The sequence below is a fragment of the Pelmatolapia mariae genome, linkage group LG15, assembly GCF_036321145.2.
Source record: "Pelmatolapia mariae isolate MD_Pm_ZW linkage group LG15, Pm_UMD_F_2, whole genome shotgun sequence".
Taxonomy (NCBI): domain Eukaryota; kingdom Metazoa; phylum Chordata; class Actinopteri; order Cichliformes; family Cichlidae; genus Pelmatolapia; species Pelmatolapia mariae.
The window spans coordinates 28,876,541-28,948,629 of NC_086240.1; the positions used below are offsets into that span (position 1 = coordinate 28,876,541).

A 72,089-nucleotide genomic window follows, 5' to 3' on the forward strand; every position below is an offset into this window, starting at 1 on the left:
CTCCTAAACACAAACTTAACAATGTAGTGTATGCTGTACAGTGTAGCGAGGAAATAGCCACTTCATAAACGCATTGCATAACATAGAAGAGCCACCTCCACAGAACAAGACTGCTGTCTATCTGCATCTAAAGGACAAAGGTCACTCTTTCAAGGATGCCAATGTTCACATTTTGGACAGAGAAGACAGATGGTTTGAAAGAGGAGTGAAAGAAGCCATCTATGTCCACTGTGAATGGCTATCTTTGAACAGAGGCGGTGGTTTACGACATCAACTGTCAACTGTCACAATGAGCTCACCCGAAACCCTGGCTGATTGTGACCCACACCCGTTTTCACACCTTGGCTTGTGTGATTAGGTAGAGGATCATCAGGGGGTCCCTTGTCCTTCTTGGGGGGATACTCCCACAGGGCTTAAATCTGGGACTCTCCACCCTTGACCCTAGAACTTTAGAAGCTTCTCGGATGAGAGGTGAATCGTCTTCAAGGAACTTAAAGAAGTCCAAATGCTTTTCTTTCCAAGCTCCTTAGACTACGATGACCTGGATGACTTAGAACCAGAGACAATAAAACTTGAACTATGCACAATTTAAATAAATTTATGTTTTTTACAGTTAACCTTAATTGTACACAGATTTTCCAGGATACTAATGGACAACAAAGGCCCCAGCCGTTCCAATCCAGGAACCTTCTTGCTGCGAGGAAACAGTGCTGTTGCACCACAGTGCCATAAATTTAGTTTTAAGAATATATTGTATTTTAAACTTTGCCAGTTCGAATTTACCATAAATATGTTGCTCAAGTCTGCATATTTTGTAATATCTGAGCATATTGCACTGTGTTATCAGACACACAGTAGCTTAAAGAATAGGTATAAACAAATGGTTCAATTATACAAGCAAGCATTAACAATGTTATTTTTATAAATAATATGAATAGTGATCATATTAATTGTGTCACACACAACAGACACAACAATAACTCCTCTAACATAGATTCATGTTATTCTTTGCAGTCATGGGGTGGTGCTGCAGGCTTCTAAGTAAACTGACAGATTAATATGACAGATTATGATTACTGAAAAATTTAATTACCAGTTTAAGACATAGCATATGATTCTATTTCAGTAATTTAGGATACATCTATCTTCTTGCCTGAAGTCTGAATATTTGATTCAAAACATATATATTTTGCTGTCCCACTGTTTAGAATTGATGGTATACTTTGCTTTCAGCACTACTGTAGTCCTTTAAAACTGTTTATGTGTCATATTTAGGTGATTGAATAACTTAACTTTAGCGCTACACACTGACCATAGACCTAAGCCTATATTTTGGAAATGAAAAAACAGGAAAACATTATTTATTAGAAAAATAAAATACAAATATTTTGTTGAACGTGAGAATGATTACTTTCATCGATGAATGATTGCCAGGACTTGTAGGAATATTTTCTAACAATAATAAAAGTTGGGTTGTGGTCAATGATAACTTACACCTTAAAGGGCCAAAGTAAATAATCCAAATTGTTACAGAATTTCAGTTAATACTTCAACAGCAATGACTGTATCTTGAAATTTTTCATATCAGATTTCAGGAAGGACATTTTGGTGATGTTAAAGTTGTTCCAGGGAAAGAGACTGAGTCTCTCTTATGTCAGAAATTCAGACAAAGACACTATGTTGTGCAATACATACTAAGTGCATTAAAGTATATGTACAGCAGTCGCAAAGAATTTAAACACTCACTTTTGACTCTAGCGGCACAGTGTAAATGTAATTTCTTTATGTTAGAGAAACAACACAGACATATGAACGTAACAATGAGATTAGTCTAATCTTAGGTGAAGATGGTGTTTGGTTTGCTGAAATGTGCCCATGTTTGTAAGCTGTTCTGGATCATGAACCCAATAAATGTTTCACAGTTCTTAGCTACATTATACTCCAAGAGTTCAACTTACTTATAAGATTTTTTGTCTCATAATTTATTTTAAAAGCAAACTACATTTTAACCCCTGAGACTGTGTCAGGTCTGTTACTGATGCTTCTTCCTGAATTGAAAAGTGAATTATCTCTGATCCATCCATCCATCCATCCATCTTCCTCCACATACCCTATTCAGGATAGCAGGAGTTGTGAGCCTGTCTCAGCTGTCATACTGCAACAGATGGCATACACTCTCAACATGTTGCCATTATGACACAGGGCTAACACACACAGTCAATAATAATCAGTGACAGCGCTATCTGCGGAACCACTACACCACCCAGGAATTTAAAATGTTTTATTTATTGCTATTTGGTTGCAACGTTGCTTATGTGTTTGTTTTGCGAACAGCAGTAAATGCAAAATAGCTAGATATTAGATATGTCAGTAAACATTCTAGGATACTTCTCTAAAGTTGGTCTGAAGATATGAGAAATAATAATAAGATATAAAAGACTAAGCGTAATTGAAATTCTAAGCTGATTACCTTATTCCGCTGTTGGCGTCTGTAAAAGCCTCTTGTCAGGAGAGCACAATCATTTTGCAGCACATCTTCACATACAGACTACAGCACATCATGAGAAAAGAAACTTCCTTGAATGCTTTCTGTGAGTCACAAACCTGTCTGTCTGGTTTTGTTGAGAGAAATGTAGATTTATACACTTGATAAACTTGGTGAATGTGCAAAAAAACTATGGTGATTGTCCTTGTCGAGGCAGACAGTGCCTCATGGTCTTTGTTCAGTATCTCAAATTGATGTCTAAGTTTGATTAAGCTTTAAGTGTATTTCATATCAAACTCCATCTTTAGTACAGAATATCAAAATAAATTAAAAAAAAAAAACACCTGCAGTGTTATAATATGAATGGTTGGTGTCAGTAAGATTTATTTAGAAACTCATTTAGAAAGACCTTCAAGGCTAACCTTACAGTACTTTTATCTGAATCTCAACTCAATCTGTGCTCTCATCTTAGCTAATGCTGTAACATGATCTAATCTGTTATTTACAAATTGGCTGATAACATACGTTTAGAAAGTACCCCATTCTTTTAGACAGCCTATGAAATGAGGCATCCAAAAACAAACTGAAAAAAGAACAGGGCTGCCAAGACTGAAAATTTCTTTCATAATACACAAATGAATTTAGTTCCTGGATTCAGAAACATATCTGTTTTATTTTCTTAGTTTGTGAAATTTTCTTCAGATGTCACGCATCCATCCATCCATCCATCCATCCATTTTCTTCCGCTTATCCGGGGCCGGGTCGCAGGGGCAGCAGCCCAAGCAGAGAAGCCCAGACCACCTCCTCCAGCTTATCCGGGGGAACACCAAGGTGTTCCCAGGCCAGCCGATAGATATAATCTTTCCAGCATGTCCTGGGTCTGCCCCGGGGCCTCCTCCCGGTGGGAGATGCCCGGAAAACCTCGCCCAGGAGGTGCCCAGGGGGCATCCTTGTCAGATGCCCGAACCACCTCAACTGGCTCCTTTTGATGTGGAGGAGCAGCGGCTCTACTCTGAGCCCCTCCCGGGTGGCTGAACTTCTCACCCTATCCTATCTCTAAGGGAGAGGCCAGCCACCCTTCGGAGGAAACCCATTTCCACCGCTTGTATTCGCGATCTCGTTCTTTCGGTCACTACCAACAGCTCGTGATCATAGGTGAGGGTAGGGGCGTAGAGCGACTGGTAAATTGAGAGCTTCACTTTTACACTCAGCTCTCTCTTCACCACAACAGACCGGTACAGCGTCCGCATCACTGCAGCCGCTGCACCAATCCGTCTGTCGATCTCCCGCTCCCTTCTCCCATCACTCGTGAACAAGACCCCGAGATACTTGAAATCCTCTGCTTGGGGCAGGGTCTCGTCCCTGACCTGGAGCGGGCAATCCACCCTTTTCCGGCTGAGGACCATGGCCTCAGATTTGGAGGTGCTGATTCTCATTCCCACCGCTTCACACTCGGCTGCGAACCATCCAAGGCGAGCTGGAGGCCATCACCTGATGAAGCCAACAGGACCACATCATCTGCGAAAAGCAGAGATGAGATCCTGAGACCACCAAAGTGAAAGCCTTCCGCCACTTGGCTATGCCTAGAAATTCTGTCCATAAAAATTATGAACAGAATCGGTGACAAAGGGCAGCCCTGGCGGAGCCCATCACCTACCAGGAATGAGTCCGACTTGTTGCCGGCTATGCGGACCAAGCTCTTGCCATGGTCGTATAAGGACTGAATGGCCTATAGCAATGGGCCAGACACCCCGTACTCCCGGAGCACCCCCCACAGGACCCCCCGAGGGACACGGTCGAATGCCTTCTCCAACTCCACAAAACACATGTAGACTGGTTGGGCAAACTCCCATGCGCCCTCGAGTATCCTCGAGAGGATGAAGAGCTGGTCCAGTGCTCCATGACCAGGACGAAAACCGCATTGTTCCTCCTGCATCCGAGGTTCGACTAGCGGACGAACTCTCCTCTCCATCACCCTGGCATAGACTTTCCCAGGTAGGCTGAGGACTGTGATTCCCCTGTAGTTGGAACACACCCTCCGGTCCCCTTTCTTAAAGATGGGGGGCTCTTCAACTGGTGGGGGAGGCTGTTACATCTTGCAGGAGGTCTCCTCTCTCCAGGAACTCACTCTGCAGGTGGGGGAGATATAGGAGAGGTGGAGGAAGAACTCAGCCTGGGTGTCTATTGTCTTGTGTAGTCTGGAGGATGAGTGGATGACGGGGTGGGTGCAGTTTTCTCTGTGGTGGGGTCGGGTGGGCTGTCCCAGGCTCTGTGGGGCCAGGCGGTGCTGCTGAACTGGGCCCCGGTCCGGATGGGCCTGGGCCCCCTTGCCCTGGTAGGTTGCAGAGTATGGGGTGCCTACTGGGGTCAGCGGGGGAGCTGGCCCCAGGGAGGGGCCACTTGCCCCTCCCTTCCTTCCCTCCCCATCTCCAGCTGCCTCCCTCTTCCCGCTCTACCCCAAGGCCCTGCATGTGTGGGTGATTGTGGTGAAGGTGTGTCACCAGGGTGCAGGGGAGGCATCCCCCCCTCTGTCCCCTTCTGGCTGCCTGTGCCTCAATTTTATCCCACAACTTAGACATTCACATTACTCACACTCTCATAACACATACATATAGGACCTTGGGGGTGGGCACGCTACACGGCATCCAGAAGACCATCAGGGTGTATAACCTCACCCCTGGCGCCGTTGCCCACCTCTCAATTTTAAATACACGTATACATTGAGGGCTATCAGGAGGGGCTATGCGCTTGCCTGCTGCTCTCTGGCAGGTAGCTCCATGCCCTCCTGGGTTTTAAATGCACCTTAGAACACACATGCATCAACACTACATATGAGCGGGCGGAGGGAGGTTTGGAGTCTTCACACACCCCCGTTCTCTGTTGCCTGTTGGGGCGGGGTGGCTGGGAGGAGGAGTTGGCCGTCCAATTGGGGTCTGGAATGTGGGGCCTCCCTGCTGCTGCGGAGTCGGGGCGGTCTGCTTCTCTCCACCCCAGGGAAGAGGGTAACACTACCTGGGTCTGGGTGCAGTTTCCCCCTCCAGGGGCAAGGGTACCTAGACCTGGGGTATAGAGTACGCTTGGGGAGTGTGATTGTGTGTACAGTGTCTATTTATGCCTGTCTCCACATTGGGTGAGTGCTGAGTAATTGCATATGAGAGCATGAGGGTGGGAATGGATGTTTGTATCTGTGTGTGCCTGTTTGTCTGTGTCTATATGTCAGGTCGGGTATCAGACGCCACCTCTCTGGGGACATCTCAGGCCCTGCAAGGTATGGAGGCCTATCTCCCCCCACCACTCCCCCTGCCAGTGACAGACGCCCTCAGACATCAGTGCATTGGTGGTCCTTTGTGTCCGGGGATGGGCGTCCAGGTACGCACCGGCTCCACTCCGGGTGGCTACATTTTACGGGGCCTGGAGCCTGGGGCTTGCTCGGGCCCCTTCGGGGGTGGGGTGCACTCGGCCTCTCGGCCTGGGGCCCAGTCACTCTGGCACAGCTGGCTGCCGGCGGAGCTAACGGGCACGTCACTGCAACCTGCCCTGGCTTCTGCTCCGCGGCTGCTGAGTGACCCCTCATCTGGGGCTCTCCTCAGCTCTTTCTGGGAGAGTGGCACGGTTGCCCCTCCATTGGTCTTCCTTGGTCTCTTGTGCTCTGAGGGCCTCTGGATGTCTGGAGCCTGGAGCTCCTCCATACCTGCTTCATGCCCTGGAGGACGGGGCTATGGCTCCCCACACCCTCTAGCAGATCATTACATGAAGGAACCTTTTAAATACAAGCGCGTTCATGCTCACAGGTGTACACACGGGTGCTCACACACACAAACTACACCCTTTTTGGCTCCTACCTCAAAGCACACTGTGTGCTGTCGATACTATGTGCTGCACAATAATATTCAATAAGTTCAAAAGAACCAAACGAGACAGGCGGAAAAAAAAAAGAAAAAAAGATGGGGACCACCACCCCGGTCTGCCAGTCCAGGGGTACTGCCACTGATCTCCACGCAACATTGCAGAGATGTGTCAACCAAGACAGCCCTACAACATCCAGAGCCTTCAGGAACTTGGGTCGGACCTCGTCCACCCCAGGGGCTCTGCCACCAAGGAGTTGTTTAACTGCCTCAGTGACATGGTCCATTCGGACTCAATGTCCCCAGTCTCCCTCGGAGTGCTGTTGAAGCTCTGCCGGAGATGTGCGTTGAAGATCTCGCGGACCAGGGCCTCTGCTAGATGTTCCCAGCACACCCTCACTGTGCGTTTGGGTGCGCCAGGTCTGTCCAGCGTCCTCCCTCGCCACCTGATTCAACTCACCACCAGGTGGTGATCAGTTGACAGGCCTCAGGTCTGGTAATATGATTACAAAATCGATCATCACCTGTGGCCTGGAGTGTCTTCGTGCCACGTGTACTTATGGACAATCTTATGTTAGAACATGGTGTTCGTTATGGCCAAACTGTGGTTTGCACAGAAGTCCAATAACAAAACACCGCCCAGATTCAGATCCGGGAGGCCGTTCCTCCCAATCATGCCCTTCCAGGTCTCACTGTCATTGCCCACGTGAGCATTGAAGTCTCCCAGTAGGACAACAGAGTCCCCAGGAGGGGCACCCTCTAGTGCCCCACTCAGGGACTCCAAGAAGGCTGGGCACTCTGAACTGCAGCTCGGCGCATAAGCACAGACGACAGTCAGGACCTGTTCCCTGACCCGAAGGCGAAGGGAACAAACCCTCTCGTCCACTGGGAGAAACCCCAACATACCAGCAGGATACCAAGATACCCACCCCAGCCTGACGCCTCTCACCAGGGACAACTCCAGACTGAGACAGAGTCCAGCCCCTCTCCAGGAGACTGGTTCCAGAGCCCAGGCCATGCGTTGAGGTGAGCCTGACTATATCTAGCCGGTACCTCTCAACCTCAAGCACTAGCTCAGGCTCCTTCCCCACCAGAGAGGTGACATTCCATGTCCCAATTGCCAGTCTTGGTAGCTGGGGATCGGTCCGCCAGGGCCTCCGCTCCTGGCCGCCCCTATGGCGCCTCCTGTGGCTGGTGGGCCTGCAGGAAGATGGGCCCATGTCCCTTTTTCGGGCTGTGCCTGGCCGGGCCCCATGAACTAAGGCCTGGTCACCAGACGCTCGCCCTCGGGCACCCTCCCCGGGCCTGGCTCCAGGGCGGGGCCCCGGTAACCCTATCCCGGGCAGGGTGAACTGTTCCCTCGATGGTCTTTTCATAGGGGTCTTCTGCAGATGTCATGCAGTTTTTTTTTAAATCATTACTTGTCATTCTATTTGTTTGATGAAAAATTTCATATTTTATTGTTCATTGGTAAAAAAAAAAAAGCCTTTCTAAAGAAATTTCTCAAGCCATAACTACAGCAGACAAAGATCCTTAGTGGAGACAACACATGTTACATTAAATATTTCTAGAATCTTGTTGGCAGAGGTATGTAATTTTTATTTTTATATTTTACCCAAAATCTACCAGTTCATTAAAGTATATCAAGAACTGCAGTGTGCAAGTGAGAATATCTTTACTATTGGTGTTAATTTAGCTTTTTTAAAATTCCAAATTAGTGTACTGGCCTTGGTGTAAGGGCTCAGGTCAAGTGCTTCCTATATATTGTGCCTTCTTCTTCTCCATTTTTTCTCATTTACTCTATCTATTTAAAGTTACATTTTAAAAAAGTCTTATACATCTACAAATACATGTCCAGAATTCAGCAGACAGATTAAACACACCTGTTTTGCTTTTGGTTAATTAGGAACTAGATATGAAACAAACAATGAAATTACAGTAGCCACAAAAAGATTCCTGCATTCAGCAGCTTTAAACACAGTCAGTACACAACTGTCATGCATTTTGGGTCCTTCCTTCCTGCCTGCCTGCACACAGCCATGACAGAACGACGCGACCAGAACCTGGACCCAGCGGGCTCGTCCCGAGAGAGCAATCTTGCCCGCATCATGAGCCTTGTGAAGCGGATTTCCCACACGGAGAATATTAAGGCGATGGCGGTGGGAATGAACGCTATCGAGGCGATTCTCGAAAGGAATCATCATTTTCGCCAGCTCTCGGGATTAATGGACTTTATTAATGAGCTGCATCGAGCCCGGGAGGCAATTCAAGCTCGGGACCGAGCCGGCTTCCCGGTTTCCACGCCAAAGCAGCAGCAGCAGCGGCGAAAGGAGAAGCTCCCTGCAGCGCTGCCGCGGACGCTACGGCAGGAGGATGACCCTACGCCGTCTCCGCGGATTAACCCACTCTCCACGCCTGGCTCCGACCATTGTTCGGCAGCTTTTTTCCTTGCGGCAATGTGGTCGGACGATGAGAAGTCGGCATCAACCTCTCCGTCATTACCGGCTTCCTCTGAAATTTCCGCTCCCACTCCCAGGAGGAAGCGGCACCGGCGCCATCGTCGTACCTTGCCACAGCTGCACTCCAGTTTCTCACCACAACATTTGACAATCGTGAGTAACCTCGACTGTTTTCCTCGCTCTCCTTTGGGGAATGAAAATGAAAAGAGCTGTGTGTGTCCTGCTCCATCCGAGCTTGGGTTTACCTCCTCTGAGTCTGCTAAAGTTATTGCTGTCACCCCAGAGACAATTAACCTTAGCCCAAAGGATAAAAAGACTGTGTTGTTGTCTGAGCTGCCACCCCAAGAGACTGTTCAGTATGCGTCTGAGTGTTTCGTTTTTCGGACTATTGACACTCACTTAAAGACATGTTGTGGTAATGTTAGTGACACAAGGAATTCCGTGTTTCCACCTCAGTTAGCTGCGCAGCAGCCACCACCTCAGTTAGCTGCCCAGCAGCCACCGCCTCAGTCTTCAACTCCACCACCTGCCTTACAGCCATCTTTACTGCTTCCAGTGTCCCCGCTACCTGCAGCTCAGTCTCCAGTGTCCCCGCTACCTGTCGCTCAATCAGCTGATCCACCTCCAGTTTCATTCTCACTTCAACTGTTACTTCAGCCTTTAGCAGCCCAGTTCCCTGCTGAGCCGCCCTCTTCATTCACTCATGCCACACAAAAAGACACACTCACTAAGACTGTTTTGTTCCCTCAAAAGCTGGCCATCCTAAAGACTGTAACTCCCTCCAGGGCCTCCCCAGAGTCTGAGTCTCAACCCGCAGTCGACTCTGGACCCCTGGAGGCTAAGAAGTCAGCCGAGGACCGCACCCTACTGTTGCTACCTGAGCCAAACCTATGTGTTGCTCAGCTCCAGTCAGCATCAACCCTGCCAGAGGCCCGCGCACCTGCTGGTTCTGTTTTTTCCCTGCCAGAGGCCCGCGCACCTGCTGGTTCTGTTTTGTGCCTGCCAGAGGTCTGCGCACCTGCTGGTTCTGTTTTGTCCCTGCCAGAGGCTCCCGCACCTGCTGGTTCTGTTTTGTCCATGCCAGAGGCCCGCGTGCCTGCTGGTTCCGTTCTGTGTCTGCCAGAGGCCACCGTGCCTGCTGGTCCTGTGTGTGTCTCCGCTGGAGGGTCCGAGGGGCCCGTTCAGCAGCCTGTCTCCGCTGGAGGGTCCGAGGCGCCCGTTCGGCAGTCTGCCTCCGCTGGGGGGTCCGAGGAGCCCGTCCAGCCATCACCCTCGCCTGCAGCGCCACCACCTGTGCCACCATCTGTGGCTCCCCTGTCGTTGCCTGCAGCGCCACCATCTGCGGCTCCCACGTCGTCGCCTGCAGCGCCACCATCTGCGGCTCCCAAGCCGTCGCCTGCAGCGCCGTCGCCTGCAGCGCCGTCGCCTGCAGCGCCGTCGCCTGCGGCTCCCACACCATTGCCTACTGTTTCTACTTCCTCGTCTGGTCCAGCCTCCGTGTCGTCATCCTCGTCTGGTCCAGCCTCCGTGTCATCCTCGCCTGCAGCAGCCTCGTCATCATCCTCGCCTGCAGCAGCCACGTCATCATCCTCGCCTGCAGCAGCCTCATCAGCTTCAGTGTCGCCTGCAGCGGCCTCATCAGCGTCGCCTGCAGCGGCCTCATCAGCGTCGCCTGCAGCGGCCTCATCAGCGTCGCCTGCAGCGGCCTCATCAGCGTCGCCTGCAGCGGCTTCAGCTTCTGCTTCTGCCTCGTCTGGTCCAGCCTCTGCTTCTGCCTCGTCTGGTCCAGCTTCTGCTTCAGCCTCATCTGGTCCAGCCTCTGCCTCTGCTTCAGCTTCGCCTGGTCCAGCCTCTGCCTCTGCTTCAGCTTCGCCTGGTCCAGCCTCTGCCGCCTTTACACAACTATCCAAACCAGTTCAGCCTGAACCTCCTCGCCTTTGCCGGCCACTTTCCAGGCCTTTAGCTGGCCGTCATCGCCGTCGAGGACGGCCCCCTGAACGAGGCCGCCTTCGGCGCGGCCGGCCTCCGGATCTGCTCTGTTGCCGCCGCTGCCTTCGGCGCGGCCGGCCTCCGGATCTGCTCTGTCGCCGCCACTGCTTTCCCCGGATCTGTTCCACCGGTGCCGCTACCGCTGCTTTTGATCTGCTCCCTGTGCTCCAGTTTTTGTAGTTATTTTGTTTTCGGACTCGGCCAGAAGCCAGAAATGCCTTGTTTCTACAGTCTTCAATCATCCAATCAAATCAGTGGCACCAAACAAGAGTAGATACTATAACAGAATAAGCTATTTGGCATTAGCAGAGAAGATTTGGCAAGTTTTCATTGGCCCAAACCACACACTAAACTCTGCTGCTCCACACAATGCATTTTCCTTACAAATGTGGTACCATGTAAGGGGAAATAAGCAGGCTTTCCAGTTGTATAAGATTTATTGCCAAGAAACATTGAGCCAAACATAGTTTAAGTCTTGTGGCAAGTTTATGCGTAATTATCATACATATTGCCATTGCTATAAAAGTTCCAAAGTTGTGGTACTCATCTGAGAGTTATTTGTTTAGGTATCTGTGTAAGTGGATGAAGTGAACTTAAATAAAAAGAATGTATTACCTTGTCTGTTTTCCTTTTTTCATGTTAATTGGACTCTGTGGGTATAATCTTTATTCATACTTTATCCAGATCATTAAATGGCCATTAATTGGTTTGCTTTTTAGTTTTTTTTTTATTGCTGGAAAAGATTGAGGTGTTGAACACCTCAGATGATCTGGGGAAGGAGAGTATATTTGTGTGTTGTTGTTTGGTAACATATTAACTCAGGGACCAGCAACACTCACACTATATATTCACACCTCTAATTGAAGGCTTTTGAGACATAATTAACACATTAGTTTGCATTTACGATATCACATATTAAAGTATTTACTTTAAATCATGTTGTACTTTACTAGTATTGTTTTTTATAATAATTTTTGGAAAATAGTAGAAATAAAGTAAAAATGTAATACTAAAAGAAAATTTTAAAAAAGAAAATCTCAAAACTGTAGGTTATGATTATTACATTTTTTGTTTCATTCAGTTCATTAGTGAAGTCAGCTACATTTTACAGTACCATACTATACTAAGCTGCAGTACAACTAAGGTCCCTGAACTCAACAACTGTATCAACATGATTAAAACCTGTTTGCAAAATTACAAAATGAAATATACACATTATACTTGTGTGCATGATATATATCCAGTTCCCATATGAATGTATTTATCTGTGGTACTTTCAGGTCGACCAAGTAATGGTTTCCATGCAAAGATATACATGGTAAGGGAATAAACCAGCTGTACTCCATGGAACCATCTAAGGTGTACTCTCAGTGGCAGGGGAACAATTTGAGAACAGTCCCAACAAGGCTAGAGATAGAGCAATACTGGAAGAGCATATGGGAGTATGACATGTTAGAATAATTCTCTTATGAAGTGAGAAACACAGAGTAGGAAGTTCCAACCTATTTTTTTACTTGCAAGGTACCAATAGCATACACAGTCTGTGCTTTGGAAAACAGATGGCAGAGGAGCCATGACAAGGCCTGAAAAAGGGACAGGTTAGAGGGAGAGAGACAGAGAAAGAGATAAATTCCTTCAGCTTACTGTATAGAGTGTTGCATAGCTTTAATTTCAGATAGTATTGCATAATTGTAATAATTTTTCTATCAACACAACACATAACAACACTGCTCAGTGGCTAGTAGATCTAAGAGCAGACTAGAGCAATCTCACTGAACAGTATCCAGTAACCATCACAGTGGCAGACATCCAAGACAGAGCCTACAGTATTGCATGAAGAGTTGGACACAACCAGGTCCTGACATTATTCGCACTTACAAGCTAAAGAAACTACCTGCACTTCATCAGTGTCTGGTGGCACAAATTTACCCACTGGTAATGGACAAGACACATCCAAAATGGCTAACTGAAGGCCGGACACTCCTGGTCCCCAAGCAATGTTCCCTCTAATTTTTCATGTGTCTGAGCGAACACACAAACTCCCTGAGCGGTCCCTTGGACCACTGTGAGCAACAGCGTACGTGTGCACTGTGGTCATGCCAGCATCGAATCCATCCAAGTTACATGGTTTATTAAAATAATCAAATTACAGCATTTACATTTATGTTAGATTACTTTTAATTAAGTGCTTTAGCCCACTTACAATGAAAATTAAAAAAAAAATCTTGTTCATGACCTGACAAATTATTTGTGCCACTCCAAAACATAATTTCTGTCCACTATGAGATAAAGGAGAACATCACAAGCCGGATACCTGCAGGCCTGCCAACAGGAGATGTATCACTCCTGTAACACCTGTAACATTCAGTAGTCGCCTCATTGTTCTGACACACACAACAAAACTATTGACTACACTACACACTAACTACACAAGATTTGCGCTAAACGTCGAAAATCTCTCACATCTCAAAACACCGCCGTCACTCCTAAAACTTCCCCCCTTTCCTAAACAACTAAATGCCATGTTGCCATATCATTTTTTGATTGGTTGACCAGGTTTCATTTTTCGACCAATAGGAAAGGGTGGGGTTTTTTGGCATTTTTTTTGCTCACAGGCGGAGAGTGCTTTTGAGCGTTTTCCTTATAAAACGCAGTTTTTACCGTTTCTTCCTGCAGTAAATATAAACAACGATAGTATTCAGGAAGAAAACCAAAAATTGCATGTATTTTTATCATAACTCTGGTTTTACGTGGCCTATCAACACAATTTAAAAACTGATAAAGTCCACACTTTTTCCGTCAATTGTCATTAACATGGCTTCACTCCACATCAGCCACACCGCTTTGCTAGCTAAAACACCGGTGTCGGCACATAAGGACGCTGTCATAGCCTGCCAACAATGTTGATTAGCTGCGTATATACGAATGTGAATCGCATCATTGGCTGGACTATGGGATAAGGTGGCATCGTTCTACACACACATCTTTTTTACAGACACACAAATTCTTTTTACACATACAAATCTTTTTTACACACACACAAATTCTTTTTACACATACAAATCTACAGTACAAAACTGACTTACAAGTACAAAATATTTAGGACCACAATTTGAGCCCATAATGATCTGCACAATTTACACCTATACCCTGGCGGTTATCAGATACACTGTTCAGATAATAAGCTGGCCAAAGAAGGAGATAGAAGACACTACATTCAAAATAAGAAAGCTCCTTACCATGGTAAGGAAGATTGCCACAACTGATAGTATGAATACCTCAGGCAACAGAGAAAGGAGAGGAGTAAAGTGTGGAACCATCATGGAAGTGGTGTGGTGGACAAGCAGAAGAAGACAGCTGCAGTAAAAGATGCAGCTATACCAAGTGATAGCAATATCAGGAAAAAAGAACACGACAAGTTTGAGAAATACTAAGGTCTAAGAAAGGAGCCCAAGAACATGTGGAGGGTGAAGGCAACAGTGGTCCCTGGGAGTCAGAGCAGTTGGGTCAATGACCCCAAACTGGGTGAGTTGATCCAACAGATCCCAAGAACAACATCCAAGATCTCTGTCCCGAAGAGCTCAGTACTAGGAACAGCAAAGATCCTGTGCAGGACCCTCAAGCTCCCAGGCCATCACATTTTGGGTTATTTAGACCAAAATACTCAATTTTGCTCTACAAGGGCCTGATATCCACTTACGAGAACATTACTGCTACTGTTCTATCAAAATTTTAAAAGAATATCCTCGTTTGTGGCTCTCATTTTTCTTAGAAACAAAAATCAGGTAAAAAAAAAAATCTGGTAATTTTTTGTTTTTACATTCATCGGGCCCCAATATGCCCAAATATCAAAGAGAAATTAAAAATGCATGCTGTGGAAGAGTTCGGGTCTTAGGAGGTTAAAGGATAAAGACCACCTGTATAGCGAGTGGCGAGATTTTTTTTTCTGACATGACCACTTCAAGATGACAAAGCAACAAGGTGATATATCAGTTTTTAAATTGTGTTGATAGGCCACGTAAAACCAGAGTCATGATAAAGAATATATACGCATTTTTTTTCCTCAATAATTTAGCCACATTTACTGTCTAATTACAGTGCTAGCAAGCAATCTCTGCTTATGACCAAAAAAATAATAAAACAAAACAAAAAACAGCCCGGGGGCGCTAGCAAGCCAGCAATGGAATAAGACGTGTTTCTGAAGGCTCCCGCTAACAGAGTTTCAAAAATAGTTTTTTTCAACCTACAAAGTCTTATTTTGTGTCACAGGGGAAGCTAACAGTTTTGTATACCATATTACAGCTTCATTCGAGACAGAATGGCATCTAATCTAAGAAAAAAAGGAACGGCGGCTAGGCCCGGCGCACCCTCGGGCGAGACCAATGATGACCCAAGGGCGGCGCCCAGCTCTGCGGCCACTGAGGAACAGACTCAGCAGAGCGATGGGCGTTTTGTGGATACTGATGCCCTAAAATTGGAGCTTCTTCAGTGCATCAAAGAGGATATCAGTGTGGTGTTAAAAGAAGAACTCAGAAATGCACTGAAAGAAGATTTTGATAACTTTAGGGCTGACGTGCAAGAAGTGAGAAATGAAATCGCTAACAGTACGGCGGCAGCGCGGGCTGAAATTGATAGAGTTAAAGCCACGGTGAAAGAAGTAGAGGACAGGCTGTCAATGTGGAGCGATGAGGTGGTCACCTTGCAATCTACAGTAAAGACTTTGAAGAAGGAGCTGTCTGACCTGAAGGATAAATGTGATGACATGGAAGGCAGGATGCAGAGATCTAACATCTGCATCATAGGGGTCCCGGACGGCCCGGATTCGAGCTTCACCACGGCCGTATCCGCGCTACTATGTAAAGTGCTGGGTATGGACAAAGATGTTATTGTCGACCGCTCACACAGGAGTTTTGTCCCGAGAAAGCCAGGTGGTAACCCGCGGGCCATCATAGCCAAGCTTCATTACTACCAAGATTGTGTGGAAATTCTAAGCCGTGCCAGGACCCAAGCTCCGCTGAGGTTCAATGGACAACCAATTGCAATATTCCCGGATTTTACGACCTCGGTAGCCCGGGCTCAGGCCACTTTTACAGAAGTCCGGAAACTTCTCCGTGAACAAGAAGGTGTCCGCTTTGGGATCAGGTTCCCGGCGCGACTTTGTATTATGCACAACGGGGAGGAGAAATGAATTTCTGGATGCGGCGAAGGCGATGGAATATGTCAAAGAACATATTATTAACGTTTGAGGAGGCTGCGCCTGATGCCCTATGTGGGAGCGCCGTGCCTAAGTTCAGCACTACGGTTGGTTGTCTCAGTTACTGCTGCGTATACATGACTCTGTTTATCGCAGCGTTCGCACTGTGATAAAAAGTTTAAAGAGACACTTCTTGTTAAGACATTTAAACTTATTTCATGAGCACATTTTGGTTTATTTTATTTCATGGCAATACCATTGTGTCTCGAAAAGTTCTGTACCCTGTTTGGACATCCATTTATTTGTAGGATATGTTATGTCATGCGGTCAGCTGGAACCTAAGGGTCTGGCTTATATTAAACCAAACAAGCACTAGGCTATATGTGTGGATCTGTTTGCAGGGGGTTTGGCAGTCAATATGTTCAATCTGGTGTAATTGCTCATTATGTTCTTGGTTTGGGTTTCAGCCAGATATGTTTATTTTATTTATCACTGTGTGTTTTATTTTGTTTTTTTCCCCTTCTCTTTTCTTTTTTCTCTATGCGTGTCTTGCATATGGGGCTTTCATATTTTACTCTTTGAGCAGGGATGAGTACAGCGCGATCATTTAGTGATCGGGTGGTAAATTTTGTAAGCTGGAATGTAAAATCACTTAACCACCCAGTCAAGCGGAAAAAGGTTATTACTCATCTACAACGACTTAGAACAGATATAGCATTTCTTCAGGAAACGCATCTGCGTACCTCTGATCATTTTCGAATCAAGTCTGGATGGGTAGGCCAGATATATCACTCTAAATTTAATTCTAAAGCTCGGGGGACAGCGATCTTGATAAGCAAAACTCTACCATTTATAGCCACAACTGTAGATGAAGACCCTTCAGGCCGTTTTGTTGTAGTTGTAGGACATTTATATGGTTTCCCCTTGATTTTAGCGAATGTCTATGCCCCTAACTGGGACGATCATAGTTTTTTCACTAACGTCTTTGCACAGCTTCCCAACATGGCAACACATAATATTATTTTTAGTGGGGACCTAAATTGCTCATTATCTGCTATGGACCGCAGCTCGCACAAAAGCACGCCTGTTTCAAAATCAGCACGTGTTATCCAGCGTTTTCTTGATAACTATGGGTTAGCTGATGTATGGAGATTTCGTAACCCAAATTCAAGTCAATATTTTTTTTCTCTAATGTCCATAAAACATATACTCGCATAGATTATTTCTTTCTGGACAAAAAACTCCTCCCTTTAGTTACAGACTGTGATTACAAGGCCATGGTGATTTCAGATCATTCACCTATTGTTCTTTCAGTGCGTATTCCCAATGCCTGCTCTAATTATCGGCCATGGAGATTCAATCCAGTATTGTTAGCAGACGAAGAGTTTGTTAATTATATAAGGTCTCAAATAGATTTCTTTCTTGCTATCAATCAAACCCCAGGGATGTCACCATCAACTGTTTGGGAATCCCTGAAAGCATATCTGAGAGGCCAGATAATCTCATTTTGTGCAAATAAAAAAAAAGAATAATACTGAGCAACTCTCTCAATTAGCTGACGAAATTACTAAACTAGATGCTGCATATAGCCATTCCCCTGATCCGGTATTATATAAACGTAGGTTGAAATTACAAACTGAATATAATGTCATATCTACAAAACAGGCTGAGTATCGAATTTTGAAGTTGCGTAGCTACTTGTATGAACATGGAGAAAAAACAGGCAAGCTGCTAGCTCATCAGCTACGACAAAGAACAGCTAATCAAGCTATCCCTGAGATCCGGAATGACCAGGGAATAAGGTGTATGGATAACCAAGATATAAATAATAGGTTTTTTTTTAAATACTATCAGACTTTATACAGCTCCCCCCCAGCTAAAGATGACCTGGCACTAGAAAATTTCTTTGAGAAACTTGATATCCCTTCCTTAGGAGAAGACGTGGCCACCAGTTTGGAGAAGCCCATTTCTAATGCTGAAATTGAAATGGCCATACGGAGTATGCAGTCTGGAAAATCTCCTGGCCCCGACGGGTATCCTTCTGATTTTTTCAAGAAGTTTTCTAACCAATTGAATCCATTGTTAAAGTCAACCTTTAACAATGGATTCAACATTTAACATTCCTCTCACAATCCTTGCCTCCAACAATGCGTCAAGCAGTGATCTCCTTAATTCTAAAAAAGAATAAAGACCATTTAAATTGTGGCTCATACCGTCCAATATCTTTGCTGAACACAGACACCAAGATCCTTGCTAAAGTGTTGGCTCGCCATTTAGAGAAACATCTGCCCTCCATTATCTCACCCGATCAGACAGGCTTTATCAAAAATAGGTATTCGTTTTTTAATATTAGACGTTTATTAAATATAATCTATAGCCATGTCAAAGGTAATGTATTGGAAACTGTAATGTCGCTTGATGCAGAAACAGCTTTTGATCGGGTGAGATGGGATTTTCTTTTCCATACGCTTAGGGAGTAATTTTGTATCCTGGATCAAAGTATTGTATTGTTCCCCTGTAGTGGCTATTCGGACCAACAATAGTCTGTCCCCCTTTTTTCAGCTTCAACGTGGCACACGACAGGGGTGCCCTTTGTCACCTCTTCTTTTTGCCATTGCAATTGAACCGCTAGCTATTACTCTGAGACATTGTGTTGATGTTGAGGGAATACGTCATGGGGATGTCAAACATAAAGTCTCTCTTTATGCCGACGACATGCTCTCGTTTATTTCCAACCCTTCAAATAGCCTCCCTAAACTTTTAGATATACAGTCAGGTCCATAAATATTGGGACATCGACACAATTCTAACATTTTTGGCTCTATACACAACCACAATGGATTCCAAATGAAACGAACAAGATGTGCTTTAACTGCAGACTGCCAGCTTTTATTTGAGGGTATTTACATCCAAATCAGGTGAACAGTATAGGAATTATGACAGTTTGTATATGTGCCTCCCACTTCTTAAGGGACCAAAAGTAATGGGACAATTGGCTTCTCAGCTGTTCCATGGCCAGGTGTGTGTTATTCCCTCATTACCCCAATTACAATGAACAAATAAAAGGTCCAGAGTTCGTTTCAAGTGTGCTGTTTGCTTTTTGAACCTGTTGCTGTCAACTGCCAGGATGAGATCCAAAGAGCTGTCACTACCAGTGAAGCAAGCCATCATTAGGCTGAAAAAACAAAACAAACCCATCAGAGAGATTGCAAAAACATCAGGCGTGGCCAAAACAACTGTTTAGAAGATTCCCAAAAAGAAGGAACGCACTGGTGAACTCAGCAACACCAAAAGACCCGGAAGACCACGGAACACAACTGTGGTGGATGACCAAAGAATCCTTTCCCTGGTGAAGAAAACACCCTTCACAACAGTTGGCCAGATCAAGAACACTCTCTAGGAGGCAGGTGTATGTGCGTCAGAGTCAACAATCAAGAGAAGACTCCACCAGTGTGAATACAGAGGGTTCACCACAAGATGTAAACCTTTGGTGAGCCCCAAAAACAGGCAGGCCAGATTAGAGTTTGCCAAACAACATCTGAAAAAGCCGTCGCAGTTCTGGAACAACATCCTATGGACAGATGAGACCAACATCAACTTGTACCAGAGTGATGGGAAGAGAAGAGTATGGAGAAGGAAAGGAACTGCTCATGATCCTAAGCATACCACCTCATCAGTGAAGCATTGGGGTGGAAGTGTCATGGCGTGGGCATGTATGGCTGCCAGTGGAACTGGTTCTCTTGTATTTATTGATGATGTGACTGCTGACAAAAGCAGCACAATGAATTCTGAAGTGTTTCGTGCAATATTATCTGCTCATATTCAGACAAATGCTTCAAAACTCATTGGACGGCGCTTCACAGTGCAGGTGGACAACAACCCAAAGCATACTGCAAAAGCAACCAAAGAGTTTTTGAAGGGAAAGAAGTGGACTGTTTCGCAATGGCCAAGTCAATCACCTGACCTGAATCCGATTGAGCATGTATTTCACTTGCTGAAGACAAAACTGAAGGGAAAATGCCCCAAGAACAAGCAGTAACTGAAGACTGTTGCAGTAGAGGCCTGGCAGAGCATCACCAGGGATGAAACCCGGCGTCTGGTGATGTCTATGTGTTCCAGACTTCAGGCTGTGATTGACTGTAAAGGATTTGCAACCAAGTATTAAAAAAATGAATGTTTGATTTATGGTTCTTATTCTGTCCCATTACTTTTGGTCCCTCAAGAAGTGGGAGGCACATTTGCAAACTGTTGTAATTCCTACACCGTTCACCTGATTTGGATGTAAATACCCTCAAATAAAAGCTGACACTCTGCAGTTAAAGCATGTCTTGTTCGTTTCATTTGGAATCCATTGTGGTGGTGTATGGAGCCAAAAATGTTAGAATTGTGTCGATGTCCCAATATTTATGGACCTGACTGTACTTAAGGAATTCGGGACAATTTCTGGATATAAGGTGAATTTCGGGAAAAGCGAGACAATGCCTATAGGTACAACAACTGGGGAATTTTCGTCTATTTTAGCACCTTTCAAACTCAGCTATAACAAGTTCAAATACTTGGGCATTTGGATTACGCAGAACCATGAAGACTTGTATAAAACTAATTGTCTTCCTTTATTTCCTAAGCTAAAAGAGGATTTTGGAAAGTGGGAGTCCTTGCCTCTTTCGCTGGGTGGTAGATTAAATATCATTAAGATGAGTATATTTCCTAAATTTCTATATCTTTTTCAATGTCTTTCAGTTTTTTTAACTAATTTTTTAATAATCTAAATGGTCAAATCTCTTCCTTCATTTGGAACAAAAAGCCACCTAGGCTGAAACAGAGCGTATTACAAAGACCACGGAGTGCAGGAGGCTTAGCACTCCAAAATTTTTGTCTTATTACTGGGCATCTAATATAAGGGCATTATTGTACTGGGTAAAAAGATCATGATAATTTATCATCATGGGCAACACTGGAAAAGCTGTCAGTGAGTCGATCCTCCCTGCTGTCTTTGCTGTGTACCAGATTACCTCTGGTGGGACCTATCTCCAACTTCACCACGAATCCTCTTGTTATCCATTCACTGAAATTATGGTACTCAGAAGGCACTTTAAACAGACTGAACTCTCTCTTATTGCACCACTGCATAGACGTTGCATGTTTTCTCCATCCTTAACAGACAAGGCATTTAACATATGGACAAAGCTTGGAATAACTTCAATGAATGCTCTTTTCACGGACAATATATTTTCTTCATTTGAACAGTTGGTGACCAAGTTCAAGGTCCCTCAGTCACATTTTTTCAGGTATCAACAACTCAGGAATTTTGTTACTTCTAATACTGAGTGCTTTCCGTCCTGTCCACCTCCATCCCTTTTGGATGATATTTTTGATTTTAAACCAAATGCCAAGCGGGTTATAAGTGATGTTTATGAGATGTTAAGTAATTTTAAGCTGTCCACATTGCAATCACTTAGGGAACGATGGGGAAGAGACCTGGGCCAACGAATTGCAGATGAGACTTGGCATAGGATAATCAATAGAATTTTTTCGTCATCTGTCTGCCTTAAACATGTGGTGATTCAGTTCAAAGTGGTTTACCGTCTCCACTGGTCTAAAGCTAGATTGAGCAAAGTCAAGGATGGGTTTGACCCCACATGTGACCGGTGCAAACAAGAGCCTGCTTCCCTATTTCACATGTTCTGGGCCTGTCCAAAATTGGGTAGCTTTTGGAAAAGTATATTTGAAACCATGTCCAAGATATGTGGCGTTCCAATTGCACCCTGCCCATTTATAGCCATTTTTGGGGTGACGCTTTATGATGCCAGTCTTTCTAAATCACACTCTGATCTTCTTGCACTCTTTTGGCCCATAGAATGATCTTATTGAAATGGAAAGAGCCACTTCCACCTGTATATGGGCAATGGGTTAAGGATGTCATGTACTATACTCAGCTGGAAAAGATCCGCTACACTGTAAAAGGTTCGGTTCAGAAATTTTATGACATATGGCAAGCTTTTCTTACTTACTTTGAAAGGTTAAATCCGGATACTATCGCTTAATGTGTGTGGTTGTTGTTGTTTGTTTGTTTGTTGTTGTTGTTGTGTTCGTTTGGGGTTTTTTTCCCCCCCTTGCTGTTATTCATTTATTTTATTATTTACTTTTCATCTGTAAATCTCTCTCTCTCTTCCTTCCTCTCTGGCTGGGTTTTAGTTACACTGTTCTGGATGGGTGGGGTGGAACTCTTTGTTAATACTGCCGTAACTGTTGTTAAAAGCAATTTTTTGTTCAATAAAAATAACTTGATCAAAAAAAACAAACAAAACACAGCCCTTTTGTGTTGGTGGAAAAATGTATCATGTCGACCAATCAAAAAATGATGTAGCAACATGACATTTGGTTGTTTAGGAAGAGGGGGAAGTTTTAGGAGTGACGGCGAGAGAGAGAGAGAGAGGGAGAGAGAGAGAGAGAGAGAGAAAGACAGCAGAAAAAGAGAGAGAGTGAGTTTTGAGATGTGAGAGATTTGTGACTGTGTAGTTAATGCGTTGTCTTGTGTAGTTAGTGTGTAGTGTTGTGGATGGTTTGGTGTTGTGTGTCAGAACAATGAGGCGACTGCTGTCTCCAGGTAGAAAACAGGAGGAGTGATACATCTCCTGCTATCAGACCTGCAGGTATCAGGCTTGTGATGTTCTCCTTTATAGTGGACAGAAATTATTTTTATTTGGAGTGGCACAAATAATTTGTGTGGCATCTTATTCAATGTAGAACACCTGATTGTTCTGTAAATAGTTTGAAATGGTTATTTTAAAAAAAAAAAGGTAAACGGTAAATGGCTGGAAATAACTTTGTAGTTTGCAAAATGTGTGCATATGAATTTTAAAATCATATGCACACATTCAAGTTATTTAAAATTGACAATTTATATTTGCATTTAAAGTTATGAAATAACTTTAAATAAAACATGTTTGTGGTTGCTACAGTAAAAAATATAACTTTTTCTTCTCGGATTTTATGTTTTTTGTCTGATTTTAGATCAATTGTGTTAATACAGTATGTCAAAATGAAAACTTAACTGTAAATTCAGGCACTTGAGGTTGTGCTGAAAAGAATGATACCAAACAAGGCAAAGTAAATAGTTTTTAAAGGTAAAATGTAGAGGTAAAATCGAAATTGGGTTAAACCTTTTTTTTGAAGTAACGCAATAGTTACTTTTCAAGTAATTAATTACTTTTAGAATCTTGTAACTCAGTTACTAACTCAGTTACTTTTTTGAAGAAGTAACTAGTAACTATAATTAATTACTTTTTCAAAGTAACTTGCCCAACACTAGTTATGACTAAGTGTTACATTGAAACATATACTTATAATAATATAATATTGATATTAAATCTAAATATTTTTAGATCTAAACACACTTGACACTGATTAGTGATCAGTTATTTTTCATGTTACAGGTGAATACATTAATTTAAAAATGAAATTTAAGATCTGGCCCTTCATTCTTAGGTATTTTGAATTTTCAAGCAACACTGAATTGTGCCGAGTATTTAGTGCTTACATCGTGGATCAATTGGTGGATAGGATAGTAGGGTAAGTTCACTTCCCTAGCAAAGAGGAGTCATTACAAAACCAAGACTATCCTCTGAATGTTCCTATATCCAGTGATTAACAATTTCTATGCAGATGGCACTGTTTCCATCAACAGAGCATGAGTCTGTTGCTGAATTTTGTGATGAAAATGAAAATTATGTGAATCTTGTGCTATGTCCTTAATATTTATGAAATGTGCCAAAACTATACAATTACCAGAAAATTGCATGAGAGAATGGTTTTTGAATAAATTATGGTTCATCCTCCCAGTATGTTGTTTATGCGTTACATTCTTTTTTATTTACAAATTTCTCTGACATTCTCTGACAACAGAATCCACTGATTAATTCCTTTGGGTATTCTGGATGCTTTCACCTTCACTGGTAATGTATCAGTATTGTTTGTTATCCTTTGAGCTTGTGTAATTGGCCAAATCTCAATGCTGTTTCCCTCTTCGACAACCTCTTTTAACTCTGTCTGGACTCTCGCTCTTCTTAGCAATCAGTAGTTGACCTGTACTGAAGGACAATCTACCTCAAGTCAAGTCCCAGGTTAGTGCAGAAGAAAAAATCATATTGTTGGTTTAATATGTTTAATTATGGAACAAAAAGTTAGTATGAACATGACCAACACTGTAAATGATCTACATCCCTGTTATGTAATACAAGACTCCAAATACATGCTGACAAACAGCCCTTCCATTATATTTGTATTCTTGTACGCATTCCTTGCATTATTGTCTGTTATAACAATATGTGGAAATCTCCTTGTAATAATTTCTGTGATTTACTTCAAACAGCTCCATACTCCTACTAATTCTCTCATCCTCTCTCTTGCTGTGGCTGACCTGCTCGTTCGGATTATAGCATTTCCTCTCAGCATGGCATTCTCTCTCAGCTCATGTCTTTATCATGAGGGTTTGTTTTGCAAAGTGCGAGGGACCTTTGATATTTCACTGAGCACATGTTCAATCCTGAACCTCTGCTGTATTTCTATTGACAGATATCATGCTGTTTGCCAGCCTCTGACATATCAAACTAAAATCAGCCATCGTGTTGTTGTGTTCATGATCCTGATGAGCTGGGGGGTTTAGGGGATAATTGGAATTAGTGTCACCATTGCTGGATTTAATAATGAAAAATGTGAGGAATCATGTTTGATTGACGTTCTAATGGAAAGCACTGTTGGACCCATGTTATCATTTTACCTGCCAGTGATCATAATGCTTTGTATCTACCTAAAGATTTTCTTTGTTGCTTGGAGGCAAGCAAGCAGCATCAAGAACACAACAAAGTGTGGACAAACTGCCAGTATCATGGAGAGAAAGGCAACCAAAACTCTGGCTATTGTTTTGGGAGTTTTTATATTTTGCTGGAGTCCCTTTTTTCTTTGCATCACATTCCCACCATTTACCAGTGATTCTGTACCAGTTCCTGTAATTGAAACTCTTAACTGGCTTACACTGGCAAATTCAATGCTAAATCCATTTATTTATGCTTTCTTTTACAGCTGGTTCATCGTCAGCCATCAGAATGATTATTTGTGGGAAAATATTCCACACACAAATTTGACTTGAAAAAATATACACATATTAATTAAAATTTCACAAATCTTACAGTAAAAACAAACATAAAACAGCCACTGAACCCTACCTGAAGCATCACACACTCTCAATAGCTACCGAAAGAAATGATCTGAGTAGCAAATACGTTTTGTACAGATATGCACCAAAAAACTCCAATCCTGAAAGTATGATAAAAAAAGGAAAAATTTCACTGATTCTTGAAGAGATATTTTCTGAGAAATAATCAATAATTCAAATATATGTAATTTGTTTAATTGTTCAAATAGTTTTGCAAATATTGTTATCGCTTATTGTTATGGAGGGTCAGGAGTGACAAAATGAATCAATGAATTAATAAATATTTTATTAATTAATTTAAATTTAAATCAATTATATTAAATAAATATTTCAATAAATATGAAATGCCCATTGATTTCATTTAAAAAATGTAATAAATTATTTATTCATTTCAAGTTTTTATTAATTGACACATTTAATTAATTATTTGATGATGTATTTATTTAAATCGTTTTGGCACTCTTGGCCCTGCAGCTGTCTTCATGAATTTAGCCTCATCCATCAAGGTCAGGGGGATCTAGTCTAAACCATTGCATTTGCCTGATGGCCATTCGTTCAGTGGTTGTTTCTCAACAACAATGACTGAACTGTGCTTTGAAACGCCCTGTCTGTGTTTCACCAAATACATATTAAATATTTTTTAGGCCGATAATGTAATGGTTTAATCTTCCAATATCTGGTCAGTTTGTCAAGAGAGCCTCTTTGCAAAAGTGCTTCGAGGATTTCGGAGATGTTTGCCCAGCCCAGTCTCACACAACATGTTCTCATCCCAAAGCGTAAAAATTTACGCTAGGTGACAAATCATCAACATATTACGTTTTCGGCCACCCAACACGTTCCTAAATGACGACATCGGAAAAATGAGGAAATATGAGAACTGTTTGGACTCAATCTACACATGTTCATTAATTTTCTTAAAAACGCTTGGGAAAACACTATTTCACGTCATTAACCTGCTGGTTAGGGTTAGGGAGAAGGTTAGGTTTAGGGCTAGAATACGTGGCTGGAACATCTATTACCGCAGGAGCGTCATTCCACTGGATTTCATCCATAACCTGGCGCATAGCATTACAACGTGGAAGGTCACCTTTCGCGTTCCCCAGGAATGCTGCGGGACGTGACAAAACGTCGAGATGTTACGCCTCCGGAGTGAGAACGGTCTGGTCTCACGGCAAGGCATGTGATAGACCCGCTCGCCCCGCAAGCGCAAGCTGTTATACCGTCAACAAAGCGCAGGTCCCGGTACACAACTGTCTTAACCCCCGCTGACTGTCACCTCTCAGAGGTTGAACACCGACTTTATTTACTGAGAATATATCTATTGGGTCTTTATTTCCTGATGTTCATATGTGTCATACTTTGTTTCAGTCGCCAATTCTGAATTTAAACTAACACTAAAAATATGTTTAAGGGGAAGGAAATAAATAATCAATAATCAGCGTGCCCTGTGTACTCACGCATAATCTTTATAAAAAGAGATAACATTGTTGTTTCCAGTAGTAACTGTAGTAACTGTTAGGTTTAACTATACAAAGCTTGTTAGATGCTATAAAACACATACAGACTTCACGATGTTCGACTAATATTTTCATTGTGAATATTAATCATGAGGGTAACGGGCAGTCGAGCTGCTGTCTCAGAGCCCTGTATACTACAGAGTGAGGTCAGCATATCCAGGATATCTTTCCGTTATCTGGAATCACTGACCTTAAAACTGGGAACAGGATAAACAGTCACACAAAGCTGGTTATCAGCTCTCTAAGTTAACCCAGTGTTTCCCAGCATGGTTAAATAAAAGTGTTGGCAGCATCAAACTAATCTAACATTATCTACGAGTCTGATTAATGGGCCATATCAATACTCTTTTACAGAAAATCATCCTTATTAGTGCCAACTATTCCAGAGAAGTGAAAATCTCTGGAATAAAGAGAATAAAGACATACCAGCCAAACACAACACTGTTGAAAAAGAAATGAACGCTTCAGGTTGTCGCAAAGTGGAATAAATGTGATTGGTTGAACAGGTGTTCCTGCATGTTCTGTGCTATCTGCATTTCCATCAGCGTAAAAGACTCAGCAGCAGATTAGAATTAAGTATAATATTATTTATACATTTAATAAATCACCAAATTAATTAACGCATGTTCCCGTGACAGGACGAAGGGGATGACCCGCCAATCTCTGGGGGCGAGGTCACTGAGGCAGTTAAACAACTCCTTGGTGGCAGAGCCCCTGGGGTGGACAAGGTCTGCCTTGAGTTCCTGAAGGCTCTGGATGTTGTAGGGCTGTCTTGGTTGATACGCCTCTACAATGTTGCGTGGAGATCAGGTTCAGTACCCCTGGACTGGCAGTCCGGGGTGCTGGTCCCCATCTTTAAGAGAGGGGACCAGAGGGTGTGTTCCAACTACAGGGGAATCACACTCCTCAGCCTCCCTGGGAAAGTGTATGCCACTGTGCTGGAGAGGAGAGTTCGTCCGTTAGTCGAACCTCTGATGCAGGAGGAACAATGCAGTTTTCGTCCTGGTCATGGAATACTGGATCAGCTCTTTATCCTCTCAACGATACTTGAGGGTGCATGAGAGTCTACATATGTTTTGTGGACTTGGAGAAGGCATTTGACTGTGTCCCTTGGGGAGTCCTGTTGGGGGTGCTCCGGGAGTATGGGGTGTCTGGCTCTTGCTACGGGTCATTCAGTCCTTATACGACCGTGGCAAGAGCTTGGTCCGCATAGCCGGTCTGGTGGGGCGTGGCCTGCGGTGCCGTGCAGGGAAGGCGGACGCACCTGCACGGTATCCGCAATCACGCCCCGCCGACTTAAATATTGTACTGGGTCCTGTGGTTGGGGTTGTTGTTGTGGTTGTTATGTTGAGCTGGCAGCGGGAGAACTGCAGCTCTGTGTGTATTGTGGACAGCAACCGTCAAAGTATTAATAAAAATGATCAAAATGCCACTGGGTCTGCCGTGTATGTTTACAGTGGTGCCAAAACCCAGGATGGGGGGCACGGCAGACGCACGACCGGGCCGGCAAGGCGAGGAACTGGCCCGAATGGTGGCCGAACTGGCGGCCACCCACCGGGAGCAGGCGGTGGTGGCACAACGCAAGCAAGAAGAACTGCAGGTCCAGACTGAGCTCCACTTGCAGAGGATGGAGGGCCTGGCTGCCCAGCTCCGGTCCTGGCTGGCACCACCGCCAACCCCACCAGTGTGCTCCGACGGAGCGGCAGTGGAGGAAAACCGGTCGGATCCGGCGCCTGTGCCTGTGCCGGCCCCAAGGGTGCAACCACCCAGCACGCAGCCTGCCACAGCGCCCGTTCCCACCTCTCGCGTGGGAGCCGCTGGGGCTCGGCAAGGGCCGGTGCCCGTTCCTGCACCCCGGAAGAAGGCCAAGGAGCCGGCAGCGGCGGAGGCGGCCCGCGAGGAGCTGCTCTAGCCGGGAGAGGCAGCGGCGGAGGTGCAGCGCGGGGAGCTGCTCCAGCCGGCAGCGGTGGAGGTGCAGCGGGATAAGTCGGAGGTGCCCGTGCTAGGGGAATCCGTGCCACCGAAGCCCGAGGTCGGCGGGCTGAGCAGAGCGGGCTCACCTCCACCAGAGGCCGGCGCGTGGTGGGGTCCGGCGTGCTGGATACCTGCCCAGCTGCACGTGAGCCCCAGCTCAATGCCACACCGGCGGCGCCACTGCTTGCCACATGGGTGGCCCCCGGTCCAGCTTCCAGAACACCGGGGCTGCCATTGGATACGTGGGCGACCCCCGGACCCACCTCATCACCGGCGCTGCTGGATGTGCCACTTGACATTGTGTCAGTCAATATGTCCGAGGTAGACTTTTCTGAGCCCCCGATGCTCTATGAGTGGTTTGTCGCAACCTGGGTGACGCGTTAGCCAAACTGCTAACAGCAATCCTGGCTAACGTATACATTGCGCCAATGTGATATTTTAAGCTGGAAGTGCTGCAGTGAAAAGAAAATTCCTTCCTGCACAATGTGCATAATGCTTTATGTCGGTCGACTATTCCGTCTTTTTTTAATACTCAAATTTCCTATCGAGAGGGCCAATGTGCGTTTATCATCTTCCAAATTGAGTTGATTAGTTCAGCTGCCTGTCACTGCCAGATCAACTGCCCATTTGCGCATGTGCCAAGGTAACTCTACTTGGACAAACTGCCCGAAATGCGTTGACAGAAACATTTAAGGGATTTTGAGTCATTCTGCATTCCAGATGTGTTAATAGCGTTAAATTTTTTGTATCTTGTTAATCGTGATGACGGCTTAATCTGCATTAGTGCGTTAATTTTGACAGCACTAATTTATACACAATGCAAATGTGCTCATAAAAGTGTTGGTGCTCCGTGTTTGAGAGTTAAGAGCTTCATTCATCTACTGTCTGGATTTGAAATATTGAAGGATGATGTAGAGTGCAGAGGGTTTTGCAGCATTTTTACACGTACATGTGGTTAGAATAATATAATTAAATTAAATTAAATAATCAAGGCTAGGCAGGGTGTGTTTTTGTGTCTGTCTTTTTGATTCCAGGAAATGCGAGCAGATAGGAGGTCGGACGTGAACGGACGGGAGGATTTGTAGGGATGCAGCAAAGTGCCACGTTGGTTCTGGGAGAAGATGGTCTTAATAGTCTTTTGTTATTGTTACAGTATTTAAGTTGTATTCTTGGTGAGGGTTATTCTTGGTGTGAGGCAGATGGCTCCAGCGCTGTAACTTGTACTTTGAAATGTTGAAGTAAATTAAATCTTTTTAAATGGCAGATATTTCTCCTGAATTCCTACAAAAATGTGAACAAAATTGGAAAGAATTTGAACACACTTATGTGTTTTGTGTTGTTATACAATATTTGAAATAAAAAAATTTGAAATAAAAAAAATAAACAGAACACTGCATTTTCTGAAATATTTGTGGGTGTTGTGTTTAAGTTTGAGGCCCCTGATGTAGAGGATAGAAACAAAGTATTGGTCCTATTCACAACTAGAAAAAATTGCATTTCCTGCGAAAATGCTGTGTGGATGCTGTAAATGTCACGGTTCTGGGTCAGTTTGACCCAGTATTTTGAGTTGTTATGTTTTGGTTTATTTTTGAATGATGGATTGTTCTTTATGTTTCTCTGGTGCTTTGTTGGGTTTTATGATGAATCTGTGTTTCAAGTTATTTTGGTGTGTTTGATTGTTTTCTTATTCTCTTATAGTGCTTGTGATGATGATGATGATTATGATGATGTTCTATGTTCCAGCTTATTCTGGTTTATGTTTAGTTCTGCCCGTGTTAAGTCTGTGTTTCTTAGTCTGCGTTCTTGTGTATTGTTTCCTGTTTTATTGTGAAAGTCTTTGTCTTATGTTAGTGTGTGCAGCTTTGCTCCCCCTGTCTCGTTAGGCCTGATCTCTCCCAGCTGTGTCTCCCTCCTGTTACCCATTCCCTGATTACCACCCTGTGTATTTAAGCACTGTGTTTTCCAGTGCTCCGTGTCGTGTCGTACCCTCAGAATTATGCCTGTGTGTTTCAGTTCTCAGTGTCATTGTTCAGTTCATGTTTTCGTTTATCACCAGCAATAAAGCTAAGGTTTTTTAGTTTCAATTCAGTCTCAGAGTCTCGCACTTGGATCCTCCTCTCCATCCGCCTGCACACAGAGCCCGGACAGAACGACACGACCAGTAATGGATCCAGCGGACTCTGTATGGTATCGGCGACCCGCAGTTTCCACCTTCCTCAAGGAGAGGGAGAGGCAGGGGGCTAGGTGTGCCTGGGAGCACGAGTCACCCTTCGATGGGTCTCGTTTGGCTCTGGGTGGGCCCCGCAGCTTCCAAACTGCGATGGCTACCGCCGTTCCATCAGCTGTTCTGTCAGGGATGCGAGGGGGCAAGCGCTCTCCCTCGACGGCAGTAGCTCCTCAGTTTTCTGGTGTCACTCCACCGCTGCTCTCAGAATTCAGGCCCTGCAGGAGGGGCAAGCAGCGGCAAAAGAAGGATTATGTGGTGGAAGACACTGGGCTTACTCCGCTGCAATCCTTTGCTTTGTTTTTGGGACTTCCACGTTCGGAACTACACAAACTTCCCGCCTCTTCGTCCTAGCCCGGCCCACTGAAAGACTTTCGGCCCGGTCTGCAGGAGGATTCGCATTCTGGCTTACCTCCCTCTTCCCAGAGTGAGCGACGCTCACGTAGCCGTCGCTCCGCTTCCTCTGGACAATCAGCAGTGGTGAGCAACAAAGACTGTCTTTCTCATGCTCCTCCTGAACTCATGAACGTAACAAACAATAAATCCACCCCTAAGATTCTGAAGACTAGCTGCCATGCAAGTGAATCTAAATCTACTAACTTAAAGGTAGCTGAGTCTGTGTTTGTTAACCCTGTGAACCCCTGCTCTGAGGATTTAAGAACCTGTTTTCATTCTGCACAATCTGAACCCAGTGTTAAAATGACTAAGACTACTCTACTTAAATCTGGGGGGAGAAATATTCGAAGTGCTGTAAAATTTCCGGAGGCTTCAAGTTCTGTTTTCAAGTCAGCTGAAAGGGAGGTGATTAATGTTTCTAAGCCAGCCTTTCAGCCAAGTACTTTTCAGCAGGGGCACAGGCAGTTGGTAGGGACAGAAATTGCAGGCTGTAACTTAGGCTCTCTGAAGGAAGAGGCTGTCTGTTCCCCAAGGACATTTAAGGACTCTAGTTGCACCTCTCTACAATCTATTAAGACTGTGGCTCCTCCCAGGGACTGTTCTGTGTCCCAGTTGAATGTTTCTGAGGTTGCCCACTCTGCAAAGACTATATGCCCAGACCCAGTTGGCAATATTGGGCATTTTGAGACCGTTCCTGAGCTTCTCTCTCCTCCTGTTCCTGCTCCTAGGGTAGCTCGGGCCCAGCGTTCCCCTCCACCCGTTTCAGTTCCTCGGGTGGGAGGGGTTGGTGTTCAGCTGGTGCCGGCACCCGTTCCTGTGTCAGCTGGAGGCTCTGGTGAGCCCTTCTAGCAGTTTTTCTCGTGTTCAGAAGGCTCAGGAGGATTAGCTCAGTCACCATCACAACCACCATCACTACAACCTTTATGGCAGTTCCCAGCTCAGTTTCCAGTGTCCCCTGCCCAGCAGCCAACTCAGCTCAGTTAACACCTCCACCACATTCAGCCCCGCTACCCGTAGCTCAGTCATCACCACAACCAGACTTTCTGCAAACTTTGTTACAGTCCATAGCCCAGTCAGTAGCGCAGTTAGTAGAGGAATCATTAACTTTGTCATCTGCTCAGTCAGCCACTCATCTTCACCCTCAGCCAGGGTTCCCAATTGCCTCTGGCCCTGCATCTGCTCCAGCTGGAGGGCCCGAGGAGCTCGTCCAGCCTCAGGTTTCGTCAGCTGGAGGGCCCGAGGAGCCCGTCCAGCCTCAAGTCTCGTCAGCTGGGGGTTCGGGAGAACCCAGCCAGCCTCAAGTGTCATCAGCTGGAGGGCCCGAGTCGCCCGTCCAGCCTCATGCCTCGTCAGCTGGTGGGTCCGAGGAGCCCACCCAGCACCACGCCTCGTTAGCTGAGGGTCCTGGAGAACCCAGCCAGCACATCCTCATGTCTGCTGACGGTCCGGGGAAGTCCGTTCAGCCGTCACCTGCTGAATCATCACCCGCGACTTCTACACCGCCGCCTGCAGCATCGCCGCCGCCTGCAGCATCGCCGCCGCCTGCAGCATCGCCGCCGCCTGCAGCATCGCCGCCGCCTGCAGCATCACCACCGTCAGGTTCCGCAGCCGCCACGCTGCCGTCAGGTTCCGCAGCCGCCACGCTGCCGTCAGGTTCCGCAGCCGCCACGCTGCCGTCAGGTTCCGCAGCCGCCACGCTGCCGTCAGGTTCCGCAGCCGCCACGCTGCCGTCAGGTTCCGCAGCCGCCACGCTGCCGTCAGGTTCCGCAGCCGCCACGCTGCCGTCAGGTTCCGCAGCCGCGTCTTCATCCACGCCTGGTCCAGCCTCCGTGTCTTCATCCACGCCTGGTCCAGCCTCCGTGTCTTCATCCACGCCTGGTCCAGCCTCCGTGACTTCGTCTTCGCCTGGTCCAGCCTCCGTGACTTCGTCTTCGCCTGGTCCAGCTTCAGCGTCTGGTCCTGCCTCGTCTGGTCCTGCCTCGTCTGGTCCTGCCTCGTCTGGTCCTGCCTCGTCTGGTCCTGCCTCGTCTGGTCCTGCGGTTGCCACACCGTCATCAGTTTCAGCTCGTTCCGCTTCGCCTCTGCCGGCCGCTTTCCTGGCCTCTAGTTGGGCGTCATGGCCGTCGAGGCCGGCCTCCTGAGAGAGCTCGCCCCCGCCGCTGGCATCGCGGCTGGCCTCCTGAGACAGTTCGCCGCCGCCGCTGGCATCGCGGCCGACCTCTGGACCTGCTCTGTTGCCGCCACTGCCTTCCGCGTGGCCGGCCTCCCGATTTGTTTTGTCGGCGCCGCCGCCATTGCCGTGTGCACGGTTGGCCCCCAGAACTGTTTCCCTGTCATTGCCGTTGCCGTCCGCATGGTCGACGCCCTGAACTTTTTCGTGAACTCGTGTTGAGATCCACTCTGGTTTTGTTTGGATCATTTCTGTATTCCTGGACTTTTGATTTCTTGGACTGTTTCTAGGTCTCCAGTGTTTTTGGTTTTTGACCTGTTTCCCTGACCTCCAGTGTTTGTGTTGCACTGTTTTTCTTGTGTTTATGAACTACTCTGGACTCATGCTCCTTGTTTTCTGTTTTGTTTTGGACCCTCCTTCCTGGACCCCCTCCGCCCGCCCTGGTTTGGTGCTCTTGTTTCATTCTGTTTTTTGTTTGGGGCTGTCGGGAGCCAGCCCTTGGAGGGGGGGTACTGTCACGGTTCTGGGTCAGTTTGACCCAGTATTTTGAGTTGTTATGTTTTGGTTTATTTTTGAATGATGGATTGTTCTTTATGTTTCTCTGGTGCTTTGTTGAGTTTTATGATGAATCTGCGTTTCAAGTTATTTTGGTGTGTTTGATTGTTTTCTTATTCTCTTAAGCCCTGTGTTTTCCCATGCTCGGTGTCGTGTCGTACCCTCAGAATTATGCCTGTGTGTTTCAGTTCTCAATGTCATTGTTCAGTTCATGTTTTCGTTTATCACCAGCAATAAAGCTAAGGTTTTTCAGTTTCAATTCAGTCTCAGTCTCGCACTTGGATCCTCCTCTCCATCCGCCTGCACACAGAGCCCTGACAGTAAAGTGAAGCTGTCTGCTGAAAATAGCTGAAAAAGCTGAAAAGTTGCAAAAATTATAAAAGCTTTTCAGAAGCATAAGAACTTGGCAAAAATGTAATTACTTAGCAGAACTGCAATGACTTAGAGGAAACATAATACTTGGCAGAAATACAATAACATAGCAGAACTCAGCAAAAATATGGTATTTAGCACAAATACTATAAAGTAGCAGAAATACTTTATACTTTATAATGTTTTAGAACAAATATTATGATTTACCACAAATACTAAATAATAGTATACATACTATGATTTAGCAGACTAGTAATAACTTAAGCAGAAATATTGGAAAAGCAAAATGGCCAGCTGAAAAAAAGCTGAAGAAGGTCATGTTCCCCCAAAACTACTTGTTGTTCAACTGTGAAAAATTGGCAGAAATTTAAAAAAAAACACGAACGAACAGCCAGCAGATACACACAATTAGAAATATGGGCACATATGGAAACACAAATGCACGCACACACACACACACACACACACACACACACACACACACACACACACACACACACACAGAGCCTCTATGTCAGTCAACCAGTCTGAATATTCAATTTGAATCTTCTAAGGAGATGCTGCCCAAAAAATGATCTCTCGCTCTCTCTCTCTCATACACACAACACACACACACACTCACTCACACACACACTAACACACAACAGAGTGTAAAGTGAACAAGGGCTGGTAATAGTTTTGCCTGTATGTTTCTAGGCCAATCAAACAGCCTGGAGCTGCTCAATTTGAATCCACCAGAGACGCTGTGTACTTTTTCCCGCCAAAACAGCTGCACCTGCTTCAGCCCTTTTACACACACACAGGCACAGAGAGAGAAAGGCTTTTTGCAGTCTATTTCTCATATTGAGGATTCCCTTCGAAAACAAATGCCCATAATTTCCTAACCGTAGAGGCTAAAACTGTCATTCTTAGACCATTTTGTTCAGAAGAGATGGGGGAATCTTCAAGTGTTGACCATTTATAATTAAAATATGAATTATTAAAGATATATGACTTAGACGATTGGCTGGCTGGGAAGCCGTGCAGGCCTCGATATGTACACTGCAAAAACAGCTATACTTGAAACAAGCCAACTATTCTTAAATCTGACAAAATTTTCTTGTTTTGAGGAAAAAAATCTGCCAATGGGGTAAGCAAAAGTTGCTTGACTAGAATTTTTAAAACTAGCAAATTAATCAAACTGCCGTATGCCTTTTAACTAGACAAAATTGTCTAAAATTTATGCTTAATTGAAGAAAATGTGACTTATTATAATGAAAGACACTTTGATATTTAGAAAATCCGTACCTAAAATGAGTATTATACTTTGTTGAACAAACTGTTTTCAAGAATTATTTGCTTACTTTAAGATTCTACACCTTAATTTAGATTTTGCACATAACAAAAAAAAAAAAACTTACTATAGGACAAATTTTCTTAAAACTGAATTGTTTCTTTCTTGATTGAGCTAACTATAAGAATTATGTTTAGGCTCTGAGAATAATAATTAGCAAAAATTCCTGAGAATAAGACACCATCTCTTCAAAAGCTACTAAAAAAAAGGGACTTCATCTTAAATTAAGACACCAGAAGCACTATTGGTTTTTACGGTTTTATTGACACAGCAATGGGTCAGTAACTCAATTTTAACAGTACTGAGGTCTGTTCCAGGAGAATCATGTCTAACATTACCTACATTTCAGCAGGGTACTGTGTAACATGGCCAATATAAGAAGTGCATATTCCAGATACTCTTAACAGGAATAATAACAGTATAACAACTCATGGCTGGTATCAAAAATTAATTTTGCTGCAGCTTAAAACAATCAGCATTTCAAATGCTATATTACATAACTTATTAGAAGAACAAGCTGAAAGATCACACAAACAAACATGTCTTTTACATTTGAACAACTTTTCTAGAGAAAAACTAACACGGAGTCTGATAAACAAGGCAGATGGAGTCTGTCATCTGAGAGACTCACTCAATGAACGACTTCCACTCACCAAGCGCCTTCCTGTAAGAGGGGGTTGAATCTCGGTCATGGATGGAGTCTTTGAGTATTTCAGTTTGCAAGACAGACAGCAGCGTGGAAATGCACTTTGGATATGTGAGGTGGAGGGCATAGTAATATGCCATCAGATAGAGCAGTCCCTCATTAAGATCCTTCCGGTCAAAAGTGCTCACCGGTGTGGTTCCAACAGCTATCATGCAGTTGCCTTCAGAGACACGCAGAACTGGACAAGCCAGGGGTCGCTGACGCAGGTAGAGGATTAGAACAAGACCTTAAGAAACACCATTTTTGAGTTATATTACAGTTTAAAATAGATCCAATTTTTTTTTGTAGGTTTTATTAACATCAACATGTTATGGGGATCTGAACTTTAAGAATATTTAGACCGACTCCACAGTAAAATATATAAAATGAAAGCATGAGTAACTGCAAAATACAACAATATCTACACATAGAATATTGCAGCCTTACCTTTAGGACATGGAAAAAAGCCTCACTACAGATGCCCAGCTTCTTAGGTGGTACTGTGCTGGAAGGGAAAAGCATTGGAAGGGCTCTGAACACAGCTGCTGCATGTTCCACTGGTTTAAAAAAGGAAAATAAGACAGGGCAACAACATTAAGCACTGCAAATAATGTAATAATGTAATCTGCAAAGCATAAACGTAGACAAATCAAGATACTGTAGCATTACCTCCATCCAAAGTTTTTGTCGGCTTCATAACTTTCTTTATCACACCATAAAACTGCACCTTCGAGTAGAAGATTTCCCATCTATCCTTCATCTCAGAAATGTATTTTGAGTTGGATGGTTGAATAATTCTCCGCAGCTCACCCAGGACCTGAAAAATACAGACAGAAACCCAACTAAGACATATCTGTCTAGCTCTGTATCTGGTCTTGACAATAAGTGATAACAATTTAAACACGAGGGCCAGTATTTAAGAAATTTGAAAATCATATCAAAATGTCCCCAAAGGAATAACAGGATGGTTAAAGGAAATAAGTGCTGCAGTGACAGCAGTGGGGAGTCCAGTGCATCAACTATTATTCCTAGATAAATCACCAGTTAGATCCATGGGCACCCCAGTGCACCACCAGGATGGCAGTGATGAAGAATGTAAGTATAATATAATGCACCCTCTTAATGCACCCTGAGTATGTGGTTTGTGCTGTCACTTTTTGCAACACTTTCATTCCCATCCTTTCTTGGCTTCTTCACAGGAGGTTTTTTGCCCTTCCTTGGACTTTTGACATTGGAGAGTCTCTTCATTAGCTTTTTAGCAACATGCTCCTAACAGGTACGAACTGTAAAAATTAAGAGATGATAAGATACATCACTCATGATTAACACAGAGTGGTAGTGAGCAAATGCTACTTACCCACTCACCACACGTTTCTTTAAGCATTGGGTAGTACTCCATCAATCGCTTTGCCATGGCATCAACCTCATTTTTGCTGGGGTATCTGGAGTCATCAGCTGCTCTTGCTATCGAAATTAAGTCAAACCAAGTCAAACCAATTCCGGATGAACCAGAATTGGTTTGTAAAACTGGTGCAGCTTCAGTGATGTGGAACTGGTTTGGTGTTTGTCCGTCAGATACACACCAAAGCACATTTTTTTGTACAACATGCAAGCGGGCAGTCGTTATTACCGTATCTGTCAGACTAAGGTGCTCGTAAATCTGGGAGTAATCTGGGTCCAAAACTCCATCTACTTCATGTCCCAAAGTTAAACGAACACTGCGGCATCACTGAGAGTTAAAAACTGTCTAAATTCTTTCATCTTTAATAAAATGATCAGCATTGCTGCTTTACCAGGTGTAACAATTAAGTTTAACATCCAGGCATCCATGAAAACAGAATTTATTACATTTAATGGAGTTAGAAGTTAGCAGGAAGTTAGCGGAAGTTAGCTCGCTAGTTTCGCTAGTTACCTAAGCATGATGTACCATGTCCTGAGAGATTTATGAAAAAATTTAAACGTACAGCTCTGCTATCTCTTCCAACATAAATGAAGACAGAAAACTAAACAACAGTGACGTTTGTAGGGTTACTGAATTTGGGCTAGCTGGTAGATAATGATGTGCTACGTGATCGCTAGCGACACAGCTATGTTAGCATAACATAAACAGTGAAGCTGGAGGATGAACGCTAAGTTTTTTCCACTCGATAAAAGTTAACGTGAGGGTTCCTGATGGTTAGAGACTAATGCAATCTCATGGCAGGATGCTGTAAACAGACCAAGCTTCAGTCAGGAGAACAACTGAGAAAATACATCTACAATACGAAGTTAGTCATTAATATACTGCAACAACATGGAAATAGAGCAGCTGTGATAGAATACAGCATTATTGAATCAATGGTACAGAAGTGGAGGAAGCAAGAAGAATGAGTTGAATAAAGTTTGATTTATCTGACTGCTTTGTTTCTTGTGCCTTATAATCCCGTGCACCTTATGGTCCGAAAAATACGTATTTGACTTTTTTATTTGACACACTGCAGTTTCATGTTGCAAAGCACCTCTTTTTAACTTTAGTGGATATTATACATGGTTATGCTCAGGATATGTCAGCCCATTTCTAAATGCCCTTTGGTTAAACTTTCAGCAAGGAATTTGCATTTGCACTGTTAAATGTTTATATAGCTTTAATGCACATAAAAAACAGCTGCTTGTTTAAGTGAAAATAAATGGATGGGTTTTTTGCGCTAGTAAAGTTGTGGAGTTGTATTTTGTGGTACATCAATTATATCGTCAGTTATATCGTTATCGCAAATTTTCAAATATATATCGTGATAAATATTTTTGGCCATATCGCCCGGCTCTAGTTCTCAGTTTTGTCACACAGCGATAGGACAGAACTTACTTCTTCACATTTGTGCTCTGCAAGCCATAGAGCCCGACGCCTGAGGAAATTTTCGGGACCAGGAAACAGATCTTTGATGTTTTCTCGTGAAAGTGATGAGAGCAGGTCTTCTCCAACATTTGCTTCTGCAATAGGAGTTTCCAATTATGACTACATTGCATTATCCTTATGTGCAAGCCAGCTGACAGCTTTGCTTGGGTAACAGACAGGATACATAGGAAACATAATTTAATATTTACCATTTAAAAACAATACTCTATTCCATTATCCTCCCTCCTGACTGGTCCACAGGTTCTAAATTACCTTCCTCCCATTGACTGGTAAAAGTAATATATTTGTGATACATCAATTAAATACATGTATACATATAAATGTCAATTCTTTTGCTTCCTGTGCTAAAGTATATAATGAAATAACTTCACTAATGGAAGTTTGAAACTTCCACAATTTCTGTAAAACTGGCATTAAATTATGGCACTTTGCTCACTTGTTGAATAAATTCACAGACACTGAAACTAATAACTGGACATGAATTCTTTCATAACTCCCTGCACTAGCATATTTAAATATGCTAATGCAACTAAGCTAACCGCACAAGCTAAGCTTACAACCAAGTATAGCCTGCCATGCTAGCGACTTAACATGCAACATAGCAGAACACAAAACATAGAAAAAAAACAAGACAGTCACATACCTTTCAGGGTGGCAATTGTTATTTTGTCCAGTTTCTCCATAGCGTGCCTTAATTTCTTCACACTGTACGACCGTATCGCATCTTCACCCGGACCCCAAAATATTACTGATCCTGCAATCCAACCTCTTAGGCGTGAAGCCAGACGTGGGAAGCTGGACTGTACCAAAAGAGGAGTATGGGGTTATGTAGGGAAATGGTTTAGTTCGCTCTTTTATATCTATAAAATTATATATATTTAAAGATTTGACTATTTAGTTAGATTATATTTAGTAAATACTGACATGTGGGTACTACTACTTACTACAGCTGTAGAATTGGATAGCCATTCCTTCCCCTTAATGGTCTAATCCTGGTCATCTTGGCTTTATGGGAAAAACGGTTCACAGACCAGTAAAACAAAATGATTTGGCACTGTGTTATCTGCTTCGTTTTTGTGGGTCTGACCCTCAAATCCTTACTGAGTCATATTAATTCTGCACATAGCCATAGTCCAGATTTCCGTGTAGTTTGTGGCATAGATGGATGTGTCAAAGAATATCGTGTTTACAACTCATTTTGGTATCATATTCATCGAACACACTCCGACCACCTTGGCAATGGACAATGCAGCGGATTGACTAGGACACAAAAAATCCGTAATACTTTGATATCTTTGTAAATAATCATATAAAATATTCATGGTCCGGAGTCTCCTTGGTCGTTTGTGTTTATTAATATTCATTGTTTCGGTTAGTTTCCTGGTTATTTGTTAATTACTTCCAGTGTTTAGGTGTTCTCTGTGCCTCCCTTGTCTTGAGTCTAGTGTCCCTGGTTTGATGTTCGTGTTTATTCCTGTTTTAATTTGATAGTCCCATGCCCTGCATCGGTGTATTCTGTTTTACTTCCTCCTGGTCTCTTCTCATCTGATTAGTGTCAGCTGTGTTTCGTGCCTGTCTGCCAATTCCTCGTTTCCCTGTGTGTGTGTATATTTAGTGTGTGCTTCCCTCTGTTCTTTGTTGGATTGTCTGCATTTTCTCCTGTGTGTCATCTGTGTTCCCTCCCTCAGGTTTTCATGTCTCGTGCTCCTTGTTCCAGGTTGTAATGATTGTTGCAACATTTTCCATTTTTCCTGTGTTCTTTAGTTTAGCTTTCCCAGTTTAGGTTTTTGAGGATTTTTAAGGCTTTTAAACTACAGTTAAGCTGCCAAATATCAATCAGCATTAAATTAATATCAATTTATTAAACTCAGCCAGAAAACATACATATTTTAGAGTAAATTATCAAATGCAGAATATAATTATTTAGAAATTAACATGGTAACTTGTTATTAATGTCCTTATCCTCAACTAGTCAATTAATCAACTAATCTCAATTGCAGTTCTAGGAGGGAACCCTCATCAGCAGTGAACAGAAATCTGAGTAACATGTGAGCATACAGGACTGATTCAGTGGTGGAAAACCAGCCAACAAGCCAGCCAACAATGGATACAGCTGTAGACACCAGATTGCATTTAGGATGAGATGCAGTGACTGAGCAAAACACAATACAGCATGATCCAGACAGTGTGTGCCCAGGATATAAGGGTACTTTTGACAGTAATATGACATTGTACTCTGGCTTCGATGATGGCGCCCATACCTCGCAAAGGCCCCTTGTTCCATCCCAACAATGATACCTCAATTCCAAACATTGCAGCAGCTTGTCCAAGCGAGTTCGCAGATGGCGTAGCATCATACCAATCTATGGTAAGTCTATCACTACTGAACAATAACAACTTCTTTTGATAAAACATTTTACCAGTTTATTACACTCCCATATTTATTTCTCTTTTCTGAAGGATGACTCCTGCCACGATGTTCTTACCAGACAAGCAACAGCTCTTGTATTGACTGCAAGAGAGAAACATCATCTTTCACAGGTTTGTGCTCATACAAAATTAGAATGATTATTTTAACATTTATGTTTGGTTTTTTTTTTCTCATCATCTATTATTGACACTTTTCCCTAAACTGTAACAGCCTTTAATTCATTCTGATTATCCTAATAGTAACTATGGAAAACTGAGCATCACTTTTCTTTTCCCCCCATTTTCCAGTTTACCTAAGGCAGTCGTAGTCTCCAGCCATCCATCCATTCGCTTCTGCCTATCCTTTTTAGGGTCGCTCCCGTCCTGAGCCTCCCTCTGCCACCTAACTCTTAGTCTCAGTTTAAAAAGGGAAATTGTAATCTTAATTAAACTAAAACTTTGAGTTTTGCAAGAAATCCGAGATGGAATTTTAAAAAGTGAGGGGAAAAAATAGATAAGAAACAGTCAAATAATTCTATGCAGTTTTTTGGTTGCAGAGCTACGTATGTTATTAGTCCTTATAGTATAAGTGGTCTATTCGCTAAAAATAAATCTCTTTTAATAGCAAACAACTGAGATGTTGTTTGTTCTTTCTGTTTTTCAGAGTTGTGTGAATGATGTCGTTGCAGCATTACAACAGTATCAGGCATCGTTGGTCAATAATCTGAGAAGTCAGGTACAAAAGGTTTTCCAGCAGCATCAAGGAAGTGGACTTGAAAAAGATGTTTTGGCAGTGTTCGACCAGATTGATGATCCATTTGCCTCTGTTTCAACAACATACAGGCAGGATGGTGTGATAAAGAGAAATTTCAATTTTGTGGAGTCCGAGGAGGTTTCTGTTGGGTATACTGCTGGCATGTTAAAAAAGGGAAAAAAAGATTCCTCACTACTGTGCCCAGATGTTTTCATTATGTTCCCCTTGTCAGAAGTTTGGAACAGTTATTGTCCCACCCAAGAGTTTTGGCATTGATAGATGAGCAGAAGAATTAAAGAAATTAGTATTTATATGATATCATAGATGGAGAACTCACCCTTTATTTTCTGCACATCCCTCTGCCTTACAGATAATCTTTTACTCAGATGAAATTGAAATTTGTAACCCACTTGGGTCTCATGCTTCCAAAAAATATGTTGTTAATGTTTCTATTATACTTTGGGAAACATTAATCCTAAATATCGATGATCAAAACTAGCTGCCATTCGTCTAGTTGCCATTGCAAAGAAGAGTGCGCTTTCTGAATGCGGTGTAGATGGAAGGCTGCATGAGGACTTAGTAAAGCTACTATATAATAGAGTTAAAATTCAAACTGGAAATGGTGAACGTGAAATATTTGGAGCATTAGTTTCATTATGTGGAGACACTTTGGCGCAACATGAGCTTTGCGGGTTTAAAGAGGGTGTTGGGTTTGCTCATAGCAGGCAGTGTGAATGTTCATTTGACGACATGCAAATTTATTTTGATGAGGACAACTTTGAGGAACGAGCATTTGAACGGCATGTCCGGCAATGTAGTGAAATTGAGAAGGCCAATACAGAATATCTCAGAAGCAGCTTAAAAACAGCATATGAAATAAACAGAAGAAGCAAACTTATTAATTTCCCAGCATTCAACTTGATCCAACAAACACCCCAAGACATAATGCATGTAATTTTTAAAGGGATTGAAAATCCACATTGAACAGCACTTGAAGCACATGAAAACCCTTTTCCCTGATAACAACATGACACCAAAACAAGATTATTTGATTGACACACCAAGCCAAATTAAACGTTTGGAACCAATGGTCCGTCATATGTGCATGAGATTTGAATCGAAACAGTGCTTTTTCAAACAATGGGCGTCAAAAATAAATTTTAAAAATGTTGGCAAGGCTTTAATAAACCATGTATGAATGTTGTCAGAATATGGATAGTTTTGATCACCCCATTTTTTCCAATGAATGCATCTTAGGACCAACCTCAGAAGTAAACAACATGTCATACTTAAAAGAAAAAATGAGGGACTTACTTTGAAATAAAGAAGTAAACCATGCAGTGAGTGTTAAATGGCTTAATCTAAATGGTAACAAATACATAAGGGATAGGTCAATGATTGTTTGTACTGTTGGTTCTAGTGGTTTACCTATATTTGGGCTTGTGAGAAATATCTATGTGATTAATTCATCATTGTACTGTTTTGAATTCCAGCAGCACAATACCATTTGTTATGACAGAGACTACATGTCATATAAGATAGAGATTCCGAACATGGCACAAGCAACAGAACTGATATCTGCTGATAATTTTATAGATTTCACTCCATATTACAGTTTCACACACAAAGATATGGCAACCTGTAAGGTTTCAGGTTGAAGCCACTTTACTCTCTCAAAGAAACACCGAATCTGAGTTCCCTGTTAGTCTAGACTCTTTTTTTTTAACCTGTACTATTAGTAACAAAGGAAGTAGCCACTGGTTTAACACACTCAGAGAATGAACAACTGGTTAGTAATTGTTATTTTATTTTGTTTAAAGAGTCACACGTGCTGCCTTTAAAAATAAGTCAGGGCACAGTATATGTGGAATTATATGGTCCTAGGAACTTAAGACCACAATAATAATAATAATAATAATAATAATAATAATAATAATACTGATAATAATAATAGTTATTGTTATTTTATTGCTCCTTTTCCTAACATCATTAGCACTGATTACAACCTTAATGCCAAAGCCATGTAGAAACTGTTATCCTGAGGTACAATCATTTTGAATTTGTGTTGTGAGCAATGAAATAAGGTAAATTGTTCACAAAACGTCCCTGGTTTAAATATTGAATGGAAGTAATTTGTATCCATGGACATAAACAAAGTCATGGACTTGCTTTTAAAAGGGAGTAAATATAAATGACTAATTGGACAAATGCCCAAATCATCATAGTTTATTCTTTCTGGTTTTCCTTTTTAAGCAACTCTTTTAAAAATAAATTAATATGAATTTTATTTAAGATTCAGTATGGTAATCTGACAAATGATGTCATTTATATGAACAGCATCTGATTGGACAACTACATAATGTGGCTGTTATGCTAATTAATAGGGATTGACTAAAACGGAGGTGTACACATTTCCCCAGTACTGAAGAAGCCTTTATGTAAATGCCTCATGCTACAGTGATATTCACCATTTAAAAGGTATGGAATAAAATAGAATGTCTTCATTTTTATAGAGCTGTTTGGTACACTTGTATTTGTTCAAAAACAATTATTGAAAATTATGATGAAATATAACTGATAGGAACCCAGAAACATGGCACCAGACATCCCTGTCAACCGCACTGATGCTAATGACTTACACCCTTGTTATAAAATAGATAAGGGCTCCTACATAGTAAAAAGCAACCCTTCCACACTCTGTGTCTTATTGCACATTTTTCTGGGATCATTGTCTGTTGTAACTGTGTGTGGAAATCTTCTGGTAATAATCTCCATCATTTATTTCAAACAGCTCCACACTCCCACTAACTCTCTGGTCCTCTCCCTGGCTGTGGCTGACCTACTTGTTGGAGTTTTAGTTTTTCCTCTGAGCATGAGATTCACTGTTAGTGTGTGCCTGTTTTATCAAGATTTATTCTGCAAAGTACGAGACAGCTTTGATGTGACCTTGAGCACTGCTTCCATTTTGAATTTGTGTTGTATTTCCATTGACAGATACTATGCTGTGTGTCAGCCTCTGACATACAGAAGTAAGATTAATATTCATGTTGTTGTGATCATGATCCTGGTAAGCTGGAGTGTTTCTTTTTTAGTTGCTGTTGGCTTTCTTAATGCAGGATTAAACCATGAAAAATGCAAAGAAGACTGTATTTCTGAACTTCTACTTGCAAACATTTTGGGACCTGTGCTCTCATTTTATCTCCCTGTGATTATAATGCTCTGTATCTACCTGAAGATTTTCCTTGTTGCGCAGAGACATGGTCGCAGCATCCAGAATATAACAAAATGTGGTGCCACTGTAAGTAAGATGGAGAAGAAGGCCACTAAAACTCTGGCAACTGTTATGGGAGTTTTTCTGATATGTTGGCTGCCTTTCTTTCTTTGCTTTAGTTTTCAGCTATTGAAACAAGTGTCAGTGCCACTTCCAGTGTATGAAACACTTAATTGGCTGGCACTGTGTAATTCAATGCTAAATCCCTTTATTTATGCTTTCTTTTACAGCTGGTTCCGGTCAGCTTTCAGAATGATAATTTCTGGAAAAATATTCCATGGTAATTTAGCAAACACAAAACTGTTTTGATTTATTTTGAGTGTGGATTGCTGAAATGCTCATGTAATTTCTCAAGTCCTAATGTATATAATTAAGCTAGCTGGATTTTGCAGAATGTAAATTTATTTTGGCAAACTTCTGATAATAGGCTATAGAATTAAAAACAACATTAAAATGCAGCCTTGTTGTGAGCAGTGCTTATTTGTGATTCATTTTAATATTTGTCACATATATCATGACAAAAGAGTTCATTAAAAGAAAAAAATTGTACAAATATAAATATATATTCCTATTTCTACTTGTTCCAACTTCTCCTCATATGTTTTATAGTTCTTGAAATGCACATAGATTATTTTTTAGGACATTAATAATTGCATTTATAGCAGAAATACATCTGTGTAGTCATTTAGTGGATAAAATTGAAGATATATAAAAAAGGTCTTCTTTCCATAGAAGGAATGAAACAATTCTCGAAGATTTCTTAACCTGAGACTTGTTTTCAAATGTTAAAAATGCAATTACTTTTTTTCCAAGGAATGAATCATCTTTCTTATCAATGAAGTGTGATAAGTAAGACAACAAATTAAAAAGATTAGTCTGATCTGCCTCCAGTTCAATTCAGTTTCATTTAAATAGGGCCTTTTATAGCACAAGAATCACCTACAGGGGCTTTAAACAGTAAGGTAGAGACCCCAAAACAACACAATATTATATTAAAGCTGCAAGCAGCGTTACGAGGGCCCTCGCACCCCGGCGCGTCGAGCCACGCCCAACTCCTAAAACCAGCACGTCCGATCTGATGTCACATTGATGGAATTCATGCATTTAACCACCAGCTAACATTTCATCCCATTCAATCATGATTGTAGTTGTCCTACTAGGTGGCGCTCTAACCATTACTGACAAATGGCATAACAAACATTTCCGAGCTCGAGTCTCATCACATCTGCGACCTTTGGGAGAGATTAAACATTGTGTTTTTGAGTGACAGCAGATTACTGCTTTTTGGCGAGTGATTGAAACTCCACGTGCCGCCATGACCACCCCATTTCCCTGAACATAAAAAGCTTCGCAATTTAACATAACAAAGGTCTTTAGATTCCACATACTGGAGATTGGGTCAATATGATGAAATCCCTTGGAGGAGTTCGTCAAAGTATGAGGCCTGAAAGGAGGGGAAAATGTGGCCAAAATTACACATTCATTTTAAAATGGCTGACTTCCTGTTGGATTTGGGATATTGCTCCAAGAGACTTTTTTGTAAATCATGACATCTCCTATAAGCTTACCAGGTTTCACACTCATACATAAAACACGGAGCAGGGGCTGTTGTTTTGAAATATTGTAGGGGGCGCTGTGGAGCCATTTTGCGCTATTCAAGGAAAATGATCACATAACAAAGCCTTCATCACATTGGAGGTGTGGGCCAATTTTCAAGACATTTTAAACTTTCCAAGCCCCTCAAAAGGCACTTCATCTCTCATGGTGTACCGCATTGCCACCAGGGTGCGCCGTTCAGTTTAAAGTCACAATTTTCACACTGAAGAATCATGAGGGACTCATGTTAATATTCACCGCTTTTGAGGTGGCCATGATGAACCTGTGAAAATCAGTACAACAAAGTGAAAGACATGATATTCCCTGTTTCCACTAGGTGGCGCTCTGCGTATTCCTGACAATGGGCACATCAATCTGTTCAGGGCAGGTATGACATCATGCCTGTAAAGTCTCGTACTGATCAGACTGAATTTCATTGAGTTATACTAATTTGTTTCTTCATGGCGAGACATCAATATTCGCCATGCTGCTGGGGTCACACCCTATCGCGAAAAGTCACAGTTTTCACTGTAACCCAAGACCAACTCCTTAAGGCTTTCCTGGAGAAATTTGAGGCTTCAGATGTCACCCATCACTATACTGTACCCCAAAGTGTAAAACAAGACATTTCCTGTTCCCACTAGGTGGCGCTCTCCCTGATGTCAAATATGGCAGTTGGAATATGTTCAGGGCTGGAGCCTTATCATATGTGTGCTCTTTGGTCCACATCGGACCATGTATGAGGGAATGAGAGACAATAAGATTTTCATGGCGAGTCATCGAAATTTGCCATGGCGCCACGGCCTCACAGTATCGCGAAAACTCAAAAGCTCCGCAATTTAACATCGCCCAGGTGTGTAGTTGACACTGACCAAATATGAAGCTTATACGACCAAATCCCAAGGAGGAGTTCGAAAAAGTTCGAGGCATGGAAATGGCAAAAGTAGGGTCAAAATGTCACATTCACATTGAAATGGTGGACTTCCTGTTGGGTTTAGGACATGGCCATAACAGACTTTTTTGTGCGTCTCCGAACGTTAGATATGTGTTCCGAGTTTCATACATGTAGGTCATACCCACATCGGGGGCTCGCGTTTTTCATTTTTCTAGGTGGCGCTACAGAGCCAATTTTCCCTTGATATTTCTGAGGACATTAAAATACGTAAATTTTCACCAGACCTGATGCGTGTGCAAAAATTCATGAGTTTTTGAGCATGTTTAGGCCCTCAAAAGGCCGATTAATTTGCCGTAATAATAATAATAATAATAATAATAATAATAATAATAATAATAATAATAATAAATAATAATTATAATAATAAGAAACGGAGCAGATACAATAGGGCCTTCGCACTCTCGGTGCTCGGGCCCTAATTAAAGCTGCAAGCAGCGTTATGAGGGCCCTCGCACCCCTAGCGCATCGAGCCACGCCTTACACCTAAAACCAGCACGTCCGATCTGATGTCACATTGATGGAATTCATGCATTTAACCACCAGCTAACATTTCATCTCATTCAATCATCATTATAGTCTTCCCACTAGGTGGCGCTCTAACCATTACTGACAAATGGCATAACAAACATTTCCGAGCTCGAGTCCCATCATGCCTGCGACCTTTGGGAGAGATTGGACATTGTGTTTTTGACTGACAGTAGATGACTGCTTTTTGGCGAGTGATTGAAACTCCACGTACCGCCATGACCACCCCGTTTACCTGAACGTAAAAAGCTTCACAATTTACTTTACAAAGGTCTTTAGATTCCACACACAGGAGATCGTGTCATACTGATGAAATCTCTTGGAGGAGTTCGTCAAAGAAAGGTGCCTGAAAAGAGGGGAAAATGTCGCCAAAATTACACATTAATTTCAAAATGGCTGACTTCCTGTTGGATTTGGGATATTGCTCCAAGAGACTTTTTTGTACATCTTGATATCTCCCATAAGCTTACCAGGTTTCAGACTCATACATAAAACACGGAGCAGGGGCTGTTGTTTTGAAATTTTTTAGGGGGCGCTGTGGAGCCATTGTGCCCTATTCAATGAAAATGATCACAAAACAAGATAGACGTATTCACATTGGAGGGGTACGCCAAATTTGAAGACTTTTCAAACTTTCCAAGCCCCTCAAAAGCCACTTCAATGGTCATGGTGAACAGCGTTGCCACCAGGGTGCGCCGTTCAGTTTAAAGTCACAATTTTCTCACTGAAGCATCACGAGGGACGGATGGTGATATTCACCGCTTTTCAGGTGGCCATGATGAACCTGTGAAAATCAGTACAACAAAATGTAAGCCATGACATTTCCTGTTGCCACTAGGTGGCGCTCTACGTATTCCTGACAATGGGCACATCAATCTGTTCAGGGCGGGTCTGACATCATACCTTTAAAGTCTGTTATGGATCAGATTGGATTTCATTGAGTTATACTAATTTGTTTCTTCATGGCGAGACATCAAAGTTCGCCATGCTGCTGGGGTCACACCCTTTCGCGAAAACTCACAGTTTTCACTGTAACCCAAGACCAACTCCTTAAGGCTTTCCTGGAGAAATTTGAGGCTTCAAATGTCACCCATCACTATACTGTACACCAAAGTGTAAAACATGACATTTCCTTTTCCCACTAGGTGGCGCTCTCACTGGTGTCAAATATGGCAGTTGAAATATGTTCAGAGGTGGAGCCTTATCATATGTGTGCTCTTTGGTCCAGGTCGGACCACGTATGACAGAATGAGAGGCAATAAGATTTTCATGGCGAGTCATCGAAATTTGCCATGGCGCCACGGCCTCACAGTATCGCGAAAACTCAAAAGCTCCGCAATTTAACATCGCCCAGGTGTGTAGTTGAAACTGACCAAATATGAAGCTTATACGACCAAATCCCAAGGAGGAGTTCGAAAAAGTTCGAGGCATGGAAATGGCAAAATTAGAGCCAAAATGTCATATTCACGTCCAAATGGTGGACTTCCTGTTGGGTTTAGGACATGGCCATAATAGACTTTTTTGTGCGTCTCCTAACGTTAGATATGTGTTCCGAGTTTCATGCATGTAGGTCATTCCCACACCGGGGGCTCGCATTTTTCATTTTTCTAGGTGGCGCTACTGAGCCAATTTTCCCTTGACATTTCTGAGGACATTAAAATACGTAAGTTTTCACCAGACCGGACGCGTGTGCAAAATTTCATGAGTTTTTGAGCATGTTTAGGCCCTCAAAAGGCCGATTCATTTGCCGTAATAATAATAATAATAATAATAATAATAATAATTAAAGCTGCAAGCAGCGTTATGAGGGCCCTCGCACCCCCGGCGCATCGAGCCACGCCCAACACCTACAACCAGCACGTCCAATGTGATGTCACATTGATGGAATTCATGCATTTAACCACCAGCTAAAATTTCATCTCATTCAATCATCATTATAGTCGTCCCACTAGGTGGCGCTCTAACCATTACTGTCAAAAGGCATAACAAACATTTCCGAGGTTGAGTCTCATCACGCCTAAGACCTTTGGGAGAGATAAGATGTTGTGTTTTTGAGTGACAGCAGATTACTGCTTTTTGGCGAGTGATTGAAACTCCACGTACCGCCATGACCACCCCGTTTACCTGAACGTAAAAAGCTTCGCAATTTAACATCACAAAGGTCTTTAGATTCCACACACAGGAGATCGTGTCATACTGATGAAATCCCTTGGAGGAGTTCGTCAAAGAAAGGTGCCTGAAAAGAGGGGAAAATGTCGCCAAAATTACACATTAATTTCAAAATGGCTGACTTCCTGTTGGATTTGGGATATTGCTCCAAGAGACTTTTTTGTACATCTTGATATCTCCCATAAGCTTACCAGGTTTCAGACTCATACATAAAACACGGAGCAGGGGCTGTTGTTTTGAAATTTTTTAGGGGGCGCTGTGGAGCCATTGTGCCCTATTCAATGAAAATGATCACAAAACAAGATAGACATATTCACATTGGAGGGGTACGCCAAATTTGAAGACTTTTCAAACTTTCCAAGCCCCTCAAAAGCCACTTCAATGGTCATGGTGAACAGCGTTACCACCAGGGTGCGCCGTTCAGTTTAAAGTCACAATTTTCTCACTGAAGCATCACAAGGGACTGATGGTGATATTCACCGCTTTTCAGGTGGCCATGATGAACCTGTGAAAATCAGTACAACAAAATGTAAGCCATGACATTTCCTGTTGCCACTAGGTGGCGCTCTACGTATTCCTGACAATGGGCACATCAATCTGTTCAGGGCGGGTCTGACATCATACCTTTAAAGTCTGTTATGGATCAGATTGGATTTCATTGAGTTATACTAATTTGTTTCTTCATGGCGAGACATCAAAGTTCGCCATGCTGCTGGGGTCACACCCTTTCGCGAAAACTCACAGTTTTCACTGTAACCCAAGACCAACTCCTTAAGGCTTTCCTGGAGAAATTTGAGGCTTCAAATGTCACCCATCACTATACTGTACACCAAAGTGTAAAACATGACATTTCCTTTTCCCACTAGGTGGCGCTCTCCCTGGTGTCAAATATGGCAGTTGAAATATGTTCAGAGGTGGAGCCTTATCATATGTGTGCTCTTTGGTCCAGGTCGGACCATGTATGACAGAATGAGAGGCAATAAGATTTTCATGGCGAGTCATCGAAATTTGCCATGGCGCCACGGCCTCACAGTATCGCGAAAACTCAAAAGCTCCGCAATTTAACATGGCCCAGGTGGGTAGTTGAAACTGACCAAAGATGAAGCTTATACGACAGAATCCCAAGGAGGAGTTCGAAAAAGTTCGAGGCATGGAAATGGCAAAATTAGACCCAAAATGTCACCTTCACTTCCAAATGGCGGACTTCCTGTTGGGTTTAGGACATGGCCATTATAGACTTTTTTGTGCGTCTCCGAACGTTAGATATGTGTGCCAACTTTCATACATGCAAGTCATACCCATCTCGGGGGCTCGCGTTTTTCATTTTTCTAGGTGGCGCTACTGAGCCAATTTTCCCTGGACATGTCTACGGACATTAAAATACGTAAATTTTCACCAGGCCTGACGCGTGTGCAAAATTTCATGAGTTTTTGAGCATGTTTAGGCCCTCAAAAGGCCAATTCATTTGCCGTAATAATAATAATAATAATAACAATAATAATAATAATTAAAGCTGCAAGCAGCGATACGAGGGCCCTCGCACCCCATCGTGTCGAGCCACGCCCAACACCTAAAACCAGTGCGTCAGATCTGATGTCACATTGATGGAATTCATGCATTTAACCACCAGCTAACATTTCATCTCATTCAACCATTATTGTAGTCGTCCCACTAGGTGGCGCTCTAACTATTACTGACAAATGGCATAACAAACATTTCCGAGCTCGAGTCTCATCACGCCTGTGACCTTTGGGAGAGATTGAACATTGTGTTTTTGAGTGACAGCAGATTACTGCTTTTTGGCGAGTGATTGAAACTCCACCTGCCGCCATGACCACCCCGTTTCCCTGAACGTAAAAAGCTTCGCAATTTAACATCACAAAGGTCTTTAGATAACACGTGCTTGAGATCGGGTCAATCTGATGAAATTCCTTAGAGGAGTTCGTCAAAGTATGAGGCCTGAAAAGAGGGGAAAATGTTGCCAAAATTACACATTAATTTTAAAATGGCTGACTTCCTGTTGGATTTGGGATATTGCTCCAAGAGACTTTTTTGTACATCTTGACATCTCCTATAAGCTTACCAGGTTTCAGACTCATACATAAAACACAGATCAGGGGCTGTTGTTTTGAAATTTTTTAGGGGGCGCTGTGGAGCCATTTTGCGCTATTCAATGAAAATGGTAAAATAACAAGAAAGGGTTCATCACATTGGAGGTGTGTGCCAAATTTCAAGACTTCTTAAACTTTCCAAGCCCCTCAAAAGCCACTTCATTTTTCATGGTGAACCGCTTTGCCACCAGGGTGCGCCGTTCAGTTTAAAGTCACAATTTTCTCGCTGAAGCATCAAGAGGGGCTGATGGTGATATTCACCGCTTTTGAAGTGGCCACGATGAGCCTGTGAAAATCAGTACAACAAAGTGAAAGACATGACATTTCCTGTTGCCACTAGGTGGCGCTCTACGTAGTCCTGACAATGGGCACATCAATCTGTTCAGGGTGGGTCTGACATCATCCTTGTAATGTCTGGTTCTGATCAGACTGGATTTCATTGAGTTATACTAATTTGTTTCTTCATGGCGAGACATCAAAGTTCGCCATGCTGCTGGGGTCACACCCTTTCGCAAAAAGTCACAGTTTTCACCATAACCCAAGACCAACTCCTTAAGGCTTTCTAGGAGAAATTTGAGGCTGCAAATCTCACCCATCACAATACTGTACCCCAAAGTGTAAAACATGACATTTCCTGTTCCCACTAGGTGGCGCTCTCCTTGGTGTCAAATATGGCAGTTGAAATATGTTCAGGGATGGAGCCTTATCATATGTGTGCTCTTTGGTCCAGATCAGACAATGTATGACAGAATGAGAGGCAATAAGATTTTCATGGCGAGTCATCGAAATTCGCCGTGGCGCCACGGCCTCACTGTATCGTGAAAACTCAAAAGCTCCGCAATTTAACATGGCCCAGGTGTGTAGTTGACACTGACCAAAGATGAAGCTTATACAACCAAATCCCAAGGAGGAGTTCGCAAAAGTTCGAGGCATGGAAATGGCAAAATTAGGGTCAAAATGTCACGTTCACTTCCAAATGGCGGACTTCCTGTTGGGTTTAGGACACGGCCATAATAGACTTTTTTGTGCGTCTCCTGACCTTAGATATGTGTGCCAACTTTCATACATGCAAGTCATACCCATCTCGGGGGCTCGCGTTTTTCATTTTTCTAGGTGGCGCTACTGAGCCAATTTTCCCTGGACATGTCTACGGACATTGAAATACGTAAATTTTCACCAGGCCTGACGCGTGTGCAAAATTTCATGAGTTTTTGAGCATGTTTAGGCCCTCAAAAGGCCGATTCATTTGCCGTAATAATAATAATAATAATAATAATAATAAGAAGCGGAGCAGATACAATAGGGCCTTCGCACTTTTGTGCTCGGGCCCTAATAATAATAATAATAATAATAATAAGAAGAAGAAGAAGAAGAAGAAAAAACGGAGCAGATACAATAGGGCCTTCGCACTTTTGTGCTCGGGCCCTAATAAGAAACGGAGCAGATACAATAGGGCCTTCGCACTTTTGTGCTCGGGCCCTAATTAAAGCTGCAAGCAGCGATACGAGGGCCCTCGCACCCCAGCACGTCGAGTTAAGCCCAAGACCTAAAACCAGTGCATCCGATCTGATGTCACATTGATGGAATTCATGCATTTAACCACCAGCTAACATTTCATCTAATTCAACCACTATTATAGTCATCCCACTAGGTGGCGCTCTAACCATTACTGACAAATGGCATAACAAACATTTCTGAGCTCGAGTCTCATCACGCCTGTGACCTTTGGGAGAATTGGACATTGTGTTTTTGAGTGACAGCAGATTACTGCTTTTTGGCGAGTGATTGAAACGCCACGTGCCGCCATAACCACCCTGTTTCCCAGAATGTAAAAAGCTTCGCAATTTAACATCACAAAGGTCTTTAGATTCCACACACAGGAGATCGCGGCAATATGATGAAATCCCTTGGAGGAGTTCGTCAAAGAACCGTGCCTGAAAAGAGGGGAAAATGTCGCCAAAATTACACATTCATTTTAAAATGGCTGACTTCCTGTTGGATTTGGGATATTGCTCCAAGAGACTTGTTTGTACATCTTGATATCTTACATAAGCTGGCCAGATTTCAGACTCATAGATAAAACACAGAGCAGGGGCTGATGTTTTGAAATTTTGTAGGGGGCACTGTGGAGCCATTTTGCGCTATTCAAGGAAAGTGATCAGATAAGAACAAAACCTTCATCACATTGAAGGTGTGCGCCAAATTTCAAGACAATTTAAACTTTCCAAGCCCCTCAAAAGCCACTTCATTGTTCATGGTGAACCGCGTTGCCACCAGGGTGCGCCGTTCAATTTAAAGTCACAATTTTCTCACTGGAGCATCATGAAGGATGGATGGTGATATTCACCGCTTTTGAGGTGACCACGATGAACCCGTGAAAATCAGTGCAACAAAGTGAAAGACATGACATTTCCTGTTGCCACTAGGTGGCGCTCTTCGTATCCCTGACAATGGGCACATCAATCTGTTCAGGTTGGGTCTGACATCATCCCTGTAAAGTCTGGTACTGATCAGATTGGATTTCATTGACTTACACTAATTTGTTTCTTCATGGCGAGACATCAATGTTCGCCATGCTGCTGGGGTCACACCCTTTCGCGAAAACTCACAGTTTTCACTGTAACCCAAGACCAACTCCTTAAGGCTTTCCTGGAGAAATTTGAGGCTTCAAATGTCACCCATAACAATACTGTACACCAAAGTGTGAAACATGACATTTCCTGTTCCCACTAGGTGGCGCTGTCCCTGGTGTCAAATATGGCAGTTGAAATATGTTCAGGGGTGGAGCCTTATCATATGTGTGCTCTTTGGTCCACGTCGGACCATGTATGACAGAATGAGAGACAACAAGATTTTCATGGCGAGTCATCGAAATTCGCCGTGGCGCCACGGCCTCACCGTATTGCGAAATCTCAAAAGCTCCGCAATTTAACATGGCCCAGGTGTGTAGTTAAAACTGACCAAAGATGAAGCTTATACGACCAAATTCCAAGGAGGAGTTCGAAAAAGTTCGAGGCATGGAAATGGCAAAATTAGAGCCAAAATTTCACATTCACCTCTAAATGGCGGACTTCCTGTTGGGTTTGCGTCAATGGTCCCACTGATTTTTTTGTTCGTCTTGGCATGATACACATGTGTGTAAAATTTCATACATGTAGCTCAAACGATGTGTTTGCAGGGCTGCATTTAACAAGGCATAGGTGGCGCTACAGAGCCATTTCCTAGTGCTCATACGTAAAACCATTGAAATACAAAATTTTTCACCAGACCTGGCATGTGTGCAAAATTTCATGAGTTTTCGAGCATGTTAAAGCCCTCAAAAAGGCCCTTGTTTTGCCTGAATAATAATAATAATAATTAAAGCTGCAAGCAGCGATATGAGGGCCCTCGCACCCCCGGCGCGTCGAGCCACGCCCAACTCCTACAACCAGCACGTCCGATCTGATGTCACATCGATGGAATTTATGCATTTAACCACCAGCTAACATTTCATCTCATTCAATCATGATTATAGTCGTCCCACTAGGTGGCGCTCTAACCATTACTGACAAACATACATACACAACAAACATTTCCAAGCTCGAGTCTCATCACGCCTGCGACCTTTAGGAGAGATTGGACATTGTGTCCTTGAGTGATAGCAGATTACTGCTTTTTGGCGAGTGATTGAAACGCCACGTGCCGCCATGACCACCCCGTTTCCCTGAACGTAAAAAGCTTCGCAATTTAACATCACAAAGGTCTTTAGATTACACGCACTGGAGATTGGTTCAATATGATGAAATCCCTTGGAGGAGTTCGTCAAAGTATGAGGCCTGAAAGGAGGTGAAAATGTCGCCAAAATTATACATTAATTTTAAAATGGCTGACTTCCTGTTGGATTTGGGATATTGCTCCAAGAGACTTTTTTGTACATCTTGATATCTCCTATAAGCTTACCAGGTTTCAGACTCATACATAAAACACAGAGCAGGGGCTGATGTTTTGAAATTTTGTAGGGGGCGCTGTGGAGCCATTTTGCGCTATTCAATGAAGATGGTTAAATAACAAGAAAGCGCTCATCACATTGGAGGTGTGCGCCAAATTTCAAGACATTTTAAACTTTCCAAGCCCCTCAAAAGCCACTTCATTATTCATGGTGAACCGCGTTGCCACCAGGGTGCGCCGTTCAGTTTAAAGTCACAATTTTCACACTGAAGCATCATGAGGGACTGATGGTGATTTTCACCGCTTTTGAAGTGGCCACAATGAACCTGTGAAAATCAGTGCAACAAAATATAAGACATGACATTTCCTGTTGCCACTAGGTGGCGCTCTTCGTATTCCTGACAATGGGCACATCAATCTGTTCAGGGCAGGTATGACATCATGCCTGTAAAGTCTGGTTCTGATCAGACTGGATTTCATTGAGTTACACTAATTTGTTTCTGCATGGCGAGACATCAATGTTCGCCATGCTGCTGGGGTCACACCCTTTCGCGAAAACTCAGTTTTCACTGTAACCCAAGACCAACTCCTTAAGGCTTTCCTGGAAAAATTTGAGGCTGCAGATGTCACCCATCACAATACTGTACACCAAAGTGTAAAACATGACATTTCCTGTTCCCACTAGGTGGCGCTGTCCCTGGTGTCAAATATGACAGTTGAAATATGTTCAGGGGTGGAGCCTTATCATATGTGTGCTCTTTGGTCTACGTCGGACCATGTATGAGGGAATGAGAGACAATAAGATTTTCATGGCGAGTCATCGAAATTCGCCGTGGCGCCACGGCCTCACAGTATCGCGAAAACTCAAAAGCTCCGCAATTTAACATGGCCCAGGTGTGTAGTTGAAACTGACCAAATATGAAGCTTATACGACCAAATCCCAAGGAGGAGTTCGAAAAAGTTCGAGGCATGGAAATGGCAAAATTAGAGCCAAAATGTCACCTTCACTTCCAAATGGAGGACTTCCTGTTGGGTTTAGGACATGGCCATAACAGACATTTTTGTGCGTCTCCTTACGTTAGATATGTGTTCCGAGTTTCATACATGTAGGTCATACCCACACCGGGGGCTCGCGTTTTTCATTTTTCTAGGTGGCGCTACTGAGCCAATTTTCCCTTGATATTTCTGAGGACATTAAAATACGTAAATTTTCACCAGACCGGACGCGTGTGCAAAATTTCATGAGTTTTTGAGCATGTTTAGGCCCTCAAAAGGCCGATTCATTTGCCGTAATAATAATAATAATAATAATAATAATAATAATTAAAGCTGCAAGCAGCGATATGAGGGCCCTCGCACCCCAGATCGTCGAGCCACGCCCAAAACCTAAAACCAGCGCTTCCGATCTGATGTCACATTGATGGAATTCATGCATTTAACCACCAGCTAACATTTCATCTCATTCAATCATGATTATAGTCGTCCCACTAGGTTGCGCTCTAATCATTACTGACAAATGGCATAACAAACATTTCCGAGCTTGATTCTCATCATAACTGCAACTTTTTGGAAAGATTGGACATTGTGTTTTTGAGTGACAACAGATTACTGCTTTTTGGCGAGTGATTGGAACTCCACGTACCACCATGACCACCCCGTTTCCCTGAACGTAAAAAGCTTCACAATTTAACATCACAAAGGTCTTTAGATTCCACATACTGGAGATTGGGTCAATATGATGAAATCCCTTGGAGGAGTTCGTCAAAGAACGGTACCTTAAAAGAGGTGAAAATGTCGCCAAAATTACACATTAATTTCAAAATGGCTGACTTCCTGTTGGATTTGGAATATTGCTCCAAGAGACTTTTTTGTACATCATGATATCTTCCATGACCTTACCAAGTTTCAGACTCATACATAAAACACAGAGTAGGGGCTGTTGTTTTGAAATTTTGTAGGGGGCGCTATGGAGCCATTTTGCACTATTCACGGAAAGTGATCACATAACAAGAAAGCGCTCATGACATTGGAGGTGTGCGCCAAATTTCACGACATTTTAAACTTTCCAAGCCCCTCAAACGCCACTTCATTGTTCATGGTGACCCGTGTTGCCACCAGGGTGCGCCGTTCAGTTTAAAGTTACAATTTTCTCACTGAAGCATCATGAGGGACTAATGCTGATATTCACCGCTTTTGAAGTGGCCACGATGAAGCTGTGAAAATCAGTGCAACAAAATATAAGACATGACATTTCCTGTTGCCACTTTGGCGCTCTGCATATTCCTGACAATGGGCACAACAATCTGTTCAGGGCGGGTCTGACATCATCCCTGTAAAGTCTCGTACTAATCAGTCTGAATTTCATTGAGTTATACTCATTTGTTTCTTCATGGCGAGACATCAAAGTTCGCTATGCTGCAGGGGTCACACCCTTTTGTGAAAACTCACAGTTTTCACTGTAACCCAAGACCAACTGCTTAAGGCTTTCCTGGAGAAATTTGAGGCTTCAGATGTCACTCATCACAATACTGTACACCAAAGTGTAAAACATGACATTTCCTGTTCCCACTAGGTGGCGCTGTCCCTGGTGTCAAATATGGCAGTTATAATATGTTCAGGGGTGGAGCCTTATCATATGTGTGGTCTTTGGTCCAGGTCAGACCATGTATGACAGAATGAGAGGCAATAAAAGTTTCATGGCGACTCATCGAAATTCGCCGTGGCGCCACGGCCTCACTGTATCGTGAAAACTCAAAAGTTCCGCAATTTAACATGGCCCAGGTGTGTAGTTGACACTGACCAAAGATGAAGCTTATAGAACCAAATTCCAAGGAGGAGTTTGAAAAAGTTCGAGGCATGGAAATGGCAAAATTAGAGCCAAAACGTCACCTTCACCTCTAAATTGCGGACTTCCTGTTGGGTTTGTGTCAATGGGCCCACAGACTTTTTTGTTCGTCTTGGCATGATACACATGTGTGCCAAATTTCATACATGTAGCTCAAACGATGTGTTCGTAGGGCTGCATTTAACAACACATAGGTGGCGCTACAGAGCCATTTTCTAGTGCTCATACATAAAACCATTAAAATACAAAATTTTTCACCAGACCTGGCATGTGTGCAAAATTTCATGAGTTTTTGAGCATGTTTAGGCCCTCAAAAAGGCCCTTGTTTTGCCTGGATAATAATAATAAGAAGAAGAAGAAACGGAGCAGATACAATAGGGCCTTCGCACTCTATGTGCTCGGGCCCTAATAAGAAACGGAGCAGATACAATAGGGCCTTCGCACTCTCGGTGCTCGGGCCCTAATAATAATAATAAGAAGAAACGGAGCAGATACAATAGGGCCTTCGCACTCTCGGTGCTCGGGCCCTAATAATAATAATAATAATAAGAAGAAGAAGAAGAAGAAGAAGAAACGGAGCAGATACAATAGGGCCTTCGCACTTTTGTGCTCGGGCCCTAATAATAATAATAATAAGAAGAAGAAGAAACGGAGCAGATACAATAGGGCCTTCGCACTCTCGGTGCTCGGGCCCTAATTAATTACTTGAAAAGTAACTATTGCGTTACTTTAAAAAAAATGTTTAACGCTCTGGGGTCCAGGGCATTTTTAACTACTTCTGATGTTTCCTCTACATTTCACCTTTAAAAACTATTTACTTTGCCTTGTTTGGTATCATCCTTTTCAGCACAACCTCATGTGTCTGAATTTACAGTTATATTTTCATTTTGACATACTGTATTAAGACAATTGATCTAAAATCAGACAAAAAAACATAAAAACCAAGTAGAAAAAGTTATATTCTTTACTGTAACAACCACAAACATGTTTTATGAATCATATTTCATAACTTTAAATGCAGATATAAATTGTCAATTTTAAAATCATATGCACAAGTTTTGCAAACAAAAAAGTTATTTGCATGTATTTACCTTTTACCCCTTTTTAATAACAATTTCAAACTATTTACATAACAATCAGCTGTTCTGCATTAAATAAGATGCCACACAAATTATTTGTGCCACTCCAAATATTTCTGTCCACTATAAAGGAAAACATCACAGGACTGATACCTGCAGGTCTGACAGCAGCAGGTGCATCACTCCTGTTTTCTACCTGGAGACAGCAGTTGCCTCATTGTTCTGACACACAACACAAAACTATCCACAACACTACACACTAGCTACACAAGACAACACATTAACTACACACTCCAAACATGCTAAACATCACAAATCTCTCACATCTCAAAACTCGCTCTCTCTCTTTTTCTGCTGTCTTTCTTTCTTTCTTTCTCTCTCTCTCTCTCTCACCGTCACTCCTAAAACTTCCCCCTCTTCCTAAACAACCAAATGTCATGTTGCCATATCATTTTTGATTGGTCGACATGGTGCATTATTCCACCAACACGAAAGGCTGGGGGTTTTTTGTGTTTTTTTGTTTTTAATTTTTTGGTCATAAGCAGAGAGTGCTCACTAGCACTCTCCTTAAACAGTAGACGTGACTAAACTATTGACGAAAAAATGTAGCGTATATATTGTTTATCATGACCCTGGTTTTACGTGGCCTATCAACACAATTTAAAAACTGGTATATATCACCTAGTTGCTTTGTCATCTTAAAGTGGTCATGTGATTGGCTTACCACGACTACTTTATTCATCCTAAGTCAAACAGCAGCACTCATGCGATTGTTTTGCCCCCTTAGCTCCAGGTTTTGTGCCAAAAAGTGATTGTCGGGCAGAAAGTGATTTTCGTCCGCGGGAGCGAGCAGCTGCTTAAAGCTGTAGCGCCCAGATTACTTACAGCTACTTCTACTTCTACTACAGCTACTAGAAAGGTGAACACAGCTTCAACCGTCTGTTGAAAAATAGTAACTCGACTGCACCGCATTTTGTTGTTAGTAATGGTAACGGCGTTGTAGCAATAGAAATAGTAATTAATTAGATTACTCGTTACTGAAAAAAGTAACGCCGTTAGTAACGCAGTTACTTGTAACGCCGTTATTCCCATCACTGGTCATGAATGTATTATTTTTTTTATTCTTCAGGTTTAGATTTTTCCAACTTAGTAAAACTTGCCCAGCCTTCCAGGGAAACTGCAGCCAATTATCAAACCTTGAATACAGGAGCAAAGTAGATTCCGTGCTTATTACCAAATTCCCTGGTGTACTACTACATGTACTACAAGACTATAGGGCTCCAGTTCCAGGGGCTATGAGGTCATTGTATAACCAATGTGAGAGCACAACTCTGGCAAAAAGTTAAGTAGATTTTCAACTGGTGTTTGCCTTCAAAAGGGTCATCCTATGTCTCTGATCCTGCTTCTGATTTTTGTGGACATGATCTCAAGGCGTAGCCAGGCTGAGGACGGTCTGCTTTAGAAGTAGCATCCCTGCTTTTTGTGGATGCTGTGATTCATTTGGGTTCATCAGAGCATGACTTTCAGCATGCGCTGAAGTGGTTTGCAGCCAATTGTGAAATGGATGGCATGAGATTTAGTACATCCAAATTGGACGCCATGGTTCTCTGTCAGAAAATAGTGGAATACTCCCACTGGATTAGGGGAAAGAGGCTGCCTTAAGATAGAGGGTTCAAGTATCTTGGAATCTTATTACTGAGTGATGAGACGGAGTGCAAGTTGGACTGGTGGATTGGTGCAGTGTTTGGACATCTGGTTAGAGTCCTTCAAGGGGTAAATGAAAAGTATAGGTAGGGAAAAGGACATCAGAAGTACCCTGCTCAGGCTTCTGCCTCCGTAGAAGCTCTCACTTTGGTTATACAATGACCTCATAGCCCCTGGACCTGGAACCCTGTAGTCTTATTGTACATTATACGTATAAAATCTGGATCTGTGATTACTTTTTCATTTAATTTGAGATGTGACAATGATTGGAGCTGGGCCGGATAGTGTTACAGCCTGTAAGACAGATTATTTTCCTGGAATACTGAATAGCACCACAATGGGGCACCTCATTCCTTCTGCTGTGTTAAGCTTGAGTTGAGAGCCAAACACACACCTTTGTTCTAAGGACTTAATGACTGATCATGTGTGGTACAGGACTTCAGTAAACATTAAGCAGTTCCATTTTTATTTTGTTTGAGCTAAATTATAAGCCAGCGCATGTGAAATGAGAATTGGTGAAATGAATGACTTTAAAAAAAAACAACAAAAACATTACATTGTTAAAAAATGCTTTTACAAAAAAAGTAATAAAATGAAGAAATCAGGTTTCTCCTGTTAAACACATGACCAAATGCAGCCTTTGGTAATTTTTTTAAGAACCAAAAGAAAGACAATTTGTATAATAATGCTTAAATAATCAGCAAGCACAATGTGACCGGCTGACATCAAACATGCATATGCACTATGGTAATTAGCGGGGATTAAGTACTTAAATATCAAGTTTCTGTGTAGCTGCACAGCAAATAATCAACACTCGTGCACTGACTTACTCCGAGACTATGGTATTGACACCTTAGAAACTTTAAAGTTTTCCTAACTTCATGTCTAGAAGCATTGATGTTGATTTTCTATGCTGTATTTATACTATTTATATTTCTTTCTCAATGTGATATGTGATATTGGAAGACTGAATTACAAGAATCTACAAACATGGAATCAGAATTGACCCTAAACAGGACTGTAAATGTCATACATCCATGCTATGATTTCACTTATACATTTAGAAACAACCCTTCTGCTAAATGCATATTATTATATACTTTCCTTGGTTCATTGTCTGTTGTCACAATATGTGGAAACCTTCTTGTAATAATCTCTGTGGTTTACTTCAAACGACTCCATGCTCCCATGGAGTTGTAGTCTTTCCTTTTAGTATGGCCACCACTGTTACCTCATGTTGGCATTACAAAGGTTTATTTTGCAAAGTAAGAGTCTGCTTTGATGTTACATTGAGCACAGCTTCTATTCTAAACTTATGCTGCATTTCTATTGACAGATATTATGCAATATGTCAGCCTCTTACTTACAAAAGTAGAATAAATGATTGTGTTGTCAGTATGATGATTCTGTTGATCTGGGGAGTTGCTGTTCTAATTGGAATTGGCATCACGATTGTGGGATTTAACCAAGGAAAATGTGAGGAAAGCTGTTTGTCAGAAGCTCTAATATCAACCACTCTCGCATGTATTTTCTCCTTTTATATCCCAGTCATAATAATGCTTAGTATCTATTTGAAGGTTTTTCTTGTTGCGCAGAAACAAGTAAACAACATGTCAGAACACACAGTCTGGAGCAACTGCCAGTAAGATGGAGAAAAAGGCCACCAAGGCTCTAGCTATTGTTATAGGAGTTTTTCTCTTATGTTGGACTCCTTACTTTCTTTGTATTATCTTTCAGCCTATAACATATAATGAAACACCAATTGCAGTTATTGAAACACTTAACTGGCTTACATTGTCAAATTCAATGCTAAATCCATTCATTTATGCTTTCTTTTATAGCTGGTTCAGGTCAGCTTTTACAACAATTATTTCTGGAAAAATATTTCAAGGTGATCTTTCCAACTCCAAACTCCTCTGACTTGTTGTTTTGAAAGCTCAAAAACATTTTAATTGGTGCACATTCATGAAATTTGAAATGATAAAGACTACTAACAATGACACAAGCAGAAGACTAAAAGAAAATGCTTCTATGTATTTTTAATGTCTGTTCCGAATGATAAATATTCTGCAACTCTTTTAAACATCATGTTTAATTTGGGAAACACTAATGGAAGGTGAACATTTTATTTTTATCCAAAACAAATGAAAGTTATTCTCATTAATATGAACAAAAGCGTATGCAGTGGTACTTCTGTGCAGGCTCACTGTTTGAATATAAACAGTTCGGTTTTATACATACAGTGGTTTCAGCAGTCATAAAGATTTGTTTCTACATTTTTTAAAATCTGTCTTCTATACACCTCTGGCCATGGAAGTGACTGGAATACCTGAATTTAATGATTTGGATGGGTGAATGATTTTGACAATATATTGTATAAAAGACACATTTTGAAAAGTACCATTGTCATAGAATTAAATTTGTTTTAACTACTAACAGTTAACAAAATAAGAAATTAACCCCTAAAGTGATTTGATCCTCTTCAGTAGAAACTACAGATTCAATGATACTATTCTGCTGAAGTAATCATTTTTTGCTTCTTACAGTATGTAATTTAAATAAGTAAGTTGATAATGTAGTCATGGAAATTTGAATTAAAACGCTTAAAAAGCATATCTAAGGAAAATGGTTGAATAATGACAATACCTATAAATTCTTTAAGTAGCATATCAGTTACTGGGTCTGTATAGGCAAACAGCATCAGTCCTATGAAATAAAACATAAATAAACATAAAAAGACCTATTCTGCTATATAAATATTAGGGGTGCAACGATACACAAAATTCACGGTTCGGTTCGGTTCGATACTTTGGTGTCACGGTTTGATATTTTTTCGATATAAAAAAATGTTCATGCCTTTTTAATTTGTCATTTATTAAAATTATAAATATATATTTTAACTCAAAAGTACAGTTTTTAAATTTAATGTTGCTGAAACAACAAAATAATTAAAAAATAAAATAAATCTATCTGATCGAGAAATCACTCATCTTTGGAAAAGAGAGTTTGTTACAGAGAAATGGCTCTTTCCAAAATAAAAGCTATACTATACCCTTCTTCTGGGGTATATTCTCAGCAGCATATTAAACATATCAGGTCCCCATAAGGAGAATCATGTGCTAACGGCTGTCTAAATGACTCTGGTAAAGTTTGTAGCATGCGTGCTTGTTTTTGTCTGCTTCCACTTGTCTTGTCACTAGGACAGTGGTTCTTAACCTGGGTTCGATCGAACCCTAGGGGTTCGGTGAGTCGGTCTCAGGGGTTTGGCAGCGCCTCCGCCGTGACATGCACGGCTCATTTTGTGCACCAGTAAAAAACATATCTATGTCTTGAATTTGAAAAAAATCATATTTTATTTTTCACTAAAGAGGGGTTCAGTGAATGCGCATATGAAACTGGTGGGGTTCGGTACTAGGAACTAGGAACCACTGCACTAGGATGATGTCGGCGTAAATGTGCAGTCATATTCGTTGTGTTCCCACTAGTGCTGTCAGCGTTAATCTCGTTAAAATGACGTTAACGCCATAACGCGGCAAATCTCCGTTAACAAGTTGCCGCGGATCGCCCCGTGCGTGGGGCTGGACGGCGTCAACACGTTAACGAGCTAACTGCGCTAACGCACTAGTTCCCACCAATGTAATTGAGCATTGCGTGGCACATCCGACATACTGTTTTACTTTTGTCCATGACGACCTTACCATCAGGGTCATGCTTCACATGAAAACCAAAATAGTTCCAAACGCCAGATCTGAATGAGGGTGGGGGAGGCTCAATTTCGGGTAGCGTTGAGGCAGTTGCCATGTTGCAACGAGCTTAGCTTCTGTCTCGCTAGCTTGCGCTGCGCTCAGTGGATCTGCGCTTGACAGTGCAGCCTAGGCGGAGTAGTCGAACGCAGATCCACTGAGCTCTCAACACAGACAGCATCGTCAGAAGAAAAGTTGATAAAATAAATTAAAAATTTTGTATTGTTCGATACATATGCGTACCGAACCGAAAGCAGTGTATCGAACGGTTCAATGCCGATACAAGTATTGTTGCACCTCTAATAAATATATATAAAAGAATTCCTCTCTCACTCCTTTGGGTGGTCTGTCTCTTTCAAGCCCGGGTCCTCTACCAGGGGTCTGGGAGCTTGAGGGTCTTGAGCAGCATCTTTCCTGTTTCTAGGACTGCACTCTTCTGGACACAGATGCCCTTCCTAGAGACACTTCTGAGTTTGGTGGCCACTGTCCCAAGTGGACCACTCGGGGACCACTGTTGCCTTCACCTTCCACGTCCACATCTTCATTCATCTAACCATTTTCTTCCATTTATCCTATTTAGGATTGAGAAGGAGCTGAAGTTTCATTAGTCATTCCTAGTCTTTGTTACATTTAAATGTTAACATGTGTTTTTTCCTGGTAAAGCATGAACTTTGCAAGGAATATTTTGTTATCTTAGCCACGCTATCTAACTGTAGATGACTTGTATTATTATTAAATATTTTATTATATTGATAAGAAGACCAGACTTTTATTCATGTTAAACAAAATATGCTGTCCAATAAACTTTAAATAAGCATATAATTAAACTAATTAATAAGTGCATAATATTGAGCTTATATTTAATCACCCCAAAGAGGTGCTTTGTCATACTGATAATATGTTTCTATCATTTCCTCCCCTCTACTACTCAGTGGGGACCTCAAATCATTTAAAAAAAGGATTTTTTCAGTATGAATTCTCTTGGTTGATTAGCTTTAGTTCGTTCACACATTTGTCTTTTGTGCTTCTATCTTGTGTTAGATATCCTATTCTAGATGTGTTAGTAAATTGTAAATATTGACACATAAGGATATTCAAGTTTGTGTGGGCATCTTTGTGAGGACATCATTTGCAATTCTCTAACCTGCACTGAATTCGAACAGCCCCTGTGATGTGGAAGTTTCTCAAGTACACAGATATACACACCTAATGCATCATTCTATCTCATTCAAACAGGATCTAAATACCTACATCTGATTGGATCTCCAAAAACTGCATAGATTATGGTAATGATAGTTCTAGGTTTTTGTTTTTTTTTCAAATGCCTGTTCAAAATATTCAGCAGTGAGTCTGAGGACACACATCACCTTTTTTAGTATAGTGACCTATTACTAAGTAAGAGAGAAAAGAATGAACACAATGCAGTTTTTGTTGTTGTTGGGTTTGTTTGGCCAAAAATGTGTTTCTTTATAAAATGTAATTATTAGGGTTAGGGATAAGGTTTGCTTGTGGCTGCACATGCAATGCATGCTGTACTAAATAGCTTTTTTATTTATTTTTTCTGTTTTTATTTCACAGCTCCGCATTGTAGCTTAGACCTAGAACTTACATTAACTTGTGTATCAATTTCTACTGTATTTATTTGATAACATGCATCCCTGCTATGAATCAGAAAATGCCACTTATACTTTTACAAACAACCCTTCCATAGCATGTGTTATATTGTATATTTTCCTTGGTTCATTGTCTGTTGTCACAATATTCGGAAACCTTCTTGTAACAATTGCCATAATTTACTTCAAACAGCTTCACACGCCTACTAACTACCTCATCCTGTCTCTGGCTGTGGCTGACCTGCTTGTAGGAGTTGTAGTTTTCCCTTTCAGCATGGCCTTCACTGTTACTTCGTGTCTGGATCATGAAGATTTATTTTGCAAAATACGCGACAGCTTTGATGTGTTACTATGCACATCTTCTATTCTAAACTTGTGCTGCATTTCCATTGAGAGATATTATGCAGTGTGTCAGCCTCTGAATTACAGATCAAAAATAAATACTCAAGTTACAATGCTTATGATACTGGTGAGCTGGGGCATTTCTGTATTAATTGGAACTTGCATTATAATTGCAGGATTCAGCCAAGGTACGTGTGAAGAAGTGTGCTCTGTTGATGTTGTAATTGCAAACACTATGGGACCTGTTTTCTCATTTTACCTTCCAGCAATCATTATGCTTTGTATATACCTAAAGATTTTCCTTATTGCACAGAAACAAGTAAGCACCATCCAAAATGCAATCTGTCAGAGTACAAAATCTGGAGCAACTATTAGTAAGCTAGAAAGAAAGGCCACAAAAACGCTGTCTATTGTTATGGGAGTGTTTCTTTTATGTTTGAGTCCTTACTTTATTTGCGTTGTCTTTCAGCCTTTAGCTCATAATCCCCCACCGATTCCTGTGATTGAAACACTTAATTGGCTTACGTTGTCAAATTCAATGTTAAATCCATTAATTTATGCTTTCTTTTATAGCTGGTTCAGGTCAGCTTACAGATTGATTGTTTCTGGAGCAATACTTCATTGTAATTTGGCTAACTCAAAATTGTTTTAATTTTAACAGCCATGAATGTGTATATGTGTGTAATAGCCATGAACGTGTGCATATGTGTAACAACCATGAATCTGTATATGTGCATCCAGGGAATTATTCAGACTACTCTGGACTTTACCTTCAACATCAGCTAAAGTTTCTCCTTCAGCCCTTGGTACTTCTCTATTTGTCTCATGGTCTTTCTTTCAGACATTGCTGTCCACTGGGATCATCTCACTTCTTCTGCTCCTTGTCTGATTGGTTGACCAGCAGCTGCTTGTCTGTTTGGAACTTGAAGTCCCAAAGGACATTAGGCTTGTAATTCTCAACCACATTCAAGAGTGAATCCCATCTGGAGTTGAGGATGTCTAATTCATATACAGCATGAATGTTCTTGTACTTTTTACTCCATCTTCTACATTTTAATCATATGCATAACTCTCTATATTATCTTAAACAATGTATAAATATATTATGCTATGGCCCTAAAGGTCACTGGTGTTTTTTGGTGTTGTAATACTATTAGAATTTTGTGCCTAGATTGACTGACTGCTAAATAAGATTTAGACAAAGATTCCAAATATTGATATATTACTGGACTTTTAATCTTTTAAATCTGCAGTCATAAAAGAAAACTTAATCTGTATATAAATATAAAAATATTTAAAAATCTACACTTTTTAAAATACATTTATACTGAATTACACAAAGGTTCAGGCTCATATAATCCATTCTGTTCTGTAATTCATTGTCACAGGGAGCCTATAGAGGTACTATGGTGCCAGAGTACACCTTGTTGGAGGGCTTACACAGAGAGACAGATAACCGTACTCACTCAAACATATGTCCAATTTAGAATCACCAGTTAACCTAACTTTACTTAATGCATGTCTTTGGACTGTTGAAGTCCTAGTACCTGGAGAGAACCCAGCAGACACAACAAGAATGTGTAAACTCCACACAGACCCTGGCCTGATGGTGGGGTTCCCAAGCCCTTCTTGCTGACAAGGCAGCAATACTAACCACAACGCCACTGTGCTTTTTCAGTTCATTCATCTCTCATTAGTACATGGGGATCTGCCTGGCCCAGTTGCTGCCAAGTCCCCTCTGATGTCCTCCCCAAACTGCAGCCTCAATTTATGCTTATGCCATCTACCTTTATCTACTAGAAATATTATCAAATCTAAATAGGGATGTTGTCTGATTTAGTAAATCATATTCATGAATTAAAAGAAAAATGTACATGTTTTTGAAAAATTTCAGACTTCTTTAAGTTACATAAATCTAGGCTGCTTTGAGCTTGTTTTCAGTGTTCGAGGAAGAAATACAAAGGACAGTAGACAAGTGATTATCACTGAGATACAATCTGCATCTGGATTTGTTAAACTTCAATTCTTGATTGCTGTCCACATATAAAATCAAAATCTAAAGCTAATCAACATCTTCTGAGCATATCTCTATATCTCTTATATGTGGAAAGTCCACTTTTAGAGAAGAGTAACAATTTAATAGTATTGCTGAATAGAGGTGCTCTCCCGGCAGTAAATCAAAAGTCCAACAAACTGTCTGTGATTCAGTGCTCTGCCCTGACTAAGGCAACTCTTTTACCTACATCAACAACATAGCTAATTTTTAGAACTGATTTATACAACTCCTGGTGTATAATCAGTGTTGAGAGTAACATGTTCCAAAGTAATGTGGTTTTAGTGTCATTAAACTATAATTAGTGTGAATGCTTGTAAAAGCATTCACAGTATTGTTCTTCTAATCTTTATTATTATTATATATTCCGTACGTTTTTTGGCATCTATCTCCTTCAAAACCGTTCAACTTAGAAAAACCATTCAAACACCGTTAGATTCCTCTTCTTTTGGACATGACTGCTTCTACTTTTCTCATTTATAACATTTATATTTTTAAAATTATTCAACTTTTTTCAACAAAAATTTCCCATGTATTTCAATGGGGAGACCCTTCAAATCCTCATTCAACTTACTCATTTTCAAACTGTATCTACTTCCACATATGTTGACATAGAGCCACCATTCAAACTTTAAAACGAAGACAAGACATTCAACTATTCAACTTGTATTTATCTTTTCAATATGTATTATACTTTTTCTTCAGTTCCAGTTTAAGTTTCATGATGTTTTTTCACCCGTTTCAGAGTTTATAATGGGTGTGTATGGGACGGAATGTTGCCGCTAGAGTGAAACGGCTCAACTGGTAGAGTGGAAGCAGGTCGAAAATTAATCTTAAAATCATTTTTTAAAACTGTTGCTGTGTCCGCAGCGTTTGCTCTACAGGTATGATTTTACCCTCAAAACGTAGCCATCGCTGTCCTCTTTCATCCAATGTGTTTACTATTGTACTAGGTGTTATGGTTCTTTCATAAATGTCACCAATGCGCAGCCTACTCCCTCCAACTGCTCCATAGACTCCAATGTTAAAATGGCTCAGAAGGTTCGTTTGAAAATCAGAAGAGCATGGTGTCTTTCCACTGTCACCACGTCCATATAATAAACTCCACCGCCATGAAAACCGAGAATTAGGTAGACCAGACGTTGCTGTCGCTCACGGTGAAAGTATTTTGTCAATACGACTTGTACTTTTCATTTGGGAACGATTTGTTTCGGCCTGACTTTTCTGTTCATTTTAAGCAGCAAAAGTGAGGTGCATGTCTGTGTCCGTGTGTATGGAGCCATTGGGTGCAGTCACTATAGCAACCAGGCTCACACCTGCCTGCTTAACGAGCTCTCTCTCTCACTGTGCCAAGATTCATCTTAAACACTTTCAACTGCTGCTGTGTCCACAGTGTTTGCTCTACAGCCATCATTTTACCCTCAAAATGTCACCATCGTTGTTCTCTTTCCAACACTGTGTCTTTCAAAGCTCAGACATTTAAATTTTTTAAACTGTGTGGATCCAAGCGGGGGGATCACATTTTAGTCATTCAGTGATTCAAAGAATATGAACTTTTAATATTCATTCAGATGTTTTCTGACTTTGAATCTTAGGTTTTTCTAATTTACATTTAAAACATTTTCAGCTATTTTCCAACTTCTGTGTAAAAATCAGCTTTCAAAGGTTCTGCACTTTTGTTTTCAGGT

The 72,089-nt window shown here is 42.1% G+C and overlaps 2 protein-coding genes and 2 pseudogenes across 2 annotated transcripts; all 4 read left to right on the forward strand.

Moving 5' to 3' along the window:
- Positions 1 to 24,142: 24,142 nt before the first annotated feature.
- LOC134642747 (trace amine-associated receptor 1-like) lies at positions 24,143 to 25,115 on the forward strand (annotated as a pseudogene).
- Positions 25,116 to 45,061: 19,946 nt separating this feature from the next.
- LOC134643612 (trace amine-associated receptor 1-like) lies at positions 45,062 to 46,048 on the forward strand. The gene has a single exon (XM_063496074.1). The coding sequence runs from the start codon at positions 45,062 to 45,064 to the stop codon at positions 46,046 to 46,048; it is 987 nt and encodes a 328-aa protein (XP_063352144.1).
- Positions 46,049 to 63,640: 17,592 nt separating this feature from the next.
- LOC134642748 (trace amine-associated receptor 1-like) lies at positions 63,641 to 64,570 on the forward strand (annotated as a pseudogene).
- Positions 64,571 to 68,043: 3,473 nt separating this feature from the next.
- LOC134642749 (trace amine-associated receptor 1-like) lies at positions 68,044 to 69,245 on the forward strand. The gene is made up of 3 exons (XM_063494701.1): positions 68,044 to 68,327; positions 68,400 to 68,971; positions 69,190 to 69,245. The coding sequence occupies exons 1-3, from the start codon at positions 68,044 to 68,046 to the stop codon at positions 69,243 to 69,245; spliced, it is 912 nt and encodes a 303-aa protein (XP_063350771.1).
- The last annotated feature ends 2,844 nt before the right edge of the window (positions 69,246 to 72,089 follow it).

Excerpts from the sequence above, each read along its gene's own strand:
- LOC134643612 (XM_063496074.1), top strand. The coding sequence starts at position 45,062 with ATGGCACCAGACATCCCTGTCAACCGCACTGATGCTAATGACTTACAC.
- LOC134642749 (XM_063494701.1), top strand. The coding sequence starts at position 68,044 with ATGCATCCCTGCTATGAATCAGAAAATGCCACTTATACTTTTACAAAC. Across the intron at positions 68,328-68,399 it reads GATCATGAAGATTTATTTTG|GAGATATTATGCAGTGTGTC; the intron begins CAAAATACGCGA and ends CATTTCCATTGA. Across the intron at positions 68,972-69,189 it reads TTCTGGAGCAATACTTCATT|ACATTGCTGTCCACTGGGAT; the intron begins GTAATTTGGCTA and ends TCTTTCTTTCAG.